Source organism: Dipodomys spectabilis, unplaced genomic scaffold (genome assembly GCF_019054845.1).
Source record: "Dipodomys spectabilis isolate Male_0828 unplaced genomic scaffold, ASM1905484v1 ptg000018l, whole genome shotgun sequence".
Taxonomy (NCBI): domain Eukaryota; kingdom Metazoa; phylum Chordata; class Mammalia; order Rodentia; family Heteromyidae; genus Dipodomys; species Dipodomys spectabilis.
In genome coordinates, this window is record NW_024870695.1 from 1,958,326 (window position 1) to 2,030,414 (window position 72,089).

At 40.4% G+C, this 72,089-nt stretch overlaps 3 protein-coding genes and 1 pseudogene across 3 annotated transcripts; 3 read left to right on the forward strand and 1 right to left on the reverse strand.

Annotated features, from left to right (window-relative positions):
- Nucleotides 1-7,841: 7,841 nt before the first annotated feature.
- On the forward strand, nt 7,842-12,288 carry LOC122103278 (olfactory receptor 1468-like). The gene is made up of 2 exons (XM_042673810.1): nt 7,842-8,757; nt 12,287-12,288. Coding segments are annotated over exons 1-2 (918 nt in total).
- A 7,264-nt stretch (nt 12,289-19,552) lies between these two features.
- Nucleotides 19,553-20,500, reverse strand: LOC122103552 (annotated as a pseudogene).
- Nucleotides 20,501-33,293: 12,793 nt separating this feature from the next.
- LOC122103554 (olfactory receptor 1468-like) lies at nt 33,294-34,244 on the forward strand. Its single transcript, XM_042674162.1, has one exon. It carries the CDS (start codon nt 33,294-33,296, stop codon nt 34,242-34,244), a length of 951 nt encoding a protein of 316 aa, XP_042530096.1.
- Nucleotides 34,245-43,714: 9,470 nt separating this feature from the next.
- On the forward strand, nt 43,715-50,029 carry LOC122103555 (olfactory receptor 1468-like). Its single transcript, XM_042674163.1, has 2 exons — nt 43,715-44,620; nt 49,982-50,029. Exons 1-2 carry the CDS (start codon nt 43,715-43,717, stop codon nt 50,027-50,029), a joined length of 954 nt encoding a protein of 317 aa, XP_042530097.1.
- The last annotated feature ends 22,060 nt before the right edge of the window (nt 50,030-72,089 follow it).

Genomic DNA, 72,089 nt, shown 5'->3' on the forward strand with positions numbered 1-72,089 from the left:
GAAAGAATGACATCGCCCCATTTGTTATGAAATGGAAAGACTTGGAAAAAATTATATTAAGTGAAGTAAGACAGACCCAAAGAAACATAGGTTCCATGGTTTCCCTTATTTGCAATAACTACTATATGTCTGTTATTGTTTATATATTTTTTGGTTGGTTGTGGGGCTTGAACTCTGGCCCTGGGTGCTGTCCATGAGCTCTTCAGCTCAAGGCGAGCACTCTACCACTTGAGCCACAGCACCACTTCTGGTTTTCTGGTAGTTAATTAGAGATAAGAGTCTCACAGACTTTCCTGCCCAGGCTGGCTTCGAACCATGATCTCAGATCTCAGCCTCTTGAGTAAGTAGGATTACAGGCATAAGCCAATAGCACCCAGCTGTTTCTATATTTTTTATTGTTTTGTCTCTATTATTTTAGTGTGCTACATCTTACTATTATTTTCATACATGGTATCTCACATATTCCCCCCCCTCTTTTCTATCTTGCTTTTTCCTCATCATCATCCTTTTTATTACTTAGTATAAACAATAAAATTAATAATTATTAAGCTTGATCATTTTTAAGCTTTTAGTTTGTCCTCTAAGTACCCTGGTTTACTTCTTTTCTAAGTTTACTAGGGATATAATTGATATTTACTCTTCTTTTCTTCTTAAAAAGTTGGTTAGCTTTTGAATGGTTGGTTTTACTTCAATGATCTGTTTCTCCTCTGAGTATAGTAATAAAAGAAACACCATCTCAATAAATGTACACAATTAACATATGACCATATAAAATATTAAGTGAAATGAACCCCAAGATTGAGACACAACTTGTTTTTTTCTTTCTTGCTATTTTTTTTGGGGGGGGGGGTCCGGTCGTGAGGCCTGCACTCTGGGCCTGGGTGCTGTCCCTCAACTCTTCAGCTCAAGGCTAGTGCTCTACCACTTGAGCCACCGCGCCACTTCTGGCTTTTTTCTTTTTGCTTATGTGATGCTGAGGAATCGAACCCAGGGCCTCAGGCATGCAAGGCAAGCGCTCTACCACTGAGCCACCTTCCCAGCCCCCTTGCTATTGTTTTTAACCTATCTAAAACGTACTATGTGATGTTTTTGTTTCTCTTGTATGTTCTTCCCCCATGGTATAGCCCCTGTTTTCACTATATTTGACGTGGGTGGTCTGCATCTTGTATTTTTCTAATTTGGGGAGGGGAAGGGAAATAACAAAATGCTGAAACAAGGATACATGTTGGCCTATTGTAACAATGACATGTACAAGACACTATGTTGAAAACGAGCTTTACAACTTGGGGGGGGGGTAGTTGGGGAGGTGGGGAAGGAAGGGGTGGTAGGGGGAAAACAAAGGAGGAGGTAACAATGCTTGATAGGAAATGTACTCATTAACTTACTCGTGTAACTGTAACCCCTCTGTATACTATTTTTACAATAAAAAAAACATAAAAAATAAATACAAAATTAAACTAGAAACATAGCAATGTTAAAAAGCAAGGCAATAAAAAAATCCTTAACTCTTCAACATCCAAATTCAATGACATGACAGAAATGCTAAAGAATTCAAAATCCTAATTTTAAGAATGATCTGCCAGGTCCTGGGTCTCATGCCTGTAATACTAGCAACTCAGAAGGCTGAAATCTGAGAATCTCAGTTCACCAAAGCTAGCTCAGGCAAGAAAGTCCACAAGACCCTTAGCTCCAATTAATCACCAGAAGACTGGAAATGGAGCTGTGGCTTAAAGTGGTAGAGCATTAGCCTTGAGCATAAAAACTCAGGGATAGCACTCAGGCCCTGAGTTCAAATCCCACGACCAACAACAACAACAAATCATCAATGACCTCAAGAAGATTCAAGAGACCAGATACATGAAGTAAAGAAATCAGTTGAAGACATGAATAAGTCAGCAATATGCATAAGAAATTTATCAGAGATTATGAGCTTCTGAAAATAAGCCAGAAAAGTCTCAATAAGTCAAATAAAAATACAGTAGAAAGCATCACCAGCAAACTTTATCAAGCAAAGAAAAAAATCAGGGATTGGAGATAAAGATGAGGAAATATGACATTTGGACAGCAACATTTTTTAAAACGAGTAAAAAAAACTCTATACATAAATCAATTACCCTAATAAAATCTCCTCATATGTTAAAAATAAATTTAAAAATTTAAAAATAAATTCCAAGTCTTTCCATTTCCTAACAAATGGGGTAGTGTTGTTCTTTCAAATGGAAGCATAGAATCCCATTGTGTGTGTGTGTGTGTGTGTGTGTGTGTGTGTGTGTGTGTGTGTGTGTGTGTGTGTGTGTGTGTGTATCACATTTTCTTGATCCATTCATCTACTGAGGGACATCTAGGCTGGTTCCATATCTTAGCTATGGTGAATAATGCTTCAATAAACATAATTGTGTTGGTAGCTTTAATATGGCTTTGTTTGTGATCATTTGGGTAAATCCCCAAAAGTGGGATTACTGGGTCATAAGGGAGCTATGTGTAGTCTTTTGAGGTACCTTCATATTGCTTTCAAGAGTGGTTGAACAAGTTTACACTCCCACCAATAATGTAGTAGGGTTTTCTTTTGTCCACATCTCCTCCAGCATGTGTTACTATTAGATTTCTTGATTACAGCCATTTTAACTGGAGTGAGGTGAAATCTCAATGTTGTATTGATTTGCATTTCTTTTATGGCCAGAGAAGTTGAGCATTTCTTCGTGTGTCTATTGATCATTCTTATTTTCTCTTCTGAGAAGTCTCTCTTTAAGTCTTTAGCCTACTTGTTGATGGGGTAGTTGTTTCTTTGAGGATTTGTTTTTGGAAGAAGTAAGCCAGTCCCAAAGAAATTTAGGTCCCACGGTTTCCCTTATTTGAAACAATTAGTATACTTATAGGATAATCTTATCAGATGAGCTGAAAAGCTCCAAAGCTATGTACATATGACCATATAAGATGAGGCTAAGTGAAACGAACCCCAAGGTATGGACACAAGAAGTCTGTGTTGTTGTGGTTTTAAATTTACTAAGTGGAGTTTTTTGTTTCCTTTGTATGTTGTTCCCCCTATGGTATATCCCCTGTTGTCACTTGATTTTTGGTACCATGCATCTTGTATAGACATCTATCTAATCTGTGAAGGGGAAGGGAAATAACAAAATGCTGAAACAAGGACACAGGATGACCCATTGCAACAATGATACCCACAGGACAGTATATTGGAAATGAACTTTACAACTTCGGGTGGGGGTGGGGCAGAGTGTGGGAGGTGGGGGAGGGAAGGGATAGTGGGACACCAACAAGGGAAGGGGTAACAATGATCCACAAATAATGTGGTCATTGCCTTACATAACTGTCACCCCTCTGTACAGCATCTTTACAATAAAAAAAGGAATTCAAAGTGGATTTTAAAACTTAATGTAAGGACAGAAACTTGAAAACTGCTAGAGAAAAAACCATGAAGGTATAGTTACAGATCATTTTTTTCTGAACAGAACTCCAATATATCAGGAAATAAGAACAGAATTGAAAACTGGGGTTGCAAAACATTAAATATATTGCATCACATAAGTTATTTCTAGAATCAAAAGTAACTTTACAGAATTGGAGAAAATAATTTGCCAGCTATTCTTTGTATACACTATTAATATCCAGAATATATAGAGTTCCAAAATGAGACACCAAAAGAATGAATAATCCGATTAATAAACAGGCAAATGGTTAAACAGTTTTCAAGAGAAGGAATATATGAAGAAATGTTCCACATACTTAATTCTAAAGGAGTTGCAAATCAGAACTATATTGATATTCTACCACACTCAAGTCAGAATGGCTCTTGTCAAGAAGATACACACACAAACACACACACACACACACACACAAAGCTGCAAGGATACAAGGAGAAAGGAGCCTTCACACCCTGCTGGTGGGAATGTAAACTTAGTGTACCCACTGTGGAAATCAGTATGGAGGTTTCTGAAAAACTAAAAATAGAACTGGTTTATGACTGTAAGATCTTGGGTATATATCCAAAATAATCAAAGCCACCATAAAGTAGACATACCTGCACATCTGTTTCTTGAAGCACTACTCACAATAGCCAAGCTATGCAACATGCTTAGGAGCTTAGCAGCACAATTAGCCAAGAAAAAGTATCTGTACAGATTGTAGTCCTATGCATCTATAAGTGAGAACTGTGTCATTTGTGGGAAAAATAGTAGAATAAGCCATACTCAGAAAGATAAATATATATTTTTTCCCTTTCATGTGAAATACAGATTTTTTAAAAATATGAAAGCATGAGGACTGTTATGTGGAAGATGAAATCCAATGGAGGTGAGAGGAAGGCAAAAGAGGACTTGAGGGAAATGGAAAGAATAATAAATTAACACGAAGAAAGTAAGTTATAGTCATATTTGAAAGTGTCATAATGAAACCATGCGCTTTGTGCAATTTAATGTGCAAATAAAAATACTTCTGTTCATAATAACACCATAGAGACAAAAATACATCATAATAAATATTCCTAAGGAGGTACAAATTCATTCACTGCAAGCTACAAACCGTTGTTGAAAGAAATCAAAGACTTAAATAAATCAAATCTGTGTTCGTTGTTAGGAAAAAATGATGTTGTTAAGCTGTTGATAATAACCAAAGCTATCTATAGACTCACTGAAATCCTCACCAAAATCTTAATAGTTATTTTGGAAAAATCTGCTCCCCAAAGTACACAAGGAATTGCGATACCCCAGATTTCCAAAATAATTGAATTAGATGTTTCATCATATACAATTTCAGAACTTGTCACAAAGTTATTTTACAAAACTGCTGAAAAGACAGGCACACAAATAATGCAATAGACTGATCATCCAAGATAAATCCACACATCGGTTGATCTCAGATCAATTAGCTTTCTACACAAATGTCAAGGCTAAGTCAGGTGCCAGTGGCTCATACCTATAATCCTAGCCACTTAGGAGCTTAGATCTGAGGATCACAGTTAAAAATTAGCCCAGGCAGACAAATCTGAGAAACATTTATCTCCAATACGCAGTCAAAAGCTGAACATGTAGGCTTTTCTCAAGTGGTAGAGCCTCGGCCATCAGTGAAAATGCCACACAAGAGGACTAATCCCTGAATTCAAGCCGCAGTATTACACCAACAAAGAAAAAAAAAAGTCCAGGGCTATTCAATGGTAAAAAAAAAGTTTTCAACAAATTGTGCTGGGACAAATGAACCCCACTTTTCCAGAATGAAATCTAGAAAATTAAATTAAAAATAAATTAAAATTAAAAATTAAATTTGCAGGAATCAGAAACTTAAATGTAAGCACAAAAATTTTCAAAGATTATGTAGGATTAATTGTTCATGACCTTGATTTGGTTATGGTTCCATGGTTATGGCAAAAATAAGCAATTAAAGAAGTAATGTAAATGAAACTTCAGAAAAGTCTGGTCCTTGTTCATAGAAGGTTTATCTCCTGTGCACATGGAAAAAATGTTATACTCAGAGACAGTCACTTGCAATCTTTCCAAAGCAATTTTTTCACAGTGACATTCTGTTTGGACCCCATGGATGGTTCTTGTACTGATAATTCTTGTATTAGTGTTTATGAACATTTACATATTCCTAAGATATTTTCAGTCATTCACAGTCTGGCCTGTGAATATTTTCAGCCTTTTTTTTGCCAGTCCTGGGACTTGAACTCAGAGCCTGGGCACTGTCCCTGAGTTTCTTTTGCTCAAGGCTAGCATTCTACCACTTGAGCTGCAACACCATTTCCAGCTTTTTTTTTGTTTACATGATACTGAAGAATCAAACCCAGGGCTTCGTGCATGCTAGGCAAGTACTCTACCACTGAGCCATATCCCCAGCCCCTCAGCCATTTTTGTTTTTTAAATAATCCTTTACCACCTATAATGTATGCTACAGCCCAACATAACTCCTGACCATTCCCTGAACCGTCAAGAGTCTGAATCTACCAATGAGTTTCTATTTCCACCCTTCTAAAACAATACTCAGATGTGACACTGCAACATGTCTTGACTGAGTGGAGTGGAAACTGGAGGGGGGGTAGAACAGATGAATGAAAAGAGGAATCCTAGAAAAAGCCATAATACTGAATGCATATATCTGAAAGGTGAACTAGGAAACTTGATGAGATGGGTAGGAAGGAATAGGGGAAATAATGACTTTTATACACTATTGAAGAAAACTTTTCAAAAAAGTAGAACAGTCAGTCAGATGTGATTAGTGATTATAATGGGTCACCTCTAGGGGACTTTAACAGCTTTGGTCCTAGAGAGGTCTTGGGTAATTATCGTGTCCTTAGATCTGGACTCCGCTGGGATCCAGATCCTCGTAGGCCCAGGGATGTCTAGAAGGGAGATGTGAGCAGAATTAGGGCAGATATAGCTGATGACTAGAGAGACTGATAATTCCTTGCTTATAAATAGTAAAAGGTGGCCAAATCTAGGGTCATGGCACTGCCATCTAGACAGGTGTGAGGAGGGTAAACCAATTGATTGTTTTTCCTTCTCCTATACCTTATCGTTTTTCCACGCTGAAGGGCTTGGTTTCCTGGCAATTTGTGCCCTGCTGAATAATTTTTCAGGTATGGTAATGCCCCTTTGTCATATCTCAGCCTACCAAGATGTTGCCACATTGTAGAAGTATTTTAATTAATAGATACCTTCTATCTTTAAAAAAAAAAAAGTAATGCAGAATCTAGATCTAAATATACATTGGAACATGGTAAATTGCACAGAACTCAAGACATTCACACATAGTGAGACCAAAGGAGGATATTTTTAAGAGAGGAACCCAAAGTCACCATACCTATGTGCATCTGATCATATAAAATAATACTTATCAAAACATACTCCAGGAAATAGAAACAAGAGGTATTTTTTTCTTTGTTCCTGCTTTTGTTTCTTTTTCTTTTGGTCTTGTTTGTTCATTTATCTGTCTTTGGGAGGGCAATGGAGTGTCACAGAAATGGAAGGACAAAGGATAAACAAATGCAGCAGTGATACTCACTAGACACTAAGTTGAAAATGAACTATACAACCTGTGGATGGGGATGGGAGGGAAAACTGGGAGAGCAGAAGGGAAGAGGTGACATTGTCTAAAAAGAAATGTATTCATGACCTGACTTACGTAACTGTAACCCCTATGTATATCACCTTTATAATAACAATAAAAAAGAACATCTGCAAGTTGGTAGACAAAAAATAAAATTGATTTTGACTCTCAAAAGAATAATAAGTATTTTTACTTATCATGCCATGTATTCTCTAGTAATCCCATTATTTTAATGTAGTAGCAACTCTATGAAGTAGGAATTAAATATCACTTCTTACAACTTCTATTATTTTATTTATGGTATAACTACTTAATAATTTTTTTAAAATAAGAAATGGAATACAGAGTTTTGCAGATTAGAGAGCCATGGATACCTGAGTGCTAAATGGTAATGTAAGACATTGAAGTAGATTCGTTTTTTCTTGGGAGTATATATAGAATTGTAAGAAGAAAAAATATGGAAAAAACTTCTAGGACCATCAGCTGGAGTTGGCTAGGATTATCAATCAGGCAGGTAAGGAAAACTTAATGCTTTTTGTCTCTCCCAAGCTAATAAATAATAAGCTTTGGAAAGTATACAAAACTGAAAAAATATCAATGACTGAGAGTTGCTAAATTTGTACAGATTATAGGCAGAAGGTGTTTTGAGATTCTAATTGCTGTGATGAGGGTGGATTAATTACTGAGAACACTTAACAGAACATAAACATGCACATACATTTATTTTTATTTGGACTTACAGGAAACAAAATTATTTCTTGTAAATATACTGGAGACAAAGCATGACAGAAAGAAACCAAACTATCATCTCAGAGTTCCTCCTCCTGGGCCTGCCCATCAAACCTGAGCACCAACGCCTGTTCTATGCCCTATTTCTAGCCATGTACCTTACCACTGTCCTGGGGAACCTCCTCATCATTGTCCTTATTCGACTGGACCCCCAGCTCCACACACCCATGTATTTGCTTCTCAGCAACTTGTCCTTCTCTGACCTCTGCTTCTCCTCAGTCACAATGCCCAAACTCTTGCAGAACATGCAGAGCCAAGTCCCAGCCATCCCCTACACAGGCTGCCTGACACAGATGTACTTCTTCCTGTATTTTGGAGACCTGGAGAGCTTTCTCCTTTTGGCCATGGCCTATGACCGCTATGTGGCCATCTGTTTCCCCTTACACTACACCAGCATCATGAGCCCCAAGCTGTGTGGGGGTCTGCTGGCGTTGTCCTGGCTGCTGACCACGTTGCATGCCATGCTGCACACCCTGCTCGTGGCCAGGCTGTCATTCTGTGAGAACAACATGATTCCCCACTTTTTCTGTGATTTGTCTGCTCTTGTGAAGCTGGCCTGCTCTGACACGCATGTCAATGAGTTGGTGATATTTATCATGGGATGTCTTATAATTGTCACTCCATTTCTACTCATCATCATGTCCTATGCACGAATTGTCTCCTCCATCCTCAAGGTCCTTTCTGTTAGAAGTATCCGCAAAGTCTTCTCTACCTGTGGCTCCCATCTCGCAGTGGTGTCACTGTTCTATGGGACAGCTGGTGCTCTCTATTTATGTCCATCAGCCAATAATTCCACCGTGAAGGAGACTGTCATGGCGATGATGTACACGGTGGTGACCCCCATGCTGAACCCCTTCATCTACAGCCTCAGGAACAGAGACATGAAGGGAGCCCTGGGGAGAATATTTTATAAGAAGAAAATTCCGTTCCGCCGATAATGGTAACACTTTGGATTTTAACATAGCTTTTAAAAATGTGTGGGTGTTGATAGTGGAATATTATTCCCAGCTTTTTCCTCACCAGGGAACTTGTGTTGATAGAGAATAAGACTGCAGCACTATTAATAATAGCCAAGTTAGGGAAATAGCCCAGATGCCTTACAATGGATGTATAGGTCAAGAAAATCAGATACATATGTACACGCACAATGGAATTTTATTGATATGTCAGGAAGAATGATGTCATTTGCAGGGAAATTGATACAGCTGGAGAAAGTCAGAATGAAGGAAGCCAGGCCTAGAAAGACAAAGAGTAAATGTTTTTTCTCATATGGGGATCGTAGATCCAAAATAACATCCTCCAGGTAAACATATGCAGGGTCATATGCATATATACATAACCAAGCTGACTAACTATGTAGTATATGCACAATGTAATATATGAGCAATCAACAGCCTAACAAAATAGCTGTTATGAAGCTAAAATATGTTTTGAATGGGATGATGGGTTAGTGGGAAATAGGCAGATGAATGGAAAAAAAGAATGGTTTGCAAATACAGTCGTAAAAGTCAGTGTGCATAGGTAGAAAAGGAAACGATTGGCAGATGGTGGAATGGGTAGGTGAAAGGGAGAGGGAGAATGATGGAAGAAACGACTTTGATTAAGATGCACTCTACATATAACTGAGTATGTTAAATTGTAACCCTGTGTACAGCCATTTGAAGAGAGATGAGAGAGAGAGAAAGAGAGAGACAGAGACAGAGACAGAGACAGAGAGGCTACTAATTATCTAATACATAAAAGAGATGAGACTTTTTGGGTAGTAGAACTAGGAACTGTGGTCTGAGTTACTCAGTATCTGGCTATACCTTGCATTTCATTTTTCCGGATGCTCTTGGAAGAGTATGGAGTAAGAACTATTGTTTTATGTAATCTTCATTCCTTAAGTTATCTGCTTTGGGTATGGGCTACCATTTTAAATTAGTGCTGCATGTTCTTAGATTAATACTCAATGTTATCCAAATCTCTCAAACTCACAGTCTCCTTCCAGTGTCTCCTACATGTTCTGAACAAAGTTTTATATCAGTTGGTCTTTACCTTTCCCTACTTCTTCTTTCCTTTAAATTCTAAGTTGCCTTTTCTAACTGGTCCTAATGCTAAACAAGTTTTTCTCTTATCAGAGTATCATTTATCCAATTTGATTTTGCCTAGATTGAATTAATAGCTAGGGGCCGCAGATTTCATATCCTTAAAACTGGGAAAATAAGCTAGAGGTTAGAAATAAAACAGTTTTAAATGATAAGAAAGTATGTATAAATATACTATTAACTGTTTTGTAGTATCCGCTGTTTTGGCTTGATATTTCGCATTACTGTTTTGCAAGCTGAAAATGTGAAGTCAAACTCCCCTCATCACAGACTGTTAGAAGTTGAGCCTGTGGAAGTTAGGAGACTATCTGATTCTACAGTTTCTTCTCATTGTTTCCCACTTCAGAAATAAGAATAGCCATTCTTTTTTTTTAATTATTGTGATTAGGTGATTACATAAATTTCACAAATTTCATAGTATTGTGAGCTAGTGATACTTAAAGTCACAAACATATTCTAGCCTTCATGAGGCAAATTGTCATTATCATTGTCTATAAAGTTTGTGAATTCTATGATCTTTGACAATACAGCTATTTCTTCCGCATTGGGTGATATGTACATTTCTTTCCTTTTGCTTAGTGTAAGCTGTTCCCTCTATCCCTCTCATTCCTTCCCTCCTATGGCTGTCCTTGAGTTGCTTAGTTCATTTCCATCAATGTCCAGTGCAGCTGATGGGCCCCTCTGTTTTATGTTTTCCAGTTTCCCTCTGATTCTGTGTCTTCCTCCTAGTTTCCCTCAGATGTGTGCATATATACCATATATATGGTCAGCAGCATGAGGTCGTTTAGTAATGATACAACAAGATGAGTGGAGGTCCTTTGTTTCTCAAGCCCTGTTTACTTTGTCATATCTCCTTACATTTTGCATTTAACATCCTCATATCAGGGAGACCATGTGCTGTTTGTCTCTTTGCTCTTGGCTTACCTCACTCAAAATGATTTTTTCTAGTTCCATCCATTTCCCTGCGAATGCCATGATTTTGTCTTTTCTAATGGCTGCATAATATTCCATTGTATATAGGTACCACATTTTTTTTGATCCATTCATTTGTAGTGGGGCATCTGGGTTGTTTCCATATCCTGACTATTGTGAACAGTGCTGCAATGAACATGGAGAGGCATGTGTCCTTATATCCTGGTACTTGTTGCTCAGGATAGATGCTTAGGAGTGGTATGGCTGGGTTATAGGGAAGGTCTATGGTTATCTTTCTGAGGTACCACCAGACTACTTTCCAAAGTGGTTGTATTAGTGTACATTCCCATCAGCAGTGCAATAGAGTTCCTCTTTCTCTGCATCCCCTCCAGCATTTGTTGTTGGCTGAATTTAAGATGTGGGTCATTCTGACTGGGGTAAGGTGGTATCTCAGATTTGTTTTTATTTGCATTTTCTTTACAACCAGGGATGGTGAACATTTCTTCATGTGTTTCTATGCCATTTTTATCTCTTCTTCTAAGTCTCTCTTTAGTTCCCTTGCCCATTCAGTAATTGGTTTGTTAGGTTTGGGAGGGAATCTTTTCTTGAGTTCCCTATATATGCTGGATATTATTCCCTTGTTTGATATATTGCTGGTAAATATTTTTTCCCAATTAGTTGGCTGTCTTTCTAGTTTGGTTGCTATGTCTTTAGCTGTGCAGAAACTTTTTATTTTAAGGTAGTCCCATTTGTCGAGTCTCTCTCCAATTTGTTGTGATGCTGGGACTCTGTTCAGGAAGTTCCTGCCTGTGCCTATAAGTTCAAGTGTCTCTCCTACTCTGTCCTGCAGTAGTTTCAGAGTTTCAGGTTTGAGGTTAAGGTCTTTAATCCATTTTGAGTTGATATTTGGGCATGGTGACAGGCTGGGGCCCACTTTTAGTTTTCCGCACGTGGCCACCCTGTTTAGTTGAAGAAGCTGTGCTTCTTCCACTGTATGTCTTTGGCTTATTTGTCAAATATTAGCTGAATGTAAGCATGTGGTTTTATTTCTGGCTCTTCTAATCTATTCAATTGGTCTTTGGGTCTGTTTTTGTGCCAGGACCAAACTGTCTTTGTTATTATGGCTCTATCATAGAGTTTGAAGTCTGGCATCGTAATCCCTCCCGTATTGTCTTTTTTTGCCTAGAATTGTTTTAAGAATAGCCATTCTTTTTTAATGGTTTAAAATTTTTTTATTGTAAAGGTGATGTACAAAGGGGTTACAGTTAAATAAGTTAGGTAATGAATACATTTCTTTTTGAACAGTGTTACTCCACCCCCATTTTTCCCACTTCCTCTGCCTGACTCCCCTGCCCCCCAAGTTGTAAAGTTCATTCCCAACATAGTGTCAAAGAATATCACTTACACATTTCTGTGATTTCCCTGCCCTTCTCCAAAACAAATAAACATATATATAAGACAATGGGTACAGAAATCAAAAACAGTGTCAAAGGGAAATAAACCAAAGGGGGAAAAAAGAAGGAAATAACTGCAAACAGAATGCTAAAAAACCTCTTGTTTCCATTTCTTGGAGTTCATTTCAATTAACATCATTTTATATGGTCAGATACACATAGGTATTGAGCCATTGTGATCCTCTGCTAAGTCTATCCTAGACATATTCTAGGATATATTCTATTGCAAATGAGGGAAACCATGCAGTCTGTGTTTCTTTGGGTCTGGCTGACTTCTCAATAAAAAATTTTCCCAAGTCTTTCCATTTTCTCACAAATGGGCAATGTCATTCTTGCTGATGGAATCATAAAATTCTGTTATATGGCATCTGGTCTGATTTCCATTATCTTAGCTGTGGTAAATAATGCTGCAATGAACATGGTTGTGCTGGGAGCTTTAGTGTTGCCTTGTTTGTGGTCATTTGGATAAATGCCCAGGAGTGGGATTGCTGTGAGATTCCACCTCACCCCAGTTATAATGGCCATTGTCAATAAAACTATAATACCAAGTGCTGGTGAGGATGTGGCCAAAAGCAAATGCTACTACACTGTTGATGGGAATGTAAGCTTTCCACCACTCTGGAAAGCAGCATGGAGGTTCCTCAAAAGACTAAACATAGCCATTCTTTTTTAACTCTTGCATCAATATGGCATGGGACATATTTCCAATCTTAGCCCTTAAAAGTTATCTCTTAAAAGTAATGGTATATCAAATGAAGTAAAGCAGGCCCAAAGAAACATAGGTCCTATGGTTTCCCTTATCTGTAATAACTAGTATATGTCTAGGACAAGCAGAAAGGGTCAAAAGCTATGTACACATGACCATATAAGATGATGCTAAGTGAAATGAACCCCAAGATAGGAACAGAAGAGGTTTTATCTTTGTTGCTGTTGTTTTTAATGTACTTATAATGTACTATGTGATTTTTTGTTTCTTTTGTATGTTCTTCCCACGGTATAACCCTTGTTTTCACTGTTTTTGATTCTGGTACCCTACTATATATACATTTTTCTAATTTGGCGGGGGGAGGGGGGGAAGAAGGGAAATAACAAAATGCTGAAATAAGGATACAGGGAGACCCATTGAAACAACAAGATGTGCAAGACACTATGTTGAAAATGAACTTTACAACTTTGAGGGAGAGGGAGCGAGGAGTTGGGGAGGGGCGGAGGGAAGGGATGGTAGGGAAAAAACAAAGGAGGGGGTAACAATGCTCGATAGGAAATGGACTCATTACTTTACGCATGTAACTGTCACCCCTCTGAACAGTATCTTTACAATAAAAATATATTTAAAAATGGTAAAAAAAAAAATTTAAGTAATGGTATACACCCATTTGTAAAAAAAATGGAAAGACTTGGAAAAAATGATATTAAGTGAAGTAAGCCAGACCCAAAGAAACATAGACTGTATGGTTTCCCTTATTTGTAATAATTAGTATATCTCTGGGATAGTCCTAGCAGAGCAGCACATAACTCAATAGCTATGTACATAGGACCATATAAAATAATGCTAATCAAAATGGACTCCAAGATATGGAAACAAGAGGTTTTTGTCTTTGTGTACTGTTTGCAGTTATTTCTTTTTTCTTTCATTTTTTTTCTGTGGTTTATCACCTTTTTTCACTGGTTTTTATTTCGGTATCCTTTGTCTTATGTGTAAGTTTATCTGACTTGGGGATGTGAGGGGGAATCACAAAAATGGTGAGACAAAGGACAAAGAGGGAACCAATGCAACAGGTATTCTCACAAGACACTGTATTGGAAATGAACTTTATAACTTGCGGGGGGGGGGGGCGGGAAGAGGGAAAACAGGAGAAAATGGGGGGGGTAACAAAGTTTAGCAAGAATTGTACTCCCTTACTTATGTAACTGTATCCCCTCTGTATATCACCTTTACAATAAATTTAAAAGAAAAAAGTGGAATTATGGATTTGAAAAAAAGTAATAGCATTTACAAACTCATTTCTTTCATGCTGTCATGTTCTGCTGAGTCCTTCAAACCTCTGTGTAGAGCCCTGAGCTTCCTACAAAGGTCCTCATTTTCCTTCTCATCTGCCCAGTGAATGCTCATTGCTTCTTTTGCTGTGTGGAAGCCTTTTTGGTTTAAAATAATCCATTTGTGGTGTTTTTCCTGTGCTTTGGGGGTCTTATGTAAAAAAAAATTCTTGCCTCTTTGCAGTATTTTGAAGTATTTGCCCTATGCTTTCTTTCAGACGTTTCCTAATTTCAGTTTCAGTTCTTCTATTTAAATCTTAAATCCATTTTAAGTTTTGTACTGGAGTAATAGAGGCCTAGATTTATTCTGCTTTTTTTCTTCTTCTTTTTTTTTCCTTTTTAGCCAAACTTGGTATCTGATGCTTTCCTCATTGGTTGGAGCTATCATCATAGAAAATCCATAACTTAGAAATATGATCATCATGCAGTCATTCAATGATCAAATATTGGTTTTCAATTTGTATTTTCCTTTGTAACTCAAGCTGAACATTTTTCACATTGCTTATTCTTTACTAGTTTTTATTAATTTACGAATATGCTTTCTATTTAGTGCTTATTTTTTTCTTATTGCATTTTAAACCACATTGCTAAATTATACAAAGTGAATCCCCTACTTTGTGCAATTAGAATGGTTCCATGCATGCATGTAATTTACCTTGGTTATATTCTATGACTGTATTAATTCTTCTTCTTATGCTCCTTTTCTTATCTCCTCTCTCCTTCTTTCTCATCATCCTTTTCCTTTCAAGTCCTTGCTTCCCATGCCCCCCTCCAGCTTTCACAAATGAGAAAACATTCAATGGTTGTCTTGATGGGACTGACTTATCTCACTTAACACAATCATCTCAAATTGCATCCATTTCCCCAGAAAATTATGTAATTTCTATTTTAATGGAGTTTTCAAGATAGTCTCTCACTATGTTTCTCAGAATGTTTTTGAACTTGTAAGTTTCCTACCTCAGCTCTCAAGTGCTAGGATAACATGGATGCACTCACCACATAGCTAGTGCATCTTAAATTATTTCAAGAGCCTCACTAACATTTACCCATGCTGGTCCTCAACCAATTTTTCATGAAAGCAGCAGAATACAAAACTGCCGCACAAAAATCACTAGCTCTTTTATCTATCAACGATAAGCTTTCTGAAAAAGAAATCTTATCAGTGTCATTAGCAACAGCCTAAAAAGATGCACAAGTATAATTTTACTAAGGATATTAAAGACCTTTATAATGAAAAGTATGAAGTACTAAAACAAACAGATAGAGAAGACAATAGAAGTAAAGCTCTCCAATGTTCATGGGTTGATAATAAAAATTGCTAAAATGATCATACTACTGAAAACAATCTATAAAATCAATGCAATTCCCATCAAAATTTCTATGACAATCTTCACAGAAATAGAAAAGACAACCCTAAAATTCCTATGGAAGCAAAAAGGCCCTGAACAGCCGAAAACATCCTAAAAAGAACAATGCTAGTGGTATCTCAATATCTGAATTCAAATTAGACTACAAAGCCATAGTGATAATATTAGGATGGTGCCAGCACAGAGCAGACGTACTGAACACATTAGCATATAGAACACAAGTTCCAGAACTAAGCTTAAGTAGATACAGTCATATGATTTTTCACAAAGGCATAAAAATTCGTACAACAGAAAAAAAGTTGGTCTGAGAAAGTGTATGTTTGCATGGAGAAACTGAAATTATACCTTCACCAAAAAAAAAAAAAATCAGCTCAAAATGGATCAAAAACCACTGGAGAAAAATAAGGCAAATTAGAATCTATTGGCATAGTTGAGGTCTTTCTAAATGAGATTTCAGTAGCTCAGGAAACAAGAGAAGGAACTAAGCAAATAGGATTATATCAAATTCAAACAATGCACAGCAAAAGAGAATAGAGACATCTTTAACAGATATTCATCCTACATGGGATTAATATGTAGGATTACTATGTAGACCTTGCATTGTGAAACTCCCTCCCTCAGAGGGAGCTTATTGCTTCCTTTAGTGCTTGCACCTAATTTTCAATGCTACTGAATATCCATTCTTCATGCCATTGTAATGAAGTTTCCTTTTTATTTTATTTTATTGTAAAGGTGATGTACAGAGGGGTTCCTTACATAAGTAAGGAAATGAGTACATTTCTTGTCAAACAGTGTTACCCCCCCCATTTTCTCCTGCTTTCCCTCCCCCCTAACTTCCCTCCTCCCTCTCCCCCTGACCAATTGTAAAACTCATTTCCAGCACAGTGTCTTATGAGTATTGTTGTTGCATTGGTTACCCTTTGTCCTTTGTCTCACCATTTCTGTGATTTTCCTTCTCTTCCCCAAATCAGATACTTATATATAAAACAAAGGATATCAAAATAAAAAAACAGGGACAAAAGGATATAAACTAAAGAAAAAATGAAAGAAAAAAGGAATAACTGCTACATTTAAAAAAAAACCAAAACAATACAATCTCTTGTTTCCATATCTTGGAGCTCATTTCAATTAGCATCATTTTATATGGTCATACGTATATAGTTATTGAGCTATTTTGATCCTCTTCTAGAACTATCCTAGATATTTTCTAGTTATTACAAATGAGGGAAAACATACAACTTCCTTTGGGTCTGATTTACTTCACTTAATGTGATTTTTAACGTCTTTCCATTTCCTTATGAATGGGGTGATGTCACTCTTTCTGATGGAAGCATAGAATTCCATTGTGTATATATACATTTTCTTGATCCATTCATCTACTGAGGGACAGCTGGGTTGATTTCATATCTTAGCTATGGTCAATAATGCTGCAATGAACATAGTTGTGCTGATAGCTGTAGTGTGGCCTTGTTTGTGGTCACTTGGGTAAATGCCCAGGAGCAGGATTTCTGTGTCATAGGGGAACTCTATGTGCAGCCTTTTTTTTTGGGGGGGGGGGTGTCTGGTCGTGGGGCCTGAACTCTGGGCCTGAGCACTGTCCCTCAGCTCGTCAGCTCAAGGCTAGCGCTCTACCACTTGAACCACAGCACCACTTCTGGCTTTTTTCTTTTTGCTTATGTGGTGCTGAGGAATCAAACCCAGGGCCTCATGCATGCAAGGCAAGGGCTCTACCACTGAGCCACCTTCCCAGCCCCTATGTGCAGTCTTTTGAGGAACCTCTATACTGCCTTCCAGATTTATAAAGTAACAATTAAATACTAATCTTCTGTGTTGTCACTGATAATTCTGTCTTAATATGACACACTAAAATTCAGAGATTATTATAAGAGCTAATCTTTAACATGAAAAGTAACAAATATTTCAGAATAATACTCCATGGAAATTCATAATAACAAATGCTATGAACTATTATATATTTTTAAATTTGTATTGTTCTTATAAAGGTGATATACAAAGAGGTTATGGATATATAAGTCAGGAAAAGAGTACATTTCTTTTTAGACAATGTCACCCCTTCCCTCATTCTTTCCCAGTTTTCCCCTTCCATCCCATCCACACATTTATAGTTCATTTTCAACCTAGTGTCCCATGAGTACCATTGCTGCATTTGTTCATCCTTTGTCCCTCAATTTCTGGCCTCCCCTTATACTCCCAAAGTATATAATTTTTGAATACAGATAGGCACTTACAGAATTGATTGGTCAGATAACTAGGTTAGAGGTGACATGGCAAATTAGGACATGATATAAAGGGCAAAAATAAGCTTCTGAATGGAACTTCAAAGTTGTGCTGAGAAGAATAAAGAGGGGCCCTGAGAAAAAGTCTGGGTTCACCTGGCAATGTGGTCAATACAGTATATGAGGACATGAAAGGGATAGGTTCAGGTGTCATCAGTTAAAGGATTAAGAAGCAAATAGGCAAACTTTGGAAACCTGGCCCATTTCATGTTAGGAGTTTTAAAAAGAAGAAATTAAGAATGAGGGAACAGATGACACTGTATGAAAGGAAATGTACTTGTTGCCTGACATATGTAACTAGAATCCCACTGCATATCTCTTCTAAAATAAAATGAATAAATAATAATAAAGAAGAAATTGAGCCCATCAATAGTGGCTCATGCCTGTAATCCTAACCACCCAGGAAGCTGAGATCTGAGAATCATGGTTCAAAGCCAGCCCAGTCATAAAAGTTGCTGTGAGACTCATCTCCAATAAACTAGTCAGAAAAAGCTGGAAGTGGGGCTGTGGCTCAAATGGCAGAGTGCTAGCCTTGAGCAAAAGGAGGTCAGGAACAGTGCCCAGATGCTGAATTCAAGCCCGAGGACTAGCAAATAAAAAAAGAGAGAGAGAGAAAAGAAAAAAGAAAAAGAAAAAAAGAAGAAATTGAAGAAACACATTTTTCAGTCAACTTAATGATAAACAACAATTGATACTGTGTTGTGGCAGAATGATGAACTTTGTATTTTTCAGGCTGCAAACAATGATACAAAAAAGTGCTATGTGTTTTGTATGTACATGGAACTTTTGCAAATTAAAAATTCTAAATATAAAAGATACAATTTTTTTTAAAAATCAGACCTTTTACTAGCCTTTTGCTTTGTTCCACAGTGATGAGGAAACAAATTTAGGGACTTCTGGCTATTAATTAATTCATGGTAGAGACAAAATTAGACCAGTGATACTGTTCTACAAAAGGATTAAAAGTTTAACTCAGGTCAAGACAGGTCAAAACAATAATGTACACATATAAGAAATAAACCTTACAGAGATGTTAAGAGATCAAATGGTGTCAAAATTTGTTCCTTTCCCTCACCTCTCTTAATTTTATAGGATATACATTAAATTCTTGACTGCATTCTCTCTCTCTTCTCTTCTTCATCCATTAACCTCTTTCCCCTAGACCCCATTGCACACCTTTCAAGGACGTGCATCCTGGTATTTACTTGGTTGAACTTTGACTTTGCCTTTCTAAGGAATTACACTATTTGAGCTCTCTCTTGAATCTACCATATTTCTGTTAATACACTTGTACACACTTACATAGTTGTTGTTGTTGTTAAATATTTGTACAGCAGGATTGCAATTCTGTAAGTCAGGTTATGAGTACAATGCTTCTTGATCAGTGTTACCATTTTCTTTATTCTCCCCCATTATTCTCCTCCTGTCCCTACTTTCAAGTTATATAATTAAGCATTCCCTTTTAAACAATCTCCCGTAGTTTTAAACAATCTCCCAAGATTTTTTAATCTAGAATAAAATTCTAATCTTAATATAGTTACTGGATAAAGTTATGGTAGGATTCCAAGCATTACTTTTGTAGATAAAGGGGATTTTTCCCTTTTACAGAGGATTCTTCTCAAAGCTCCTTTCATGTCTCTGTTCCTCAGGCTGTAGATAAAGGGGTTCAGCATGGGAGTGAGCATTGTGTACATCAAAGTCAATACAATCTCCTTCACATTAGAGTTACCCCTTGATGGGCATAAGTAAAGACCAATAATTGTCCCATAGAACAGTAATACCACAGAGAGGTGAGAGGTACAGATAGAGAAAATCTTGTGGATAGTCAAATAGAGGAGACTTTGTATAAGACACAATGATGAGTAGAAATGAAGGGACAATTATAAACCATCCCATGACAAACATCACCAACTCATTAACATGGGTGTCAGAGCAGACCAGCTTGAGCAGAGCAGATATGTCACAGAAAAAGCGAGAGACCACAGTGTCTTCTCAGAAAGTCAATCTGGCCATGAACAAGGTGTGCAGCATGGCATAGAATTTGGTCGGCACCGAGGACAGCACCATCAGTCCTACGCACGACTTGGGGCTCATGATGTTGGTGTAGTGGAGAGGGAAGCAGATGGCCAAATAGCAGTCATAGGCCATAGCCACATGGAGAAAGCCTTTGAGATCTCCAACAAAGAAGAGGAAGTATATTTGTGTTGGGCACCCTGCATAGGAGATGACCGGAACTTGACTCTGAGTGTTCTGCAATAGTTTGGGCATTGTGACAGAGGAGAAGCAGAGGTCAGAGGAGGACAAGTTGCTGAGAAGCAAATACATGGGTGTGTGGAGCTGGGGGTCCAGTCGAATGAGCACCCTGATGAGGAGGTTCCCAGGATGGTAGTAAGATACATGGTCAGGAACAGGACATACAACAGGCTTTGGTGCTCAGGTTCAATGGGCAAGCCCAGGAGGAGGAACTCTGGGATGATAGTTTGATTCTTTCCTGTCATATTCTGACTCTATTATCTTTAAGAGAAAGGAAACATCATTTAAAAATCTGACTCTATTTCTAGGTTCATGAATAGTGACACGTTAAAAATTGATTGATAGCGACATCATCAAAGTCAGCGACATCATCAAAGTCACTATAAATCCTAAAGACTTAATCTGGGTGCTTTTTACAACTTTTCCTTAAGTCTTAACCATATTTCAGTACTCTGTCTTTGCATAAACACTTTGTCTATTCCTTTGAGTTACAAAATGCATTGGTTTTGGGCTGAGAAGGTGGCTCAGTGGTAGAGCGCTTGCCTTGCATGCATGAGGCCCTGGGTTCGATTCCTCAGCACCACATAGCAGGAAAAAAAGCCAGAAGTGGCGTTGTGGCTCAAGTGATAGAGCACTAGCCTTGAGCTGAGGAGCTGAGGGACAGCACCCAGGCCCAGAGTTCAGGCCCCACGACTGGACCCCCCACACACACACCCCAAAAAAAACAAACAAAATGCATTGGTTTTTCTCTTAACCTGTCCAGCCAGCAGGGTAAGCAACAGAAATTGATTCCAGTTTTGTCAGTATCTTATATGTTGCTAGGCCTGAGGATTTTTTTAAACCTTGAACTCTTTAAGTTCTTTATATACCCCAAGAGAAACTAATACACTGTACTATCTTTGATTACCATTTAAAATAGATGTGCAGATATCTCTCTATCCTGCAGACCATTCTAACCAATTGCTTCCTTCAACCTCCATCATTTTAGGGTGGAAATCTGAATATCTCCCTCCTAATTGGTACTTCGGTGGATTATCTGCTGTTAAGATAAAGGCAAATTTCCTTTCAAGGGCATAAATAATGCGTTGGAGACTAACTCCAAAGCAATGACCCTCCAGCTATGCTTAGCTTGAAACTGATCATTTCTTTCCCTCAGTCACCATCACTGGCTGTTTCTTTTGTCTCTCACTTCATCTTTTTTACTGTCTCTTCCTCTGATTTCTCCAAGTTATCCCTTGTGTATACATCACATGACAAGGGCTCTGCAATACAATCTCCTCAGACAAGGTAAGGCCTCTTCCTGAGCTTCAATGCATCCTCTGCTCATCTCACAACATTCAAGACCCCTGATCACAGATTTCCACCTGACTTCCCACCACCAGCTGGTGCTCCATACACGGAAGTCCGTGTCTGCAGCAGGGCCAGCCCCTGACATGTTTCATGAATATAGGCACAGGTTCTTTCGAACTCAAAAGCAGAAACTTCAGTTTTAGAATAACTATTCCTCTTGAATGTTCTCTTAATGTAGAGTCAGTAGATTTTTTTTTGTTTTATTTCCCCGCCTGCCCGTAGCATCAGTAGATTAAACCAGTCAGCACTAAGCTTTGACAATCTATGATCCATTTCACATATTTAATTTTGTATTTCTGAAAAAAAAAATACTAGAGAGCTGATACTGATGACGAATTCTTGCACTTCTGTCCACATGCACTCATTCCATTGTTTAGAGAAAAGTAGTAGGATCAGAATTTTATAAATATGGGGAGAAGGAAGAAGGAAGCCTGTATTTCACTTAACCCTGTTGTAAATTTGTCCACAGTCAATTATATAACTTTTGATATGTTATTTGATGCGTCAGCTTAGCTAGACTCTTCCATTTTTGTAAACACCAGTTCTTGGTGTTGCTGTGAAGGCAATTTTTTAAAATTTACTTTATTGTTATTATAGAGGTGAGATACAGAGGGGTTACGTTTACAGGTGTCAGGTAATAAGTACATTTCCTTTCATACAGTGTCATCTGTTCCCTCATTTTCTCCTGTTCTCTCCCTCCCATTTCCTCCCAATAGCTGTATAGTTCACTTTCATCAATGTTGTGAAGGTAAGTTTAATGCTGTTAAGATTTAAATCAGTAGACTTTCATTTGATGGCCCACATGAAATCAGTAGAAGGACTTAAGAGGGATACTTCAATCTTTTGAACAAGAACTTGACTTTGAAATGCCTTGTAACTCAAGACTTGAACATCGTGCTTTTAGCCATTCCAATCTGTGGCCAGATCTACAGATAGCAGACTGGTGAGTCACTAAGAGGATGTGGACTGTTCTTGAGATAAATCCTCCTGAACCATTCTGTTTTTGTCTTCATAATCCTGACATTAACTTCAGTATGTCTCAGAGCTGACAATGCAGAGGAGCTGCACAGAGAGATGGGAAAGCTCTTTTTCTAAAATAACACAGCCAAATCCACTAGTGTGTCTTCACCCGGCTGATGGCGATTCATTCAGCTGCATTAACAGTTTGTATACTTGGATATTACGTGGCTGTGTAATAGAAAGAAGAGTTAATGAAGGACCATAGCACCTGGTGCCCACATTCCTTGTGAATAAATAGGACCCATGTCTTGTAGGGAAGTACATGCAGAGATCACATACCTACTGGTGTCAGCTCTGGTAACTCAATAAATGCCACATCTTCTGAAGGAGTTAAATCTATAGTTCTCAACATGGACTGCACATAAGAATCTTTTAGGAACAATGTTTCTAAAATTAGCATGCATTCAACTCACCTGGGTTTCTGTGAAATGGCTGATTCCAGTCCGTAGCTCAGAGTCTGTATGTTAAATGAATTACAATGTGATGAATGTGAATAGCCAGTGAATGACTCCCTATAGGAGCAAATACCTGCTTTACCATTAAAATGCAGATTACTGAGCTCTTTTGGATAATTTTAATCACAGTCTTGGATAGAAGACCTGTTCAAAGTTTACTAAAACTGTAAAGATGAAAGTAAAATAAGAGAAGGCTTAAGAATTACTGCACCAAATTGGAGCTCACACAGTTATTGTACTGAAATGATGTGATCATAGGAAAATAAAATGCAGAGGTATGAATAACTGTGACTGTTATTGCTAACAACAAGATTGTAAATGGTGACCCTTAAACCAACTACTTCTGCAGTGTAGCAAAATCTTGGGAGGCAGAAAGAAGACAAAAGGTAAAGATTCCACTCCTGAAAACTTGCTCTGCAGAATATCACACAGAATAGAAAACTTGGACACACATTAAGGTACGAGCACACTCTCTCCTGCTAACTTACCCAATACATCTAAGTAGGACTCCGATGCTTAGGCCAAGGTCCTGCTCCCTTCATTCATGGCAGACATAGAAAGTGCCATCGACAGCCATCACAGACATGGGCACCATCCCTGCTCTTACCTCCCTTCTGCACATCTCTGGGCCTAAAAGACTCCACATCCCAGTGGAGTCTAGATCTGAGAGTAACTCCTTAAAGGCAAGGTACTCACCCAGGACCTCTCTAGGACCAATTCTCTGAAAATCCTTCAGGTAAAAGATGTGTTTTCTTCTAACATTTCTTATAATTTATGAAATGCTCATTATATTTATATTTTCTACATAAATATCAATGAAAATAGATGGATTAAACTATAAGAATTTGATTTTGAGTCATCAATATTACTGAATACAACACCCGACTTACCCTAATATTTTCATAAATACAAAATTATAGCTGTGAAGTTACCATAGCCTCAAAATTTAGTGCTAAATGTTTAAGTCCACTGACTTTATATTTTGACGCGATTTAAAGGGGACTAACTGGTACTTTTTTGTTAACCTGGACTTTGAACTAAGAGCCTTATGCTTGCTCAGTTTGCTTGTTCAGCTAGTGCTTTACCACCTAGCCACACCTCCAGTCTTGTTTTTTGCTGTTTATTTTGGAAATAGAGTGGCTCTGACTCTCTAGCTGGGATTACTTTGAACCACAATCTTCAAAAGATCAGCCTGCTAAGTAGCTAAATTTAGTCATGTGAGCCACTGGTTAACAACTCTTGTGATAAATGAGAATTAATTTGCTTAAAAGATGACAACTAATAAGTATTTATTTAAAAATCAGAGATATACCAGGCACTGGTGGCTTACATCTGTAATCCTAGCTACCCAAGAGGCTGAGATCTAAGGATCATGGATCAAACCCTGCCCAGGCAGGAAAGTACATGAGGCTCTTATCTCCAGTTAATCACAGAAAAAGCTGCAAGTGGAACTGTGACTCAAGTGGTAAAGCATTAGCCTTGAACAAAAGGAGTTCGGAACAGCGCCCAGGCCCAGAGTTCAAGCCCCAAGACAGACAAAAAAAATTGAAAATATTCAGGCGCCATCCCAGATGAGAGCCTATTTGTATTCATGAGTCCAATATGGCCTGTCTTGAATGGAATTTGCCATAAGGTAAACTTTAACTCAAGTAGAAACCAGTGCTCCAGGCATTGATCATTATGGGATGAGAACAGAATGCTATGGGAATGTAGAAGCAGGTCTCACCTGATCTAGGCACATACAATATGTTCAGCCAAGCAAATGAAGTGATATGTTTGAAGGATACATGGAAGAAAGAAACATGAAGAAAGGACAGGCAATATTCAGGAGAAAATGCAGGTGAAAGATAAGAGTAAATTATGATCTCAGTCCAGCCTTACTACCGAGTTTATAACGCTGTGAAGGGAAAACAAGTTGAAAAATAAGGTATTATTTGTAGCTTTGAAAAGAAGTATGCAGGAGAAGTGACCAGATCTCTACCTTAGTACACTACTGTGTAGATGAATCATGATGAAGGGACTGAGGCACAAAGAAGAGACAAGGTATCATCTTGATCTAATTCCATTGTCCTGTGGTAAGGAGTGGATGAAATATTAGGAGAATGAAAAAGAGAAGCTGTGAGATTTGCTAGTGAGAGTTGAAAAATGCATGAATGAATTAACTAAAATTCATATGTTTCTGATTTGATCCAGAATTCCTGTTGCTGAGATTTGAGAGAATAGAAGAAAACTAGAAGTAGCACTATGGCTCAAGTGGTAGAGCACTTGCCTTGAGCTGAAGAGCTCAGGTACAGCACCCAGGCCCAGAGTTCAAGCCCCAAGACTGACCAAAAAACGTCAGTGGAATTTGATGTTCATTAAGATGTACTAGAGTCATAAACTGATTTGTTAAATGGCAATTCCTTTGTATACCTACTTAAAGATAATAAATACATACATATATACATACATTCATACATACACATATAATCAATCAGCAGAATTTCAAAGCAATAATCTAGCAGTGTATTTCAAACTATTAGGAATATAAAAACAAACTGAACCAAAAAAAAAAATAGGAAAGAAATAGCAAAGGTCAGGGCAGAAATTAACAAAAGTGATACCAAAAGAACAACTGAAACAATTAGAGGAAAGTTAGTTTTTCAAAAAGATAACACCAGCCAGGCTATGGTGGCTCATGCCTGTATTTCCTAGCTACTCTGGAGGCACAGGTCTGAAGATTGAAATTCAAAGCTAGCCTGGGCAGGAAAGTCTATGAGATTTTTTTTCCTCCAATTAGCCACAAAAAAGGCCACAAGTGGAACTATGGCTCAAGTGGTAGGGTCCTAACCATGAGTACAAAAGCTCAGGGACAGTGCCCAAGCCCTGAGTTGAAGCTCCAGGACTCACAATTTAAAAAGATAACACCAATGCTCCTCAAATGTACAAAGGGAAGAAATACTTCACCAGGTGTCAATGGCGGTTGCATATAATCCTAGCTACTCAGGAGGCTGAGATCTGAGATCAAAACATGAATTTCAAAGCCAGCCCAAGCAGGAAAATCTGTGAGACTCTTATTTCCAATTGAGCACCCAAAAAGCCAGATGTGGAGCTGTGGCTCAAGTGGTAGAGTGCTAGCCTTGAGGGGAAAAAAAGGTCAGGGGCAACACTCAGGTGCAAAGTTTAAGCCCCGGGACTGACACAATAAAAATAAAAGGAAAAACACTTCCTAATTTATTCCATGAAGGCAGTAAACACAGATATCACAACCAGATAAGGGCTTGGTAATATATAGATATATAAGCTAATCTTCATGATGAACAGAGAGGCAAAATTTCTGAATAAAGTACTTGTAAGAAAATTTAACAACACATTAAAAAAGATCATACACCACGATATAACATTGTCCAAAGTGGGGAAAACCTAATCCTATTTCATCCATAGTCAAGGATGAACAAAGGTGTCCACTTTCCCTACTCTTACTTAATAAGGTTGTAGAATTCTTAGCAAGACTAATAAGACAAGAGAACCAAATAGATACCAATAGAAAAGGAAGACATTAGCCGGGCGCTGGTGGCTCACGCCTGTAATCCTAGCTACTCAGGAGGCTGAGATCTGAGGATTGCAGTTCAAAGCCAGCCCGGGCAGGAGAGACCGTGAGACTCCTATCTCCAATAAACCACCAGAAAACCGGAAGTGGTGCTGTTGCTCAAGTGGTAGAGCGCTGGCCTTGAGCTGAAGAGCTGAGGGACAGCGCCCAGGCCTAGAGTTCAAGCCCCATGACCGACAAAAAAAAGAAAAAGAAAAAGAAAAGGAAGACATTAAATTAACTTCACTTGGGCTGGGAAGGTGGCTCAGTGGTAGAGCGCTTGCCTTGCATGCCTGAGGCCCTGGGTTGGATTCCTCAGCACCACATAAGCAAAAAGAAAAAAGCCGGAAGTGGGGCTGTGGCTCAAGTGGTAGAGCGCTAGCCTTGAGCTGAAGAGCTGAGGGACAGCACCCAGGCCCAGAGTTCAGGCCCCACAACCGGACCCAAAAAAAAAAAAAAAAAATTAGCTTCACTTGCAGATGATACAATCATACGCTTAAAAGACTCCAAAGACTTCACCAAATAAAACCTACTAGATCTAAAAAAACACTTTGGCAGAGTAACCAGTTATAAAAACAACATACAAAAATCAGTAACTGCAATCCCACTTTTGAGCATGTACACAAATGATCACAAACAAGACCATACTAAAGCCACCAGCACAACTATGTTTATTGCAGCATTATTTACCATAGCTAAGATATGGAACCAACCCAGATGCCCCTCAGTAGATAAATAGATCAAGAAAATGTGGTATATATACACAATGGAATTCTATGCCTCCATTAGAAAGAATGACATTGTCCCATTTGTTAGGAAATGGAAAGACTTGGAAAAAATTGTATTAAGTGAAGTAAGCCAGGCCCAAAGAAACATAGGTCCCATGGTTTCCCTTATTTGCAATAACTAGTATATGTCTGAGACAAGCAAACAGGATCAGATAAGTTGATGTTAGGTGAAATGAACCCCAAGATAAGTATTCAAATGTTTTTGCTTTCATGCAATTGTTTCTAACATATTTATAAAATTATTTCTTTGTTGCTTTGTATGTCCCTTCCCCACAGTATAACCCCTGCTTTCACTATATTTGATGTTGGTATAATTTGTGGAGGGGAAGGGAAAAAACAAATTGTTTAAATAGGGATACAGGTGGACCCATTACAACAATGAGATGTACAAGTCATTATGTTGAAAACGAACTTTACAACTTTGGTCGGGGGGGAGGGAGGAGGATTGGATGGGGGGACAGAGGAGGATGGGAAGGGATGGGAAGGGGAAACAAAGGAGGAGGCTACAATGCTTGATAAGAAATAGGGCTGGGGGCTGGGAAGGTGGCTCAGTGGTAGAGCGCTTGCCTTGCATGCCTGAGGCCCTGCGTTCGATTCCTCACCACCACATAAGCAAAAAGAAAAAAGCCGGAAGTGGCGCTGTGACTCTAGTGGTAGAGTGCTAGCCTTGAGCTGAAGAGCTGAGGGACAGCGCCCAGGCCCAGAGTTCAGGCCCCATGACCGGACCCAAAAAAAAAAAAAAGAAATAGGGCTGGGATGTAGCTCAGTGGCAAAGCGCTTGCCTAGCAAGTGCAATGTCCTGGGTTCGATCCCCAGTACCAAAAAAGAAAAGGCAAAAAAAAAAAGAAATGTATTCGTTATCTTGCCCATGTAATTGTAACCCCTCTGTACAGTATTTTCACAATAAAAAAATAAATAATTTTAAAAAATTAAAAAACTCAGTAACTGTATATAAATAATGAACAGGAAAATATACAAATAATGAATCAGAGATAGGCAACTAGTGGCTCATGCCTGTAATCCTAGCTATTCAGGACGCTGAGATCTAAGGATTGCAGTTTGAAGCTAGCTCAGACAAGGAAGTCCGTGAGACTCATCTCCAACAAGCTACTCAGAAAAAGCTGGAAATGATGCCTTAAGCAAAAGAAGTTCAGGAACAGCACCCAGGCCTTCAGGACCAGCACACACACTAATCATCATCATCATCATCATCAATCAGGAAAACAATCCCCTCTGCAACCATTTCAAACAAATTAGAAACCTAGGAACAAAATGAACAAAGGAGATGATGAAAATTACAAAAACTTGGAGAAACAGATGATGCTAAAGATGGAAAGATCTCCATGCTTATGGATTAGCAGAAATACTATTGTAAAATGACTGCACAAGTGATGCAATAAATTTGATCCCTATCAAAATGTAATGTCTTAGGAGAGAACAAAGGAAGGGATGAAATTGCCCAATGGCAACCCCCTTTTGTATAATAATAATTAAAACTTTAATAAAATGAAAGTTTAAAATAACTTTAAAAAGTCATGTCATTTTTCTACAGATATAGAAAAATCCATCATAAAAATGTATATGAAAACAAAAATTAGTGGGGTTGGGAGGGAAAAACTGGGAGAGACCAAGGGAGGGTGACATTGTCCAAAAAGAAATGTACGGAGGCTGCAATGCTTGGTAAGAAATGTACGCATTATCCTGCCCATGTAACTGTAACTCCTCTGCACAGTATGTTCACAAATAAAATTAAATTAAATTTAAAAAAAAAAGAAAAGAAATGTACTCTTTACCTGATTTATGTAACTGTAACCCCTTTATAAGAACAATTTAAATTTTTTAAAGTTTATTATAATCCAAAAAAAATTTTAAAAGAAAGTACAAAATACCCTGAATAGCTGAAGCAATCCTGAGAGTGGCTAGGAAGATGGCAGTGGGTGGATGCTAGTAAGGTTTTCCTAGAGTTAAGGAGGTAAAAGTAACAGAATGGGAAATATGGTGCTACATTTCTATCATGATACAAAGTGGGAATTGAATGTGATCTAGGGGAGTTCATCTTTGCTCTTATTCCCGTTTTTAACATACATACACTGGCAAACATAGAAAATGGAGTGTTAAAAGTGTAAAGTTGGTTAGTGGTGTTTTTATCTCTTTTCTTGATTTTTAAGGAAGTTACTTTTCATGGTGGTGCTCAGCTTTAACACCTCTTATGAGTACTTGAGTGCATTTTCATACTCCCAAGATGAACTAAGTCATTCTGTATGCTGCCTGGTTATTTATTGGAGATTTCCAATCACTTTTCTTAACCCTGAGGTTCGATCTTCATAGAACTTCTATCCATTTCCTACAGAGCCAATCATTAAAGATCCTTCCATGAACTCCTCTCCAAAGTGTAGTTAGGTGTGATCAGTGACTAGAATCAGTCATCACTAAAGGACTCTAAGGGAATTGGTCCTGAAGAGGTCCTCATTATTTACTTTTCCTTTAATGAGTTTCTGCAGGACCGTGAATCCTCTGGGACACAGAGCCTCTTAGGCCCACAGTTGGCTAGAAGGGAAGACTTAGTAGAGGCAAGGACAAGAGAGGCAATTGCTTCCTATGCCTATCACGAATAAATGGGAGCGGGAACTTTGCCAGATGGGGTCACCCTCAGGCACCCCTGTGAATAGCAGGAGAGACAATGAGACAGTTCCTTCCTGTCCTTCCAACCTAAAATCCTCCATCATATGATGTTCTGTAAAAAAAAAAATTTCAGGCATGATAATTTTCTTCTTCATAGCACTCTACCTCTCAAAACTTGGCCATGATTTAGAAGTATTTTGATTAATGGTCACTATTTATTTACTATCTAGTTATCAATGGTAGGGCTCATTACTATTACTGACTTACAATGTGTTTTTCCCATGCTCCTATCATTTCAAATGAATAATAGAGCTGTAAGGTAGGATACAATGCAAGAGTTCCCATGCCTTCTTTTTATTTTGCACTCAGGTATGGAGCTTACAGGACTCACATCAGATATTCTGATTGAATTTACTTGACTGGGCTCCTTAATCTATGTTTAATAGCAGTTTATGTACTTGGCATCGCAGAAATAGGTGACATCATCTGGGTGGCTCATTTAAAATGCGAAGTTTGAGCTAAAACACTGGAATCAATATTCTCACAGATGCTCAGGTGATCTGCACAGATGCCAAATGTGAAGCACTGCCCTAGGTGATTCTTACATGCAGTCCAGGTTGAGAACTACAGTAAAACATCTGAAGAAGGTATGAAGGTGGTTGTACCATCGGTGGCAGCACCCGCAGGTGAGCTCTCTGTGATTCTCATGCATAAAATATGGCTTCCACTCACTCACAAGGAAAGCAGAATTCTGAGAAACTGTGTTATTTTACCCATATGTTTCTTCCCTCTATAATGCCAACACTTTAGATCCAAGTGTACAAAGTCTTCCAAAGTCTTTCTGCAGCTGCTTTAAACAGAACCATCAGCAGGGTGAAAGTCTTTACCTTTTAACTCAGTTACATAGTCTAATAGAGAGCTTTGTGGTTCTCTTCATGCTCCTGGTTTTTCTTTATCAAACTTGGGACACACTTGGGGGTCAGCGGGAGAAGTGTCATTAATCATTGTTGTCTAGAAGAAAACAGAAGTGTGTGTGTGTGTGTGTGTGTGTGTGTGTGTGTGTGTGTGTGTGTGTGTGTGTGTGTGTGTGCCCTTTTGATTTTGTAATAGCTACTGGTATAAATGTCCCACTCTACTCCTGACTGTCTATAAGTTGATAACAACTCTGGACATAGAGTCTTTGAATCTATTTGTAGCTGGTGTCATCTAGACCTATATAGCACTAAATTTTGACACTGTGATGAACTTCACAGACTTAATTTTGTCTTTATGAAAATTATTAGTGAATGTGAAATGTACTATTCTTTTCAGTAATACCAATGGATCAGAGTAAAATCTTCAGTATTCACGATCTCATTGACACAGAAAAAACAATAAGAAAAAACAATAAGAAAACAAAAAGTACTTCATATACATGTATGGAAATATCACAATGAAACATTGTTACAATTAACATATCCTATTAAACATAATATTTTTGTACTAGCCACAGCCATGGTGTTCATCAGAGTGTCAAATTAAGCCTAAGGATTTTACATTATCGGGAGATTTAAGAAGAGTAATTGTTATAACTTAGTAGGAGTTTGCTACTTATAAAGTCAAAAGATTCTGTATCTGGGCTTAAAGTAAAGCAGCCTCTAGGTGCTGGCCCTGCTGCAGGAGTGAAGACAGATGGGACTTTCCTTCATAGAACTCCAATCTGGGGAGATCAGCTACAACCCCATGATCAGAGGCCCTGAGTATGATGGGCTGTGTGGATGCTTTTGGAACACACTTTTGGAACTGGGAAGGAAGGGAAGGGTTAGGTGAGCAATTATCCTATCATATGACAAGAAATGGAACTGAGGATGCGACCAGTGAGGTGCACTTGTGAGAAAGGGAAAAGAGGAAAAGGAAACAGTGGCTCTGAAATGCTGGAGACTAGAAATAACCGCTTTCTTTTTTTAAGGAATATAAAACTGTTTATTGACCACTGTTGACCATTATGTCAATAAAGGGAACCATCTATAGTTGGGTAGCATTCTGGTTACTACAAAGTTGTTTTTCTAGCTTTTGTGGAACCAGTCAATGACTACTGAAAAAGATGAAGCTTATATGTAAGGAATGAGTTGGGCTAAAGAAAAAGCAAGTAGGTCAGTAATTATAAAATTAACTAGTCTTACTGCAGCTAAAATGTTAACTATGAGGCCACGTGAGGCTGTGGAGGTAGGCACAGATCAAATAATGAAGCCTCATTGTGCTGTGGGAGGAACTTTGCCTTTATCTTAAGAGCAACGGCAATCACTTAAAGCACTAATCAGAAAAGCAACAATCTGGTTTCCAGATGCGAATTCCACTTTGTGAATGAAGCATATTGAAGAGAAGGCTTTTGAGGCACTGAAGCTGGGGAGTGATTGGAAAGTCTGCTTCAATAATCTAGGACACACGAGGCATCCTCATGTTCCAGGAATGTGATCTTCTGCTAAGGAGTGGATAAAATGGAAGGGGAGTGAAGGGAGAATCTGAAGGATTGGTTAGACTGAATATGATGTTTAGAGAAAGAATAAGTGAAATAATATTCAAATATATCTAAGATGATCCTGAATTTCACATACAAAAGAGTAAAAGAGGTGGATATTTAGAGAAAGCAATGCAAAATCAAACACTTTGAGGTCTCTTGAGCTAAAGATGACTAGAACATATCCAAGAAAGACAGTGATTAGGAAATGTAACCCAGAGTTCTAGGGTATTGAACTGTATAATCCAGTTCTAAATGTTCATTTAAGCCAATGGAGTAATGAGGTTTTTTCCCACATATAGAATTATCAGACTACAGAAGTTAGAAAAAAATCTGTGAGCATCAGTAAACACACACTGATAGAACAGGAATTCTACCTCACCTCCTAGGTTGACCATTCATACAGACAAGAGAAAAATATGTGTTTCCTATCATTAGAAAAATGTTTTCATCATTAGAGAAATATTGTTATTATCATCATTAGATAAAATGTTTTTGTTATTAGATAAAAACAGGTAGGACACATGAAATATAAAAGCATCTTTAAAAGAGATCAAGAGAAGTAATTTATAATTACAGAGAGTATAAATCTTTAGAGTGTAAATCTATAATTATTGTGATAAAGGTGGGATGACTTGTTATAAAATACACAACAGGCAATGAACACAGAATTAGGGTTAAATATTTGGATTTTAATGGAATAATATTATTTTCTTTGAAAGATCTTGAAGACAAAATATGACAGAAAGGAACAAAACCATCATCTCAGAGTTCCTACTCCTGGGCCTGCCCATCAAACCTGAGCACCAGCATCTGTTGTATGTCCTGTTTCTGGCCATGTACTTGACCACCATCCTAGGAAACCTCCTGATCATGGTCCTCATTCGACTAGACCCCCATCTCCACACACCCATGTATGCATTTCTCAGCAACCTATCCTTCTCTGACCTCTGCTTCTCCTCAGTCACCATCCCCAAAATGCTGCAGAACATGAGGAACCAAGTCCCAGCCATCCCCTACGCAGGCTGCTTGGCACAGTTATATTTCTATCTGTTTTTTGCAGACCTGGAGAGCTTTCTCCTTGTGGCCATGGCCTATGACCGCTATGTGGCCATCTGCTTCCCCCTGCACTACACCAGCATCATGAGCCCCAAGCTATGTGTGGGAATGATGGCACTGTCCTGGGTGCTGACCACATTCCATGCCATGCTGCACACCCTGCTCGCCACCAGATTGACTTTCTGTAAGAATAATGTGATCCCCCACTTCTTCTGTGACATATCTGCTCTGCTGAAGCTGTCCTGCTCTGACACTCGTGTGAATGAGTTGGTGATATTCATCATGGGCGGGCTTGTCATCGTCATCCCATTTGTACTCATCATCATGTCCTATGCACGAATTGTCTCCTCCATCCTCAAGGTCCCTTCTGCTCGCAGTATCCGCAAGGTCTTCTCCACTTGTGGCTCCCACCTGGCTGTGGTGTCCCTGTTCTATGGGACAATTATTGGTCTCTACTTATGTCCATCAGCCGATAATTCTACCGTGAAGGAGACTGTCATGGCGATGATGTACACGGTGGTGACCCCCATGTTGAACCCCTTCATCTACAGCCTCAGGAACAGAGACATGAAGGGAGCCCTGGGAAGAATCATACATAAGCACAAACTTCATCCCTGTCTATTTTGGTAGCACTTGGGATTTTTAACATAATTTTACCCAGAAAGTGTGACGATATTGATACTGAAATACTGTTCTACATTTCCTACTTACTATACAAGCTTCTGATAACAGGAGGCACTACATAATTGTTTGATCTGAAAAAGAAAGTTTAGCTGGATGACTGAACTTTAAATAAAAAACCTTTTGTGGAACTGCTGGGCCTTTACTTCAGTCATGGCCTAGTGACCCTGGAGAAGCTTAGTACAGTCAGACAAACTAATATTTATATGCTCTTCATTCCTTTCATTCTGAAACTATCCCAGGGTATTTTCATTTTATCCTAAATTCAGCTGAGAACTGCAATCCCGGCTTATGAAAGATAAGACCTGACTCTTCAAGGATTCTATGGACTCCATAGGAAGACTCTTACTCAGATAAACATTTTCAGCAAAGTAGCAAGATACCAAACATAGATTAACATGCAAAACTCAGTAGTGCCTATTCTTATTAGTGTAGGTTGTGTGTGCAACAGAATGGGTTGCAGTATGACATTTTGATACATGTGTATGAGGAACATTGATCTAGTGCATCCCCTCACACATTGCCTGTGTTTTCCTCCCTCCTCCCTCCCTGGGGTTTCCTTAAAAATCTGCCTTCCTGGGCTGGGAAGGTGGCTCAGTGGTAGAGGACTTGCCTTGCATGCATGAGGCCCTCAACACCACATAAGCAAAAAAGAAAAAAACCGGAAGTGGTGCTGTGGCTCAAGTGGTAGAGTGCTAGCCTTGAGCTGAAGAGCTGAGGGACAGCGTCCAGGCCCTGCGGTTCAGGCCCCACGACCAGACCCCCCCCCCCAAAAAATAATCTGCCTTCCTACTTTTAGGCTAAATATAAGAAGAAAAATGTGTCTTTCTCCATCTTTAACATCTGCAACTAAAGATTATTATTGTGCAACATAATGATGTCTAGGAGAATCCATTTTCATTCAAATGAGATGAGTTTATTTTTCTTAATGTGGAATACTACACCACTGTGTACATATGCCATGCTTTTTTATAGTTATTATAAAGGTGAAGTACAGAGGGGTTATGTTTCCTAAGTCAGGTAATGAGTATATTTCTTTTTGGACAATGACACCCCTTCCCTCACTCTCTCCCAGTTTTTCCCTCCTGTCCCCACACACAACTTGTGTAGCTCATTTTCAACTTAGTGTCTATGAGTGCCACAGATTTATTGGTTCACCCTTTGTCCCATCATTTCTGTGCTCACCTTACCCTCCTACAACCAAATAAATTTACAAACAAAACAAAAGGTACTGAAATCAAAACAGCAACAGAGGAGAAAATGAACAAAAAAAAGCAAAATAACAAAAAAAATCTCGTTTCCATTTCTTAAGAGTTCATTTCTATAGATACAGTTTTGTATGATCGTATGCGCATTGCTATTGACCTTTTGTGATCTTATCCTAAGAATCTCCTTTGATCTCACTGTGTGAATGTTTAGAGCCCTCTCTCTCTCTCTCTCTATATATATATATATATATATTTTTTTTTTTTTTTTTTTTGCTAGTCCTGGGGCTGAACTCAAGGCCTAAGCAATGTCCCTGAGCTTCTTTTGCTCAAGGCTAGCACTCTACCATTTGAGCCACAGTGCCACTTCCAGTTTTTTCTGTTTCTATGATACGGAAGCAGAGCTTCATCAATGCTCGGCAAGCACTTTACCACTAAGCAACATTCCCAGCCCAGTCCTGTATAATTTATCTTGTCCAAGTGTATTTTTTGTCTTTTTCCATCACTATTTACTTGGAGACTTATAGGCACATTCTAGTTACAACAAATGAGGGAAACCATGGAACTTATGCTCCGTTGGTCCTGGCTTATTTCACTTAATACAATGTTTTCCAAGTTTTTTTCCATTTCCTTACAAATGATGCAATATCATTCTTTCTCAGGAAGCAAAGAATTCTATTGTGTATATAAACCACATTTTTTCATCCATTCATCCACTGAGGGGCAACTAGGCTCATTCCATATCTTGCCTATGGTAAACAAATGCTGCAATGAACATGGTTGTACTGGTAGCTTTAGTGTGGTTGCATGTGTGTTCTATCGGCTAAATGCCCAGGAGTAGCATTGTTGGATCATAGGGGTGCTTTATGTTTAGTCTTTTGATGAACCTGCACACTGTTTTCTAGAGTGGTTGAACAAGTTTACATTCCCATCAACAGTGTAGTAGCATTCGCTTTTGGCCACCTCCCCACCAGTATCTGTTATTGTTAGATTTCTTAATAACAGCATAATAACTGAGGTGAGATAGAATCTTTCCTGAGTTTTTGTTTTTTGCATTTTTGTTTTTGGTTTGGTTTGAGATGTTCAATATTTCTTCATGTGTCTATTGGCATATTTGGTCTATTCACCTGAGAATTCTCTAATTCTTTAGCTCATTTATTAATTGGATTGTTGCTTCTTTAGGATTTGGGGGGGAAGGGTTAATTTTTTGAAGTCTAATTGAGATATGAGGCCCTTGTCTGATGTATAGCTAGTAAAAATCTTCTCCCATTCAGTGAGCTTTTTACTTATCTTGCTAGCTATATCTTTTGACATGCAGAAACTCTTTAATGGATGCTATCCTATTTATCCAGTCTTTCTTTGATTTCTTGTGATTCTGGATCTTTACTCCAAAAGTTTTGACCCGTGCTTAAGAGCCCTAGTATTTTCCCTGCAACATTTTCTGCAATATTTTCAGGATATTTGGACTTACATTGAGGTCTTTGATCCATTTTGGTGCAGGGTGATATATGAGTATCTAGCTTCTGCTTTATGCATGGTGCCACACCTTCTCTAAGCATTAACACATCAATGGGCATCCTACTGGGCCCACAGCTTGCCTTTTGTGAATAATAGTGCAATAAATATGCACACATATTTATGTCTATTATATATTGCCTTGACTGCGTTGGCGTATGTTGAGTGGTATAACTGACTCCTAAAGCAGCCCTGTTTTTCAGTGTATATAATTATTGATGATCTGTAGAATTGCTATAGTAACATAAATCCTAAAGCACAAAAGTCTTAAAAAATAAAAAAATGAAATAATCTGTACAAAACAGGATTGGACAAAGCATATTTTTAGATTTTACAGAAAAAGCCAAGAAAGAAAAATGGGACTACATCAAAATTAATAATTGTGTGCATCATAGGAAATAAGAATAAAGGGACAGCCTAGAATTTGGGGAAAACATTTACAAGCCATACATCTGTTTTTTAAAAATATTGAAATTTTTAAGTAATAAAAACAAAGACTAATATTTAAGCAATTTAAAGAATTCTGATAAAAATCTAGTTTAGAAATGGACAAGAATCCTGAACAGATAGCTATTTCTCAAAGATGGCATAAAAACTGGGCATGGTTGTGTATACCTGAAATCCCAGCAATTGTGAAGCTGAGGCTGAGGTTAATTAAGGTCAGCTGAGGAAACAAAACAAGACTGTCTCAAGAAGGAGGACTTAAGAGATACTCGAAGACATTCTCAGCTTTGTAAACATCAGGGTGATGGAAATTAAAACACAATAAGGTATCTCCCTCACAGCTTTCAGAAAGACTATTACCAAAAATGCAAACGATAACAAGTACGGGTGAGAATTTGGGGAAAAAATAGAACCTTAATGGGAATGTCAATCATTACAGTATTCATAGAAAACTATATTGAGGTTCTTAAAAAGACAAAAAGTAGGCAGGTACCAGTGAGTTATGCCTGTGATCCTAGCTACTCAGGAGGCTGGGATCTGAGGATCATGCTTTGCAGCCAGCCTGGGCAAGAAAGGTTGTAATGCTCTAATAAATTATGAAAAAGCAGAAGTGGAGCTGTGGCTAAAGTGGTAGAACACTAGCCTTGTGCAAAAGAAGTTCATGGACAGTGCCAAGGCCCTGAGTTCAAGCCCCAGGACTGTCAAAAAAAGACAAAAAGCAGAATTGCCATGAAATCCAGAAATCCAATCACTAGATATTTATTCTATTTGTATCAAAGTTAGGGCCTCATGCGCAAATTCGTTATCTATAAACTATATCCTTAGCTACATCTCCAAAATGTTTTCTATTCGATGAAGTCTCACACGTTCATTTTTCCTTTTGTTGCCTGTGCTTTGGGTGTGAAGGTCTAGAAAACCATTGCCAAGGTCAATATCAAAGATTTTTCCATGTGTCTCCATCTTAGAGCTTCACAGATTTAGGTCTTCCATGTAAGCCTGAGTTGATTTCCATTTATTGAGTGTGATGTAATATGACTGCCCAGTTTCCTGCTTTTTGCTTGTGGATAATCAGTTTTGCCATCAGTGCTCCAACTTTTGTTTTGTTTTGCTTTTTAATTTTTTTGATACAAGGCCTAAATAACCAAGACAGCTTCTAATTTGGCATCTTGTGATCTCAACTGGGATTACAGACGTGAGTCACCTTGCCCAACACTCCCATCGTTATTTGTTGCATAGATTTTTCTTTCCCGTTGTCTTATGTATATGGCCTGATCAAAAATTACATGTCAATATGTACTTGGATTTTGCTCTGGCTCCTCAATAGTGTTTTCTGGCCTATGTGTCTGTCACAATTATTAAAGGTACATTTTATGAATTATGTAAAAACATGTATAGAGAACATACATGAAGGAGATTAATGTCAAAAATATTTATGGAACTCATACAATCCAATAACAGGAAAATCAATAGCTATGACAAACACTTTGGCAATGGAGGAGGATATAGAATTAATGTAAGAAAATCAGTGACTTTTCTGTACACTAACAAGGAGGAGGTTGAGAAATAAATCATCACAACAGTTGCATTAACAGAAGCCTCAAAAAAAAAAAAAATACTTAAGAATAAACTTTACCAAGGAAGTGAATACAATTGGAATTTGGGCTTGTTTTTCTATCTTGACCTAAAGAGGAACTGAACATTATGCAAGCAATTTTATTCTAGTCCTTTGCTTACATTGACACATACAAAAACTTTGGTCCTAGAAGTTGATCTTGTTCACAACCAGGTTTATCTCTCGTGGGGCCTGTGTCCATGGATTCATAGAGTCTTAAGACATTGTCACTTTGGAAATTTTCTTCCTTTTTTGGGGGGGGGGGTGGAAAGGCGGGGGTCAGTCCTGGGGCCTGAATTCTGGGCCTGGGTGCTGTCCTCAGCTCTTAAGCTCAAGGCTAGCACTCTACCACTTGAGCCACAGCACCACTTCTGGCATTTTCTACTTATGTGGTGCTGAGGAATAGAACCCAGGGTCTCAGGCATGCAAGGCAAGCACTCTACCACTGAGCCAACTTCCCAGCCCTGGAAATTTTCTTCTACATGTGTTTTTCAAAATGATAATATGCTTCAAGTACAGTAATAATTTCTTACATAAATTTTCACACACTTAAGTTATGTTAGCTCATTCATAATGCGGTCTTAGAATCATTTCAGCAGTTCCAACAAGCTTTCCTGCTCCAAGCTTAAAAAGAAATGTAAGCTCCACCCCCACAGGGTGCTTGTCCATTCCCTAAAGAATAAAAGAATCACCCTCCATCCCTACCATTCCCCCAAAGTACAATCAGGCGTGAGCCATGGCTAGTCAGAAACCGTTAACACAAGGCTGGAAGAATTGGTCCTAGGGAAGCCTTGAGTAATCATTTTGCCTTTAATGAGTTAGTCCAGGAACTGCACTCCCCTGGGATGTGGAGCCTCTGAGGTCACCATAAACAGAGATGGGGCAGACAAACTTGATGACTGCAGAGACTGTTACTTCCTGTGTCTATCATGAACAAAAGGGTCAAGGCCCAGGAGTCACCTTCACACATCCTGTGTGAGCTGTCAAGAGGGAGAAGGAGCTAGCGCCATACTGCCCGTCCTTCCAAGCCGAGAGTCCTGACTTCTTAGGCTGTTTGATGTTCTGCAGAACAAGTTCCCAGGTATGCCAGCTTTCCCCTTTGCAATATCTCTACTTCCCAAGACTTGCCCACATTATAGAAGTGTTCTGGTTTAAGGATCACCGTGATCATCTTTTCATGAATGAGAGGGTGACTCTTGCTCCCAAGGATTCTCTCATGACCCTCTCCTTTCAATTCAATACAGTAGTTATTAAACTTTTTGTTTACTTTTAGATCCACCTGTTTAACTTTAATAAATTAGGAAACACATCTACTATCAGAGATTGTGATTCAATTTATCTGTAGGACCTCAGGAATCTCCTTTTCCTGGTACTGAGGTTTGACTCAAGTCCTTTTACCTTCTAGGTTGATGTTCTACCACACTTCCAACCCTGTTTAGCTGTTGGTTATTATTTTTAGCTAGGACTTTTCTTGGGCTCACCTTGACCTGTGATCCCAAGTAGCTAGGATTATAGACATGTGCCATGTGCCCAGTTTCACAATCTTTTTTTAAACACAATGCATGTACTTGCTACTGAGAAGCCATCTACTGGCTGCAGTCCATTGACCCAATCTGTTGACATCATCTGCTTATTCATTTGGAATATAAAAATTGAGCTGCAGAACCAAGATCATTCTTAATGGGACCAAGGTGACACCCATATATAATAAGCGTTAGATACATTCCCCTTTGTGATTCATGTGTGTGGTCCAGTACTGCAGGTTCCCTGCTGAGAAGATAGGAAAGTCCCAGGGTCACCAGTGGGAAGGCCTCAGGCTGTGATCCCTCACCAAACTCATACACATCAAACTCCTACTCAAGAGAAGCAGAGAGCAGAAAAACAAGGCACAGGATTTTCCCTACACAGTACTTCTCTCTCCAATGCCAATACATAATACCTAAATGTTCACAGGGTTTGTGCACCTGACTTAAACCTCATCAGCAGGCTGATGACCCCAGCATTTGGGTACAGTTAAGTGGTTTTGCTAAAGAGCCTCCCATACCTCTCTTCTGCCTTCTTTGTTAGACTTGAGGTAGCAGAGGTAAGCATTCATTAGTCAGGGGTACCCAGAAGGAAGCACAATTGAAGCGTGCCATATGTACTTGAATGTATCTGTCTGTATGTGAGAGAGACAGACAAACACAGAGGCAGACAGATGGATAGGGACAGTCACAGAGGCAGAGGAAGATTTATTGTGAGCAATGTCACACAATCTGCAAGGCTGGCTATCAGATAAGGTTTATAGCACAAAAACAAGCCTGAAAAGAGATGCTGTACTCTGGAGTCTTGAGGCACAATTTTTTCCTCAAGAGACTGCATATTTTACTCTGAATTTCTTCAACTGATTCTTAGGAAGCATAATCTACTTCAGTCCAAGTCTACCTATTTCAGTGTAAATGATACTATAAAATACTTGCACAGCAACAACCAGACTTAATAGCTGACAAAAAATTTACCAGATCCTAACTCCGATGATGCAGAAAATTAACCATCATATATAAAAGTAAGTCATCAAGGGAAGGTTGGATGAAATATGCTTTCTTTTACTTTCCCATCATTTATACAATTCTCAACCTGATTATTTTTCTGACATTAGTCTCAGTATAAGATCCTCTGTAGTGGGGCTGGGAAAGTGGCTCAGTGGTAGAGTGCTTGCCTCACATGTATGAGGCCCTAGGTTCGATGCCTCAGTGCCACATAAACAGAAAAAGCGGGAAGCAGCACTGTGGCTCAAGTGGTAGAGAGCTTGCCTTGAGCTGAAGAGCTGAAGCACAGTGCCCAGGCCCAGAGTTCAAGCCCCATAACCACAAAAAAAAAAAAGTAAAGAAAAGAAAAGAAGAGATCGTCTGTACTGCAGGATGCTGGTGGATCACACTTGCAATCCTAGCTACTCAGGAAGTTGAGATCTGAGGAACTTGGTAACAAGCCAGCCTAGGAAGAAAAGTACATGAGACTCTTATCTCCAACTAACTACCAGAAAACCGAAAGCAGCACTGTGTCAGAGAACTAGCCATAAGTGAAAGAGCTCAGGGACAGCACCCAGGCTCTCAGTTCAAGCCCCACAAGCAATAAAAAAAACAACCTACAAAGATCATCTGTACTGCATATGAGAAAATCTGAAGACACTACTGCTGCTGAAGAGAGTAACTATAGCTGATATACCTTAATATTCTTCATAAACACAAAATCAAACCTTCCAGTTTGAACATAGAGTCTCAAAATCCACTGCTTAAGTCTAGTAGGTTTGTATTCATGAAAGATTTAACAGATTTAATAGAAATTGCTGCCTTTAAGTTGAAGGATTCTACACTTGGGGCCATTTCACAGCCTACATAATCATGAAACACTGGCTACATCCAGGCATGTGGTGCTGGCCTTGCTGTATTCATGAAGGCAGAGGGCTTTTTCTGCATGGAGTTTCCAGTGTGGTAGGAAGACAGCTTCAAACAAGTGACCAATGGCATTGAGTGTGAAGAGGTGAGTTCAGGATGCTGTAGGAGCATATCCACAAGTCTGGAGAAGCAGAGCAGTGTTAGCTGTGCAAATGCCAGGTTATTAAGATCACTGTAAGGAAGCCTCGTGAACAGCAACAGATGGGACAACGCGATGGGCTGGGAGAGACAGTAGGGGCTGTAAACAAGGGGCAGGAAAAAGGACTTTGCAGCCTAGGTTCACTGCAGCATGACATGCCAGTGTGTCTGTGGAGATAAGCACAGGTCAGGCGCTGGAACTTCATCGGAGTTCTTGAAAGAAATTCTGTGCTTATCTTAAGAGCTGTGATAATCCCCTGAAGCACTAATCAGGAAAGAGATGATCACATTTCCATCTTAGAATGCCACCGAGTGAAAGGAAAAAGAGATAGAGACATGGGCACAGGGACATAATTGAGAGTCTGCTTCAGTCATCCAAGAGAGACCAGGTGTCGCTCTGTTCTGGGAAGGAGGAGGTCTCACAGTAAGAGATGAATGAAGTAAGAGAATGAAGGAGGCTATCCAGAGCGTTCACTCAATGAGAGTTGAAGGTAAGGAAAGAGTGAGTGGAAGAATATTCATTTTGGGTCTGTTGAGCTTAATATACCTGTGATGCCTTTACAGGATGGACAGCTGTTAATGAGATTTAGAGTTCTGCAGCACAGGGAGACATTTATACCTGAGTGTTAAATAGTGATGTAAAACACTGGAGTAGATGAGTATTTCTTTATACAGTATTATAAGAGGATAGTGTTTGGGGGGAGGGAAGAAGCCTTCAGGATCATTAAATATGAGATATGGAGAGAGCCAGAGTCCATTACAGTTGCAGGATTACTGGTCGGGCAGGTAAGAAAAGACAATTGCATTCTGGGATTCAACATCAGAGAGATAAACATTCAGGATACTTGTAGAATACTGAAAGATGCCAAAGAAAGTTAAGACAAGTCATAAAGGATTACACTGATTTTACTCACTTGACATTTAAGGGGCATAATTATTGGGATGCAGATGAAACAATTCATTGTAAAAGACCAATCACAAACATAGTAATATAATAGTTAATATTTGGAGTTTTGAAAGGAAAAAATAAAATTAAATCTTATTATATCTTAAAGATATTGGGAACAGAGCATGACAACAAGGAATCAAACTACCATCTCTGAGTTTCTCCTCCTGGGCCTGCCCATCCAACAAGAACACCAACACCTGTTCTATGCCCTGTTCCTAACCATGTACCTCGTCACTGTCCTGGGGAACCTCCTCATTGTGGTTCTCATTCGACTAGACACCCATCTCCACACACCCATGTACTGGTTTCTTAGTAACTTGTCCTTCTCTGACCTCTGCTTCTCCTCTGTCACAATGCCCAAACTCTTGCAGAACATGCAGAGCCCAGTCCCAGCCATCCCCTACTCAGGCTGCCTGACACAGATGTACTTCTTCCTGTATTTTGGAGACCTGGAGAGTTTTCTCCTTTTGGCCATGGCCTATGACCGCTACGTGGCCATCTGCTTCCCCCTGCACTACACCAGCATCATGAGCCCCAAGCTGTGTGTGGGAATGATGGCGCTGTCCTGGGTGCTGACCACATTCCATGCCATGTTGCACACCTTGCTGGCCACCAGATTGACTTTCTGTAACAACATAATTCCCCATTTCTTCTGTGACCTGTCTGCTCTGCTGAAGCTGGCCTGCTCCGACACTCACATCAATGAGTTGGTGATCTTCATCATGGGAGGTCTAATATTTGTGACTCCCTTCCTACTCATCCTCTTATCCTATGCAAGAATTGTTTCCTCCATCCTCAGGGTTCCTTCCACACGAAGCATCCACAGGGTCTTCTCCACTTGTGGCTCCCATCTGTCTGTGGTGTCCCTGTTCTATGGGACATGCTCTGCACTCTACTTAGGTCCATCAGCCAATAATTCTACCATGAAGGAGACTGTCATGGCGATGATGTACACAGTGGTGACCCCCATGCTGAACCCCTTCATCTACAGCCTCAGGAACAGAGACATGAATGGTGCCTTGAGAAGAGTCTTTTGCAAGATGAAATTTCACTTCCACTTATGATGGTAACATTTGAAATGTTTGCATAATTTTATCCAGTGAATGTGGTGATTCTAGTATTGGAGTATTATTCCAGTTTTTTTTTTCTCATCACCATGGGAGCTTGTGTTGAACAAGCATGCTGCATAAAATTAGTCCATTTATATAAAAAGAGGAGTTTCAATGGAGGAATTGAACTCACTTCTTGTGTAAAAGCACCTTGTCATTGCAATGTACAGAAGCCTTTTCTCTACATTTTTTCCTAGTATTTACATATGAGTAGATTTTGTAGTTAGGTCTATAATACGCATTGAGTTGATTTTCTTCCTGAAGTAAGAGAGGTCTAATTTCACTCTTGAATTGGAAATTCAATTTTCCCAGCATCATTTATTGCAAATACTGTCTTTTCTCCAGTGTGTGTGTTCTGAGCACCTTAGTTGGATATCAGTTGAGAAGGGACCTATGAGTTTACCTCGAGTATCTATTCTGTTTTTTTGATCCATGTATCTAATTATATATCAGCACCACACTATTTGATTACTATGTACAAACTTATGCATGAATACATATGCATGAATTGAAAAAATCTAGGAAGGATTTCAAGAAATAATCTATGTATGTACATATTTATTTCATAATGAAGTATTTTAACTCTATGTAGTATTTATTCCCTATCTGAGCATTTTTTTACTGGATTCTTATACTTTCCCTCTTTACAAGGAAAAGCAATTATTTTTATTCAGAATGACTAATCACATATATTTTAAACTAATTTCACTCACAAGAAATCTTAAAAATAAAAATTTAACTACCCTAAATGACAAACTACTTGGGAACAGAGAGTTAATGGTCAGAAAATGATATATTAGTACCAGCAGTACCAAGAAAAAAATACAGGTTTGGATGCCCCAAATTGTCCTTATATTTGAAACATCTACTTTCTCTTATTAAGAGAAATATAGTACAATTTCCACAGCAAAACAAACATCTCTGTTACATAAACATTGGCTTTGTTCATACTCCATCTAGACATGAGCTTGAGATTTTAATTCAAATGTTTCTCACCTCAGACTTTTAGACATAGACTTCCATTAAATGCTTCAGCAGAAAAATGCATTCAAATCCTTCATTTATAGATAAGCTTCCAATATGTGGTTGATGTTTAGTTGCAGTTCACAAATCCCTTTATTCCTCTTGGAGCTGAAGTGTGGGCCACACAGATAACGTAGTGGGAATGTCATTTGTATAATGACTGAAGCTAAAACTTAATTAATGCTGGCTTTGGAGCCTGGGAGAAGAGAGGGGCTGCTTATGAGGGAGGGCAGGATTAGAGATGTCTCAAACCTTTGCCAATTTCATTTGCTTATTTAAAAGACTGAGAAGGTGAGAATATTCACCCAGTGTGTGGCAGAGGGTAGATAAATAAAGACAAGCAACATCCCAATGACCCCTCAGGCATCATTCCACCCAACTTCTCCCCTCGTTCATCCTCAGCACCCTTGTGCAATGCCTAGTGGATTATCTCTCTCTTATTCTCACTCTATAACTTTTCTTTGAATCATGTTTACTGTTGGTCTCCATTATTACGTAGAAGGTGTGCATGATCACTCATTGCACATTTGGGGAAAGACCCCCACCTCAGGGGAATGCAGAGCAAGAGGAAGTTATTTTCCTGCCTAATATCAAAACACTCTGTGATTAGTAATTTTTTCCCTTATCTAAACCAAATTCCTTCAGAAGAACTTTAAAACCATGGTCCTGTCTAGATGCTGATTTGTCTTCTCTATCCATTAAAGAATTAAAAGGAGCCAGGCACCGGTGGCTCACACCTGTAATCCTAGCCACTCAAGAGGCTGAGATCTGAGGATCTCGGTTCAAAGCCAGCCTGGGCAGGAAAGTCCATGAGACTCTTATCTCCAATAAACCACTAGAAAACCAGAAGTGGTGCCGTGGCTCAAGCGGTAGAGTGCTTGCCTTGAGCTGAAGAGCTGAGGGACAGTGCCCAGGCCCAGAGTTCAGGCCCCACGACCGGACCCAAAAAATAAAAAATTAAAAAATTAAAAAAAGAAATACCATCAAAGCTAGGTATGGTGGCACATGCCTATAATCCTAGCAGTTAGAAGGCAAAGGTAGGGCTGGGAAGGTGGCTCAGTGGTAGAGCGCTTGCCTTGCATGCTCGAGGCCCTGGGGTAGGGCTGGGAAGGTGGCTCAGTGGTAGAGCGCTTGCCTTGCATGCTCGAGGCCCTGGGTTCGATTCCTCAGCACCACATAAGCAAAAAGAAAAAAGCCGGAAGTGGCGCTGTGGCTCAAGTGGTAGAGCGCTAGCCTTGAGCTGAAGAGCTGAGGGACAGCACCCAGGCCCAGAGTTCAAGCCCCACGACCAACCAAAAAAGAAAAAAGAATTAAAAGGCAGGAAAATGTTTAAGATAAACAGGGTAAGTTTATTTGAAAGTGAAAGGAAAGCAAAGAAAGTAGAAACTCTGCATCACGAGAGTGGACTAAGGAAGAGTTCAATTTCATCCTCTCAGGGGCGGTTTCTACAGTATGGTGCTACACCTATAGCTCTTCTCTGAGCTTTGTGCTAATCAGTTGATGGGTTGATGGCTCTTTTATTGGTTGAGCAGGCACCCAGGGCATTACAGGAAGCAGCAGCATTCGACCAGGAAGAAACATTTCAACAGGAGGCACTACAGGTACAAGAAAAAAAAACAAGATAGGACACATGTCTGCCACCCTTATCCCTACCTACCTAACAATTCTCCTTTCTCTCTCATGAAGAATCTGACACCAGAGGGAAAATGTAGTTTATTAAAGCTGAGCTTCTAGATCCTTTTGGCCTGGATCTCACTAACTGTTCTCATGTAGAGAGCTGCGAGAGGCCACACCTGGAAGATGGCGCCGGCTTCCGCCCTCCGCGGATGGCGAGTGCTCTTTGTGGTAAACAACTCCTTATATGGCTAAGGCAAAGAATCTGGCTTGCTTCCGAGCACCTGAACCTATTGGTGGTTCCCACGTGGCATATCAGGGTTGGCTACCCAGCGGGTACTTAAGGCTGTGGGGAATTCTCCCCGGGGTTGGGGTCAGAAGATTACTCAAAGGTCCTGAATAAACTGCAGAGAGAAGAGCTCGGTGTCGTGTCTTCCTTGCTGGTCGAGGCGGTCGTGACATTCTCACAGAACAGAGACCTGTCCCCCAAGAAGCTGAGGAGCCCCTGCCTTTGGCTCATGCTATCCCAGTTCCATGAATGGCCTACCAATAGAAAGTTAGACTGCTGCCATCCTAAAAGGCAAGTGGAGAACAAAGTATCTGGTCAGCCCCATGGGAGAATGGCATACAGCCGGAATGGATTCCAGCCACCTGGAACCAGTGCTCCTCAAAATGATATTTGAAGTGGCCTGGAATTTCTTAGATTAAAAGAAAAATGAGTAGAGCAGGAGTTCACAGGCAACTCATTGACACAGTTGCACTGGTGGACAGGAGCAGAGGAAGCGGTGGATTAGTGATCTGTCATTTCTGTTCTATTTTCTAGGCAAAGACTACAATGATCCATGTTCTTTATTATCTTTACAGCATCAGGGGTCATGGGTCTGAATTACCTGGGTGACTGTATTCTCATGGCTTGTGCTCCCAGGGTTATTAGTTTTGTGAACTTATTTCAACTTTGTGTGTATGGATGTGATATTTTCAATCTTGTTATCCAAGAGCTCTCACGCTAGGCTGGGCTATGGTTCAGAGGGTAAGCATAGTGGCTGTTTCTCTGGCCTTTCCAGAATAATGCTAAAAAAACAGTTGCTGAGAAAGAATGCTTCAGTCTTTAAAGAGAAAAAGTGATAAACACAAAATGGTAAAAATGACAAATGGCTGACAACTCAAATTGTATAAAGGAATATGTATCTTGAGATAAATTCCTTCGTTCTTTGACTCTAGTCCATCTTCCCTAGGTGGCCACTGCTAGTTTCTCATATATCCTTTGAGATTTTTTTTAATGAATGGATTAACATATTTGTAAATGGATTAACATATTTGGGAATATATATATATGTATGTTGGTGATTTACGTATGTGCATCTGCATATACTGCAATATCATGCAGTGTTTTGTTTTGTTTTCATCACATTTCCTGGCCCATAGCTCTTAAATCCCTTGGCATCTCCACAGCAGCTCTGTGTGGAATGGCATGGTGACTTGGAGGTGGATGACTTCAAGATGGAGGCTGTCAGAAGCAGCAGCCATGTGATTAGAAGGTTGGAACTTTGAATCTTAATTAAGAATCTTAATTCCCAACTTCTAAAGAAGGGAGAGAGGCTGAAGACTGAACCTAATACCAGTGACTCATGATTTAATTAACTATGCCAACACAATTAAGCCTCTTTAAAACCCAAAAAGAATATGGCTGGGGTAGGACTTCCAGATAGCTAAACAGGTGGAAGTTCCTGGATAGTTGTAGTCTGGAGAAGTTGTGGGAACTCTGTACCTGTTCCCATATGCCTCACCCTACCTATCTCTTCCACTTGGCTGTCCATCTGCATCTTTTGTAACAGATGGACAGATTAAACTGCTTCCCTGAATGCCATGAGCTATTCTAGCACATTAATCAAACATGGGGAGAAAGTATAGGAACCCTAATTTTCAGCTGTGGTTTGCAATTAGTACCTGAAGTAGAAAAAAGACAGTCCTTAAAGACCCAGTCCTCAATCTGTGGGATCTAAGAAAAAGGGCTGAAGTTATTTTAAATTCAACACCTACTGGAGGCCCCCACAGACCAAATCAAACCAAAATGAAGTCACAGTAAAGGTTACATCATCAAACTGAAACCTTAAGAAGACAGATCTCAAAGTAGACCAGTTTTTCCTGAGAGCAGGAAATTCCAGTCCACCTGAGTCAATGTGATCAGGAAATCCCTCAGCTTTTATACTTACAAGAAAGGTAACCCGATACTAACCAATCGCATTTTTTTTTCTATTGCTCTGTACTGCCAAGGCCCAGTGGGAGCACTCCTACTGTATGGGAAGGAGGCTGCCCAGGTTGAATAACCATGAATGTCAATTAGATCTATAGTTCAATTGGTTTTAGTTTTGTCTTTTGATGGATACAATTTCTAGGAACATAGTGTGAGAATTGAGATTTAGGCCAGCAACACTGCCCTTCAAAGAGGCAGTACCAATTATTATAGACTACAGAGAATAACAACCTAGCCACTTTTCTCCCCCAGGGTAGGCCCAGAGATAAAAATAAACTTAAAAAAGTAATTTTGAGGTGCATTTCACTCGTTATTTGTAAGAACTGCAGAGATAACTTCAAATATCTTGAAGCCATCTGTGTTTCAAGGACAGATGTGTAAACGTCCAGCTACTCAATCTCAGAATTCCTGGCCCCCCCACCCCCGACAAAAAATAAAAAGACCATTTCCCAGATGAAGTCGTCCCTGCAGCACCAAAGATGGCAACCTGGACTTCAGCCTCCCCCTGCGCATGCTCCATAGGCCTTATAGGCCCACCCTAGCCCCACCTTTTGTAGCCAGCCAATAGCAGGGCTGGGAAGCCGGGCTCAACCCCGCCCTACGGAGCTGCGGATTCCTCCGAGAGTGTGACACCGCATGACCAGGAGAGGGCGCTCTAGCACTAGATTTTACTTAACATGAAGTCCAGAAGCGTGGAATGGAGGAGGTATCTGCGGTTCCCTGAGGATGGTTTGGGAAAGGGGCACACAGGACCCCTTTCAGTCTTCACGTGTTAGTGGCCCAATGGGGACATATGTGTGTCCAGCATCGACTGAATGTGAATTCTAGTGTATGCAAATTTACCTTAACGGAGCGTATTAGATTAAACTAAATTTATGCTGTGAGTCCTTAGATCATAAATTGCACCCCAAAAGTCGTCCCTTAGTGACAGCAGCTGAACGTCAGTCAATGACAGGCCACAGTCTGTCCCTCACTTCCCTTTCTTACGGGTGTGTGCACATCAGAGCATTTGGCAGCCCGGGAATGCGGTGAGCATTCTGATAGCTTCTCAATTCCAGCATCTTGACTCGAAGCCAATTATGATGGGATTTGTTGTCATCTTGTCGCTCATTCTACAAGTGCCAAGAGAAGCTGAAAAACCCTGATCTGAAGGACAGCTGTTCAAAGCCAGCCTAGACAGAAAAAACCATGAGACTTTTCTCCAATTAAGCAGACAAAGGCTGGAGGTGGAGGTATGACTCACGTGGTGGACAGTCTTGAGTGAAAAAGGTCAGGTCCCAGTACCAGGACTAAATAAATAGGCACTGGCCTATTCCAAAGCAAGATGCTTTTATACTTCGTACTCAAAAGAACACTATAAATGAAGAAATAATGCAACAGAGAGCCCGAGGCTACCAGCAGCTAATTTTGGGGAGTGACTAAAAAGTCTGTGAGGGATGGAGTTCATGGGAGATAAAAGAGTTCACTCAGAGAGCTTATTCAGGTCCATTGCAGACCCAATTTATACTCTCTAGTGATAAAGGTTATTTCTCATTCTGATGCAGGGAAGAAATGCCTCCCACAGGAAACGTTGAGGCTTGCTGTAGGTAGAAAAGAAATAGCATAAATGACTCCAACAACTACTATTTTCTCAAGTGACTTTACCCTGCAATCATCAATATGGCTCACTGGGCTTTTTTCACTCTACCACTTGAGCCACACCTCCACTTCTGGGTTTCTGCTGCTTACCTGGAGATAAGAGTCTCCCTGATTTGTCTTCCCCAGGCTGGCTTGGAACTGGTATCCTCAAGTCTCAGCTTCCTGAGTAACTAGGATTATGGACATGAGCCACTGGCATCTGGCTCCAATTTACCTTCTCAGCACATTTTGAGCTGGTCCATCCTTGAATTCCTTCCCCTATTTCTACTCTTTCTCTTTTTTTTACTTAATTCTAGACCAAAAAGCTGAAAAGCATACGAAAGTTTTCTCAATGTGCTTTTCTCTGATTTCTCAAACATTAAGACTTGTCAATGCTTGCACATGCATTTCTCAGTGTAGATTTAAAATGCATAGACATGTTGCAGACCCTTTCTGAGTTAGCTGCAGATAAGGTACCCCATATATCTACAAGAGTGTGTGTCCCCAAAAGCAGGGGCAACTCTTATATGACCACAGCACCGTTGTCCAAATCAGGATGCCCTTCCAGGAACCCATGGCTCTCACCTGTAATCCTAGCTACTCAGGAGACTGAGATCTGGAGGATTGAAGTTTGAAGCTAGCAAGGGCCTAAAATTCCACAAGACTCCATCTTTAAAATAACCGGCAAAAAAGAGGAATGGAGGCCTGCTCAAGTGGTAGGGCACCAGCAAAGCAAGTACCCTGAGTTAAAACCATGGTGCTGGCAAAAAAAAATAAAAATAAAAGACAGGAAGTCATTACTGATATAATGCTATTATCAGACCTTTGGATCTTCAGATTTTGCCAACTACTCCCTTATTTTCCTTTGCAGGGAAAGAAAATCCTGAAGTGTGCTTTTCATTCGGTTGTCACACTCTTCTGGTCCCCTTTGATGTGGTTTCATGCTGATACCTTTGTGGGAGAGTCCAGCCTAACTAAGCAGCACAATGTCTCTAGGCTGGTTGTCTGCTATGTCCTCGTGTTGAGAACCAGAGGGTTGCTGATCTTTTTCCAGTGTGTCCAGGCCTGAAGCCAGGGACTCCCTTGTGAGGGTTGGTCCCTTCTCTGGCCTTGGCTCATATAGTAGAACGCTTTGGTGTTTGCCGTCTTCTCCCCTTCAGTTCTGAGTATGAACTATGGGCAGGGACTTTTGAGAATCTCAGTCTCTTACACGTGAATTTTGGTTACTTCAAGGTCCCGACATTTTTTTTTTTTTAGTTTATTCTGCTTTGCTCCCACTGTAATTGCCAAACATGAACATCAGTGGTTTCCATCGGTTGCAGAAATTCCGTAGCGATCATCTCTGAATATCTCTTTTTTCTCATTAACGCTGTCTTTTCCTTTGGAAATTATGAAGTTTGTTTTGTGAACTGTCTTGTCTCTGATCTCATGGTGTTTCCCATATCCAGTTCGTTTTTATTTCCTTTTTTGCAAAACTTAGGGTGGCACTAAGGACCTTGTATGTGCTTAGGTCGGTGATCCATCATTTGACCCATGTCCCCTGGTAATTTCTTGTCTCTATTGTGTTAGACCAAGTTTGCCCAGACTGGTTAAACTTGCTATCCTCCTGCCTCAGTCTCCTGAGTAGCTGGAATTATAGGCATGTACGACCATGCCTGGCTCAGTTTTTGAGTCTTCATCATAGCATGTGGTAGATATTTGTGATAGCATATATTCCCACCACTCCTATCAGCATTGACATTAACTTTTTGTTATTGGTTTCAGTATTCTTTCCAGATGTTCTCTTAGTATCTGCAGACAAAACTGCACCAGTGATGGTGGTGTGTCATTTCCCCATGACTTCATCCAGACTTGCTTAAATTATAAGCCTACTTAGTACTGATGTCACACGCCTGTAGTCCTAGCTACTCAAAAGGTTGGGAACTGGAAGATTATAGTTGGGAGCCAGCCCTGGCAGACTCCATTTCAGATTAATCAGCAAAATGCTGAACTGGAGGCATGCCTCAAGTGGTAGACCCAAGGAAACTGAGTGAGCTCAAAGACCTGAGTTCAAGAACTGGAACACACCAAAACAAAATAGGACTGGCATCCAATAGATGCCAAAGCCATCCTTTTAATTGAGGATTATGGTTAGGAGACACACAAAATGGAAATACGCATGTTTTACTTACAGATCCTGAGGGCTCCTGACACACCAGGAGGCCACGAACACACGGGGCTCGGGGAGCATGTGGAGGGAGAGCATGAGGGCTCCTTGTGCCAGGATCCTTCTTGGGCTCCAGGCCATCATCCCATGGACAGTGTTAATGAGTAGGCTTACAGCAAGCAGAAACAGTTCCCAGAAGGTCATTCTGTGACCAAGACAGGGCCACTGTGACCTATCTACATAGTCCATTCAGGCCGTGGCTCCACAGAGTCAGTGACACAAGGCGGATCTAGCTGTCCCCTAGCAACGTGGCCACCAGGGAGCCATTGTATCAGGCAGATATTTAGGTCGACCACATTGAAGAACTGGGGGGAGGGAGGGCGAATTAGAAACCATATCAGGGTGACTAAGTCCTGCTGCTGCCTTGAAAAGGTCCAGATTCTATTGAAAACAGATGTAGAGGCATCTGAGCCTGCTGAGGAATGATAAGAATTCTCCACAAATGCTACAGGTTCTAATCTAGCCTCTGGCTCATATGGTTGTCTTTCCCCAGGGCTTGACAGCTTTGCTTCATGACTTCGACTTTGTGGTTCATCCATGGGATTCCAGCTGTTGGATCTGAGGATGCTGTGCTGAGACATGGCCTTCTGACCTCCATGTCTATCTCAGTATTGCTGGCATCGTAATCAGCTGAAGTAGAATTACTTTACCAAGGTAGAATTCCTCCCCCCCACACACACACCCCAAAATGAGTATTCATGAATTCATTCTTAAATATTTCTACCAAAGAGTTTTTGTTCTGTTTGCTTTTGTGGGTTTTCTTTTTTTTCTTTTTTTTTTTTTTTTTTTTTGGTGGTTGTTTGTTTTGGTCGGTCATTCATGGCATTTGAACTCTGGGTGCTGTTTCTGAGCTCTTTCACTTAAGGCTAGCACGCTACTACTTGAGCCACAGCACCACTTCCAGTTTTCTGGTGGTTAATTGGAAATAAGAGTCTAATGCCTTCCTGCAAAGAAACACAAGGTGTACTTTGTATACATTAAGAAATATGTCTTACTCTTATCTCCAACTAATCACACAAAAAAATCTGAAAGTGGTACTGTAGTTCAAGTGGTAGAGTGTTAGCCTGGAACAAAAAGATGCTCAGGGACAGCTCCCAAGCCCACAGTTCAAGCCCAAGAACAGAAAAAGCAAAATAATAAGAATCTCAGCTACTCAGGAGGCTAAGATCTGAAGATCACAGTTCAAAAAGCCAGCCTGGGCAAGAAAACCATAAGACTCTTATTTCTAATTAACCACCAAAAAGCCAGAAGTGGAGCTGTGGCTCAAATGGTAGAGCACTAGCCTTGAGTATTCGAGCTCCAGGTTAGGCACAAAAAAAAAAAGAAAGAAAGAAAGAAAGGAAAGGAAATACGTCTTATATATATTGCAGCATTCAAAGAAATGATATGGATAAAGATGGACTCTGATAGCATGTAATACAGGGTAATTTAACTAGCTTAGAGTGGCCAAATATAAGCCACGCATGGGTGGCTCACACCTGTAATCCTAGCTACTCAGAAAGCTGAGATCTGAGGATCATGGCTCAAAGCCAGCCCAGGCATGAAAGCCCATGAGACTCTTACCTCCAGTTAACCATTCAAGAATCCAGAAATGGTGCTGTGGCTCAAGTGGTGGAGCACTAGCCTTGAGAAAAATAGCTAAGGGACAGTGCCCAGGCCCTAAGTTCTAGCCTGGCAGAAAAGAAAGAAAGAAAGAAAGAAAGAAAGAAAGGAAGGAAGGAAGGAAGGAAGGAAGGAAGGAAGGAAGGAAGGAAGGAAGGAAGAAAGAAAGAAAGAAAGAAAGAAAGAAAGAAAGAAAGAAAGAAAGAAAGAAAAGAAAGGAAGGAAGGAAGGAAGGAAGGAAAAAGAAAGAAGAAAGAGAGAGAGAGAGAGGAAGGGAGGGAGGGAGGGAGGGAGAGAGGGAGGGAGGGAGGGAGGAAGGAAGGAAGGGAGGAAGGGAGGAAGGAAAGGCTAGACTCCCTGCCTCCATTTTACATCTGTCTTCACTCTGAGAAGTCACCTTGGAATCCAAGAAAGACAGGACAGATTGACGGCATCTTGTGATGAATCGAAACTGCCCCCCCCCCACACACACACACACACTACCATCCTTATTATGACTAGGAGCCACCTGAGCATCCTGAGATGGTGATCAACCTAGCCAGTACTGTGCCAGGACTGTTTAATAGCTATGCATAGCTTCCCCTTCATCCCCCAATCCTTCCTCTATAGCATCCTAAGTCCTGTGTTTGTGCCCTGAAGATGGGTGGAGGTGCTGACTGTGACTCTTCCTCTGCGTGCCTATCTGCATAGCAAACCTCCTTTCCCTGCCCTTCACTTCTCCTCTCTTTATCTGGTGGACTGGGAGTTGCCAGACGTGACATGTGGCAACCCTGGAATTGGGCCTCCAGCCTAGAACCCCAGCTACCTGCCTCCTGTGGGTGTCTCTGGAATCCAGCTCTTCACACAGTCTGATTACTAAGGAAAGAAGAGTCTGAGGAGAAGAGTCTTAGATGAGTACAGGATATACTCTGAGAAAGCAAGTGAGAAGCATATGGGGGAGAAGAGCTGGCCAAAATTGTTATCTGTGGGTTAACTATGGGAGTTGTCCTTAGTCCAGACAGGGATGAATGAAGAATCAATGTTTCAGACACCAGTGAGGAAATAACTGGTGCCAACTTGTGCCCATGTTTAATTTTTGATATACATATTTTGTTGCTTCTTACTCTGGGGGACAAAATTTAATTAAAAATTTAGAAGTGTATTTGTGGTCTCATAGTGTAATAAAGAGAAACCCACTAACTCTCCCCCAAGGTCTCTAGCTAGGATCAACATTAGGTCAAAGTCATAGCTTAAATTTACAATCTTGCGCTGTAAGCACAGCTCGTGTGGTAGAGTACCTGCCCAGCAAGTTCAAGGCCCTGGGTTCAATCCTGATACATAAAAGAAAACAATGTTGGTTTGTTGTGTGTTTGTTTTAATTTTGGACTATGGATGTCATTCGGTGCTAGGGTACTTGCCTGGCATGTAGAAGGCTCTGTGTTCTGCCCCAGATCCTAAAATCAATAAATTTATCATCTCATTGAAGCCAATGGCCCATAGCAATACTCCTGCTGCTACGGTAAATTTTTGGTCAAAAATATGGTCTAAGAAGCCTAGTGCACAAATTATCCTTTTTCTCTAGGGCTGGAGTGTAAACTGGAAAATCCCAAGAATTCAGAACAGCACACTGCATTATATAGGTGTTTTGTTTTGCTTTGTTTTCATTTAAATCTTATTTTAAAGATGAGATACAGAGGGGTAATAGTTACGTAAGTCAGGTAGTTTGTAATGAGTACATTTCTTTATAAACAGTATTACCCCCTCCCTCATTTTCCTCTCACTTTTTCCCCTACCGACTCCCCTCCCCTCAACACCATGTAGTTTTAAATCTCATTCAAAGACCCTGCTTTTGGAAGTGGCACTATGGCTCAAAGTGGTAGAGCACTGCCCTTGAGCAAAAAGAGCTCAGGGACAGTGCCTAAGCTATTGGTTCAAGTCCCATAACTGACCAAAATAATAATAACAATAACAATAATACCCTACTTTCCCACACAGTAGTTGAATTTGACATTCTTCAGGAAGAGGTTAAATTAAAATAGAAACATCAGCAATGAATAAGGTCTGGCCTTATTGGCAAAGTCACCAAACACAAACTTCTGAAATAAGGATCATAATTCCTGCACTGCCTATGCACATCAGATTGGGAAAAATGAGTAGAATGACACCTGAAATCTCTAGATAGCCTACCAGATTACATGACAATGTGTTCTGATGAATTTAAATTGACTGGAATCCCTAGTACTAAGGATAAGACTCGTAGGACTTAAGGAATCGCATATTGTTTAGTATGGTTTTAGGGAGTTCTTCAAGTTTAATGCCACCACCAGACCAGCAGTTTCCTCCTTGGGTACTTGAGGGTCAGAACACCTGTTTCCTAAGGTTACTATGAAATAATTGCTCCTCTCCCTGGAGTCTCTAGGCTTCAACTGCTCCAAGGACCTGTTCCTTCCCCACACATATTTTAGAACCATCCCGGGATAAAATTGGAAAAGTAAGATTGGCGTGCTGTGGAGAGCCTATTTGTAGGAAGCAATTCATCCTTGATTACATCTTATGAAATTTCCTCCATGTAGGCACTTTTGGGTTGATGATCGTTTCTTCACAAATGGGTTGAAGTCAGTCCCTCTTGGAGCCTCTATTCTCCCACAGGCTTGTAAAAATACTCACACTCGTGTCTCTAGGAAGGATGAAGCCAAATTCATTCTTGCGGAGTTATTCTTGAGCCCTTGATCATGTTTATTGAATGAGCTGAAACCTCCTGGTCACTAACTATTGCAATTCACCACTGGGGAAGATGACGACTGCCAAGCATGGGGCCACCACCCAGTTGCCTCTTCCTTTCCTGCTCTTACGGTTGAGCTACAGCATAGAAAGTATTGTAGACATTGTGCCTAGCTTTACACATCCTCATATCAAAATGATGTGTGTTTGATTGAAGCCTCTGAGGAAGCATTTACTGAAAAAAATATACATCAGAATCACTAGTCAACATCTTCAGCCATGAAAGATATCTGCTGCGTTATCTGTCGGTAGGGAGGAAAAAGTATCTATTTGCATTTGGAGGTTGAAACCATATTGGCTCCCTGGCAGCCCCGAAGTGAGGGTACTGGATGATCAGACCCAGTGGGACAGATGGGGTCCATACCTTCCATGTGGCCCAGATTTACAAGTGAGTTGGTATCACCATGAATAGCCAACATGGTGGCCAAAGTGACCATGGATTATGATCCCCAAAATGAACAGCTTTCCAGGGTGACTGAATCTCTGTGATGCTGTTCCCTCAGACAGCTTCCCAGGCATCTTTCTCTCAGTATCCTCAAGAATGGCTCCTCTCTTGTGCCATGTAGCCTAGATCTACATGGGGAAGCAGTTTCCATCCCTGCCATCTGTACGTTGAGCCACAGGCAGAAATTGATAGAGCTTCCTTCGGGTTCTCCTCTCCAAGACAATGCAGAAGTGTTTCAAGGAATGGCCGCCATGGTCTTGTTCCTCCTTTCTGGGGTAACCCAGGGGGTCATAGATTCTCCTGGGCTATGGGTTGACCACTGTGGAAGGTGCTGAAGAGAGCCAATCCAGGAAGCACATTGGATAACAGGAGGGGGGGTTATTTGTGAGATTATTCTATTATTATTTATAATTCTTATCCATAGGCTGAGGTTCTTACTCACCTGCTCTGTGGATGGGAGAAGGAGAAACTAGAACATCTGGTAGAGTTTATAGTAAATCCTGTGAGTAGAGATGACAGTTAACATTAAGCTGACTCATCAATGGTTTTTGTCCCTAAATGACCAACTCTCTCTCTCTCTCTCTCTCTCTCTCTCTCTCTCTCTCTCTCTCTCTCTCTCTCTCTCTCTCAGTGTAGTAGTGTAGTTTGGGGATCAGGAAAAGGAAGAGCAGGAGAGACTCCTAGCAGACCAAGTGGAACTGAGGAGAACCAAACCCTGGATTGTGTTTCCAGAATGTTCATAGTGGAACTGGGTAAGCAACTGTAGCCCTGGGGCACTTCGCCAGGGACCATGTTGTTTGATACACATGGCCTGAGGCCTGGCTCTGTACCACAGCACTCCTGAGCATTAACAGAAAACACCAAGTAAATGTAGTAAAAATGAATTGGGGGCTGGGAAGGTGGCTCAGTGGTAGAGCACTTGCCTTGCATGCTTGAGGCCTTGGGTTCGATTCCTCAGCACCACGTAAGCAGAGAAAATAAAAAGCCAGAAGTGGCGCTGTGGCTCAAGTGGTAGAGTGCTAGCCTTGAGCTGAAGAGCTGAGGGACAGTGCCTAGGCCCAGAGTTCAGGCCCCACGACCGGACCCCCCCCAAAAAAGAAAAATGAATTGATCTACATTTTGGGCCCAGAAACTGGGACCCCGAGATAGGGCTACAAGTGGTTTTTTTCTTTCTTGCTATTGCTTCTAACATATTTATAAGGTACCATATGATTTTTTTTTGTTGCTTTGTATGTTCCTCCCCCATTGTATAACCCCTGTTTTCACTGTATTTGATGATTGTATAATTTGGGAGGGGAAGGGAAAAAACAAAATGTTTAAATAGGGATACAGGTTGAACCATTGTAACAATGAGATGTATAAGACACTATGTTGAAAAATGAACTTTACAATTTAGGTGGGAGGGGAATGTAGTTATGGAGGCGGAAGGGAAGGAGGAAGTAACAATGCTTGATAAGAAAGTACTCATTACCTTGCTCGTGTAACTGTAACCCCTCTGCACAGTATTTTCACAATAAAAAACATAAAAAAAATTCTGTCTGTCTCCACCTTACTTCTAGCAAAGCTACATCTTAATGAATCACAGAACCAAAACCAGGAAATACATATAAGTAAATTTAGCTGTGGGGCCTCAGTTTACTGGAGCTGAGTTTTAAATCCTAGAGTTGTGTTTTTATTGGAAGCAGGGCTTCCATCAAGATACTTTCAGCAGACAGCTGGAGCTGAGAAAAATCTTCTTTAAAAAAAAAAATCTTGCTGGACATCAGTGGCTCATGCTTGTAATCTTAGCTACTCAGGAGGCTGAGATCATTGAGGATCGTGGTTTAAAGCCAGCCCGGGCAGGAAAGTCTGTGAGACTCTTATCTCCAATGAACCACCAGAAGACCGGACTGTGGCTCAAGCAGTAAAGTGCTGGCCTTGAGCTGAAGAACTGAGGGACATAACCCAGCCCAGAGTTCAAGCCCCATGACTGAAAAAAAAAAAAAAATCTTAATTTTGAAGACTCTGTTACAGTTTCTCCTTTGAAGTAGCCAGTTTCAAAAGATGAGTCATTCAGAGTGACAAGCCTGTCATTCCAGAGCTCTGTGTCTACAGTGGACAGGAAAATGGCACCCAATGTCACAGAGCCTTTTCCTTGTTCTGAGTCCTGGCAGGAGGGCACCATATCACTGCATCATGAAGAGGGAGGAAAGCAGAGGGGGAGGGGCTATGAATTAGGTTTCCTTTAGTTACAGTCCATGCGGGGCATAAGGATGGACCACCCCAAGAAGCCCAAGGCCAGAAGACTCATCTCCCAGAAGAAGTCCATCTGCATGCTCATAATGGTCCCCAGCATTTTGTTCCATCTTTTCTATAACTTGTGATTTTGCTGGGAGAAGAAGAAACAAATTAGACTTTCTTCTCCATTTAAGCCAAAACCAAAAATGAAATAAATGTATCCCCCCACCCACCCTATTTCTCTTCCTCAATTATATGTGATTTTGTTTGAATGTGGGTGAGCGTTTGGACCCAGAGCCAGGACTGCCATATGGAGCATGCATGTGGGGGAAGGGGTGCACAATGTGGCGTTACATGACAGGATTCCAAGAAAAATGTCTGTATTTGTTTCCCAAACATTAATGATGCTAAAAATAACTGTTCAGAACTTGTATGATAGACATTTCCTGGAAGACAGTATGCACATAGTTTGAAATAAAATAGGAAACTGTCTTTGCAAATGGTGCCTAAGAAATAATTTGCTACAAAAAGCTGTCATAGCATTGCACAGTGCCTCAGACTGAAGGTGGCCTATATTGAGACCAAGAAGGAAAAACCCAAGAAGCCAGAAGGGTTATCACTTGAAAACTGGAGAGCACGAGAGTCAGGCAGCCCATGCCTCCCAGGGGCTTTAACTCTGGATCAAAATTTCCAGTAGACAGAAATAGGCACATAAGGAGGACAGAGCAGAGACCATCAGACTAAGGTTTTCATTTTGCTGTAAAGGAAGAATCTGAATGATTGGGAAGACACTTAGTTCTTTAGAAAAACACATTGAATTAAACATTACAAATGTTGAGATAACTGATAGGATAATTTAAGTAGATTATGAAGTCTCCATGTGGCTTGGACTGTATGATCCAGTGGGAATGGATTCTTGCTGCTTTGTTTCCCTACTTGCTGCTCCCAGAGTATCTATGGCATCTTCTTAAATACAGAATGTGCCAAATGGATTCACATGGGATTGGAACAGACCATTAGGAAAGAAAATGGATGGGGTGGGGGCAAGTAAGTAAAAAAGATGTAAGAAAAAAAATTAAACATCATATTAAGAATATAATGCAAGAAATTCAAAAGGCATGGTATCACTAAAACATGGAATAAGCTACATGTATTATAATCAGATCCTTTGATCTAGAAAGTTCAGTTGGCCATACAAAAATTGTTGTATGAGAAATATATTGACGATGATAAACATTAAGAAGATGTAACGATATTGACATTAAATTTGAATTTAAAGTGAATTTTCAAGAGCAATTAAAGTATTTTTCTAGCCTAATACCAATAGCTCACACCTGTAATCTTGGCTACTCAGGAGACTGGGATCCAAAGAATCAAGGTTGATAGCCAGCAGCAGAATCCCTGAGTCTCCATCTCCAAAATAACCAGCAAATAGTTGGGCTGGAGGTATGTCTCAAGTGATACACCAATGTGAACAAGCTAAGCAAGCATGAAGCCTTTCAAACTTCAATACTGCCAAAAAAAAACCAATTCTATTTTTATTGATTAAAGTAATCATATACAATTAACATACAATCATCATGAACCTTATTCTAATGATTTTTTTAATTCTTGAGGAAAAATAAGTTATAATTTAAATGACTCATCCTACTCTATTTTGTGCTGCTGTGACACATCACCTGAGGCTGGGTAATTTATGAAGAACAGAAACTTACTCTTTCACAGTTACATAAAAGGCTGCAAAGTACAAAGCTCAGGTGCCAGCCTCATTACTATGTTCTCACATGCAGAATAACAGAAAAGAGGAAAAACAACCCAACAGCCCTTTAGAAGGCTCTGCCCGAGCTGTTCCTGGGTTCTCACCTCTCAAGATTCTCATCTCTGACTTCCATGTGGACCCACAAACAATTGCCTTAGAAAATTAGGAAGAAACGAACAGAAGAGGAAGAGTCGATCTCTTTTCTGGGCCAGGTGTGAGGATACCATATCAGATCCTTCATTGTGTTTTTTTCAAACATTGGTAAGGAAAGAAGGCAGTGAGCACAATGGCACCACACACACACACACACACACACACACACACACACACACACACACACACACACACACACACACACACACACACACACACACACACACACACACCAAAACACAGAAGGCCCCAGGACTCACGGCCCACCAGTCTCCATCACCTGGAGTGTGGAGCTGCCTTAGTCTCTGGGAAGTGCTGACAGCATGAACTAGACCTGCATTACAGAGCCATAGAACACAGGTTGTCTGGATGGGGTTGGGGGGGGAGGGGGAGGGTTGGGGACAGAACCAATCAACAACCCAGCCTCTTCTTCACCCTCCCTGCCCCATCCCAGCCAACCCTGCACCCTCCTGGCTTCTAGATTCTCCTCTCTTCTCTGGGGCTTCCTATGTCCTGTTGCTAAACTTCCTTTTTTGTTCCTTTACTCCATCCCAACATTAGTAGGATCATCTTTTGTCCTCAGAAATACAGACTTGGACCCCAGCCTTCAAGTTCTAAAAGTCTCTCAGGAAGCAAGCAAGCAAGCAAGCAAGCAAGCAAGCAAGCAAGAAAGAAAGAAAGAAAGAAAGAAAGAAAGAAAGAAAGAAAGAAAGAAAGAAAGAAAGAAAGAAAGAAAGAAAGAAAGAAAGAAAGAAAGGAAAGAAAGAAAGAAAGAAAGAAGGAAAGAGAAAGAGAGGGAGGGAGGAAGAGAGATGGAGGGAGGGAAGGAGGGAGAGAGATGGAGGGAAGGAGGAAGGAAGGAAAGAAGATCCTTGGCAATGAGTTGAATGCTGGTGGCTCATGCCTGTCATCTTAGCTATTGTTATTTCTTTTTGGTAGTGCTGGAATTTGAATTCAGGGCCTTGTACTTTCTAGGCAAATGCTCTACTGCAGAACCACACCTTCAGACCTTTTTCCTTAGTAAAAGAAGCATTTCATTACTTTTTGGGACACTTGCAAAAATATATAGCAAGAAGAGAGGGAACAATTTTTTTCATTACTTAGCCCTCCCTTTTGATCTCTGCTGCGACTTAAGTAGGTTAAGAATATTGATGAAAATCAAGGCTGAAATTCTTATGAATTTTTAACCACTTAATATGTTACTTCTGATGTATGTGAACCTATAAAATGTAGACTTTACACTGAGTGCTGGTGGCTCAGGCGGAGATACAGAGCATGGCAATTTGAAGCCAGCTTACACAGAAAAATTCACCAGACTCCATCTCTCAATCTGCACAAAGTAGGTCTAGAGGCAAGTCTCAAGTAGTAGAGTGCGCACTAAGCAAGCAAGCTGGGTAAGCACCAAAAAAGTACCACCAAAAAAGTCATTAACTTAATATTATCAGTTTTCTGCTTAATGATACCTTTTATCTATGACTCCACCAAACCTTTAAACTCTGCACATTTGCACAATTCTTACTTGACTTTTTTTTGGTATCCATTATTAAGAATTTTAGACTTGGGCTAGGGAGGTGGCTCAGTAGTAGAGCGCTTGCCTTGCATGCCTGAGGCCCTGAGTTCGATTCCCCAGCACCACATAAGCAAAAAGAAAAAAGCCGGAAGTGGTGCTGTGGCTCAAGTGGTAGAACGCTAGCCTTGAGCTAAAAGAGCTGAGGGACAGCACCCAGGCCCAGAGTTCAGGCCCTACGACTGGACCCCCCAAAAAAATAAAAGAATCTTAGACTGTTCGTTGTTTCATAGAATTATTATTTCGGTTTGGTTTGGTTTGGTTTGGTTTTGCCACAAGGGATTGAGCTCAAGGTCTCAGGGTGCTTGCTAGGCAGGCACTCTTCCACAGGGAGCCACACCCCAGCCCTTTATCTTAGGCATGAAAAATGGACATTTTGAAAGCCTCTTGCAAAATGCAAATAGGTTTAATCAACTCAAAAAGAAGACACACTCAAGGTGCATAATAAAAAATGTCTGGTTTATCTGAGTAACACTGAGAAAGAGCAGTTCATTCTGAGAACCACATTCACACCAAAGCCACTTGGCAGAGCTCCCTAAACTTAGCAAATCAGCAGAAGTCGATCATTCACAATCCACCTCTACCAGCTACTGGAGAAAAAGACAATCCAGACAACTGCAAGGATTTGGGTGTGACAGCAATGTCCCCACAAGGAACCCTTCCAGGGCTATACAGATTTGAAAAGATGCTCTGTAGTATGCCGGGAGGACTGGACCATGGATGGCAAACACTGTAGGAACTAGTCTCTGGGGACCTGGGTGACACCAAAAGCACAGAGGAGTGTGGAGAGCAGAAAAGTGGACCTGGGGTGAGATCTGCTAGTGTAACCAATATGGACACTTGAAAACTGAGACTCTGTGATATCCTTAGAGCACCCAGCCTCCTCAGCAGCCAAAAGCAACAGTTACAATAACGTGCGTATTGACAGACTGTGAGGTTGGAGCAAATTTCTATGGATGAACCTGTCCAGATGTGTGAGGATCCTGTCCAGATGTGTGAGGGGTTGGGTTGATAGGTATCTTCGTTGTCCATGTATACTGTCATGCAAAATATACGCCAAATGGCATGACACGTGATTCCAAACTCTAACACCGAATGCATCTGCATGTTATTAATTTTGATTCCATGTGTGTGATGTCTGTGGTTTTGTCCTGATATTCCAGCTTGTGCTAAGTCAGCCCCTGGGTGACGCAGAGCTGCTCCCAGAGTTCTTCATGCTCCATTTCACTGCCATCAGCAGCCCCTACGTGGCAGCTCTTCTGAGAGGCTGTTGGGTACCAGGCAAGCCCAGTCTTGAATGTGGCCAAAAAAGTTCCTGCTCAGCACATTTTTCGGCCTATTTGTCTCTTAAGATTATTTTCTGCTGTTATAATCAAGACTGGACAATTTAAGTGGACAGAAATTTGTTTAACTCTGTTCTGGAGGCCAGAAAGTCCAAAAAGATGGTAGAAACATCTGCCTCATCTTACAGCAGAAGGTGGAAGGAGAGAGAGAGAGAGAGAGAGAGAGAGAGAGAGAGAGCACAAACACGCAGAGGGGCTGACCTGGCTTCAATAATAACTCTCAAAATAACCAATCCACTTGCTCCAAAAATGACACAAATCCATTCATTTACTTAGTTATTTCCAATTCTGTTGCACTGGGGCTCAAGTTTCCAATACATCAACTTTGGGGGACATGTTCAGACTACAACAACCTATCTACCACAGACCAGTGTCTACAATAAACATAGCCAGAACAGGGGCTTGAATTCATGACCTTGTGCTCTTGAACAGCTTTTTCACTCGCGGTTAATGCTCTCCAATTTGAGCCACACCTCCAGTCCAGTGCTTTGCTAGTTAATTGGAGATGGAATCTGAGAGATTTTTCTGATTTTTTTTTTTTTTGAGGTCCAGTCGTGGGGCTTGAACTCTGGGCCTGGGCGCTGTCCCTCAGCTCTTCAGCTCAAGGCTAGCGCTCTACCACTTGAGCCACAGCGCCACTTCCTGATTTTTTTTTCTTTTTGCTTATGTGGTGCTGGGGAATCGAACCCAGGGCCTCATGCATGCAAGGCAAGTGCTCTACCACTGAGCCACCTTCCCAGCCCCTCTGAGAGATTTTTCTGCCTAGACTGGCTTTGAAACTCAATCCGCAAATCTCAGTCTCCTAAATAGCTAGGATTACTGGCATGAGCCACCCAGGCCTGATTAAGCCAGTGACTTTAATATATAGAAGAGGGGGAAAATGAAATATTTTATCCTTGCTAGGAAGATAAAAGATTTTACCAAATAGATTTTAAAGGTTTTTTTTTTTGTTAGTCTTGGACAAGATCAGTCTGACTAGGGAGTAGAGCGAGGCCATTCTAATCCATCCTAAGAAGAAATGATTTGTACAAGGATAATATGGGTTCCTTCACAGGGAATGAAGGGCTATCTGAATTATCCAAGTCACATTTGATGTGTAGAGCTGGGAAGATGCCAAGTACAATAGATAGAGAAGCCAGAGCCATCTGCTTCCAGGTCACCATGAAGGTCAAGTGTGACTTCCAGGGAAACGGGAGGAAGTCTACCTTAGAATCTCACTGCTGGCTCTGGGGAGGCTCTGGAGAGCAGTACAGGCTGTTGTGGAAAGCAGCAGCCCCTGTGATGAAGGCCTGCTGAGGAGACAGCTGGTTCTGTATGCCCATATTTGTCCATGTTCAGCTTCGATAATGTCAGGGACTTCTTTTTGTCTCCTGGTAGTCTTCTCAGATGTTGATGCTATATGGAGTGATGTTCCCCCAGGAGACTCCAGACCTCTTTAAGGGACCAGGCAGCCCTTCTGTGCGACTTGACTGCCTGCCTACTTCTTGAACCATCTAGAAAGAAATGAGAAATGCAACCAGAGCCAAGCTGGAGAGTCATAGGCCACCTACTGGGGCATTTGGTGAGGGAGGGGGGATCTGCTCCTTATTCAGGGTCTAAAAGAGAAAGGAGATGAAAATTGGTCAGAAAATACTAGAACTACAATGTGGCTGGCTAGAGAGATAGGAGATGGAGCCGGTGACATCCAGGAGTTTAGCAAAGGAAGAAACCAGCATTCAGGCCACGAGGGAGCCCAGGCTAGTTCCAAAGGATGGCTCCCATCTTGTCTCCACAGCTGTCTGAACTGAGCCTTCTGCATCCGAGGACCTGCAGCTCTCCTCTCCTTCTCTTTCTCCTCTCCATCCATCACTGGCTTCTCTCTGCCACATCAACTGCCAAATCCTGACACCGCTTAGATGTCAGCCCAGGGACTTGGGTGAGGAAGCCATCCTCATTGACAGTTGCCACTGTGCAGAGGGTCAGAAAGCAGCAGCAGCAGCTGTGCAGGGACCCCACATCCCTGAGACACAGCAGTGACTCCAAGGCACAGCTGAGAACCATCCAGATGGGGAGCAAAACTGACAGGCTGGAGACATTTCTACTGCACGCAAAAGCATTTTGCATGAAACAGTCACAGCACCCAAACAGTAGTTGAAATGCAAACAGCATGCCTTTGGTATTTATCCAGAAGAGGAATGTGTGTCTCGGTCTGTTTGTGCTATAACAAAACCTCTGAGATTGTGTAATTTTATAAACAACGGAAGTCTGTGTTCTCACAGATCTAGAGGCTGAGAAGTTCAGGATCAAAGTCTCCATGAGTTTAGTTGCCTGGTGAGGGCTGAATATTCTCCAAGGGAGGAACACTGTGTCCTTACACGGAGAAGATAGAAAAAGCAGGAGATGCACTTTCTCATCAAACTATTTTAGAAAGGTATCCAAGCTCACTTTTTTTTTTTTAATTTTATTTTTGACCAGTCGTGGAGATTGAACTCTGGGTCTGGGCGCTGTCCCTCAGCTCTTCAGCTCAAAGCTAACGTTGTACCACTTTAGCTACAGCACCACTTCCGGTTTTCTAGTGGTTAATTCTAGATAAGAGTCTCACAGACTTTCCTGCCCAGTCTGGCTTTGAACCATGATCCTCAGATCTCTGCCTCCTGAGTAGCTAGGATTACAGGTGTGAGCCACCTGCACTCAGCCCAAGCTTATTTAAAAAAAAAGGCGGGGGGGCTGGGAAGGTGGCTCAGTGGTAGAGCGCTTGCCTTGCATGCCTGGGGTCCTGGGTTCGATTCCTCAGCACCACATAAGCAAAAAAGAAAAAAGCCGGAGGTGGTGCTGTGGCTCAAGTGGTAGAGTGCTAGCCTTGAGCTGAAGAGCTGAGGGACAGCGCCCAGGCCCAGAGTTCAGGCCCCATGACTGAACCCAAAAAAAAAAAAAAAAAAGGTACTGGCAACTGAACCTGTCTGCCATTTTTTAAGATGGCCAACATACCCTGAGTTGTGCATGCTCAGAGATGTTCCTGCCTTTGCAGAAGATGACTCTTCTCTAAAAAAAAAAGTCAGTCTCCTCAGTAAAAGTTCCTTGTCTCTTGTCAGAGAGAACACTGCTTTGAGAATTATTCCCAGTGCTCACTTTATTTGCTGCAATAAAGCTTTCTTTATTCTTTTCATCTCCTGCTTGTGTTGATCAGTTTTTCAGTCACTGAGGGGTGTGTTTGGTTACAGGAAGATTTTATGTCCTTGCTAAATGATCAAGAATGACTCCTCCAGCATAGTAATAGAATAGGGTGCTATTACACCATCACCATTAAATTAAAAGTATTTCTAATATCAGAAGTTGATGTTAGCCTGGCACTGATGCTCACACCTGTGATCTTAGCTACGCAGGAATCTGAGATCTGAGGATAGTGGTTCAAAGCCAGCCTGGGAAGGAATGTCTCCAAGAAAAAAAAAAACAGAAGTGATGCTGTAGCTCAAAGTGGCAGAGTGCTAGCCTTGAGTAAAAAGGCTCAGGAACAGCATCCAGGCCCTGAGTTCAAGCCCCATGACCACCACCCCCCCTGAAAAAAGTTGATTTTAGATATCTATTATTTTTCATTTTATATAGAACCAGAAAAGGGGAAGTGATAGATTTGTTTCTTAATTTCTGTAAGATATACACTGATGGCTAACAATGTGTGAAGTCTCGCGTTGTACGCATACAAAGAATAAAACCTTGTATTTCCAGTGCTCTTGAGGTAATAAGATGAAACATCTGGTAATTTCCAGGCTATGTTCATTCATACACTTAATAGTGATGGTTGCTCAAAAAGGACTTCATAAAAACAACTGAAATTACACAATTATGTCAAATGAAATGTATACATTGAATCACACATAATTACAGAATTTAAATCAGGTAAATGAACACAACAAATATGACACAGCCACAAGATTTACATTAAAATAGTCTAGGTGGGCCAGGTGCTAGTGGCTCCAGTCTGTAATTCTACCTATTCAGGAGGCTGAGGCTTGAGGATCTCTGTGAGAAGCCAGTCAGGGCAGACAAATCCAAAAAAACTCTTATCTCCAGTAAACCAACAAAATGCCAGAAGTAAAAGTATGGTTCAAGTGCTAGCGCATCAGCTTTGAACGGAAAAAGCTAAGCAAGAGTACAAGGACATGAGTTCCAGCCCCAGTATTGGCATACAAAAAAGTCTAGTTGGGAATAATGTTTTGTGTGTGTGTGTACCAGTCCTGGGGCTTGAACTCAGGAGCTAGGCACTGTTCCTGAGCTTTCTTGCTCAAGGCTAGCACTCTACCACTTGAGCCACAGCTCTCCTTCTGGCTTCTTAATGGTTAATTGGAGATAAGAATCTCCTAGACTTTCCTGCATAGGCTGGCTTCAAAGCATGATCCTCATATCTCAGCAACCTGAGTAGCTAGGATTACAGGAATGAGCCACCAGCACCTGGAAGGAATGACCTTAAACTAAATAACACATTTGTAGAATGTGATTACGTGAATTAGTTAAACGTTCAAATGACAACACTGACCAACATGAACAAAACTTCTTCCAAAATATCAAGTGAATAATAATGCTTTTATTCTTGGAAATGAAAGGACATTAAAACATAATTTGAAACAATCCATTTCTTTAGTATTTTTAATCCCGTCTTTCAAACCCAGGTCTTTAAAAGCAACAAATTCTGCCAGCAGACAAGGCCAACATTTAAGAAGCAAAACTTAGTTCACTGGCTATATAATACCTCACTAAACTTCCACATGAATATTACTGAAAAAGCTAGAAAGCACTCCGTTAAAATGACACTGAAATTTAAGAATGTACCAAACTCTAGCCAGGCTCTGGTGGCTCACACCTATAATCCTTGCCACTCAGAAGGCTGAGATCTGAGGATCATTGTTCAAAGACAGCCCAAGGTAGGAAAGTACATAAGACTCTTTTCACCAATTAACCACTAAAAAGCTGTAAGTAGAGCTGTCACTCAACTGGTTCAGTGCTAGCCTTAAGCACAAAAGCTCAAGAAGAGCACCCAGGCCTTGAGTTTAAACCTCAGGATTGGCACACACACACACACACACACACACACACACACACACACACACACAAAGAAGTTACCCATCTGTAACATATTAGTAATTAATTTTTTTTATCAGTTGTGTGGCTTCAACTAGGGGCTTAGGTGCTATCCCTGAGCTATTTTGCTCAAGGCTAGTATTCTACCACTTTAAGCCACAGAGCCACTTTTAGTTTTATGGTGATTAATTGGAAATTAGAGTCTCACAGACTTTCCTGCTGGGGCTAACTTTAAACAAAAATCCTCATTTCTTAGCCTCCTAAATAGCTAAGATTACAGGCATGAGCCACCAGTGCCCAGCTAGTAATTTATTATTAGAACTTAGAGTTCTATTCACTATGTTAAAAACGATTCATAGCAAAATGTAACCAGTACATTTAATAATTTCATAGCTTAGCATTAATGAATATAGCACAGATGATATAATGTTAATGAAATTTTAATTTATAAGTTTCACATACACATAAGTAATTCAAAATTAATTACCATTAAACACCATAATTATGTATCATCATGTAGTTATATTTCTGTTTCAGTTACATATTTTATCACCTGTCAGTTCTATCAAAGTCTTACTCAGATTCTTCTTTTGAATTCCAGACATAATCATAATAAACCTGTTATCAAATCCTGTGTTCTAAAATATGGGAAATTTTGGCTGAAATATCACTTCATTTTTACCCTCAATTATACTTTATTTTAAACTGTTTTAATTACAAGATTTTTTTGCCAGTCCTGGGGCTTGAACTCAGGACCTGGGCACTGTCCCTGAGCTTCTTTTGCTCAAGACTAGCACTCTACCACTTGAGCTACAGCTCTACTCCTGGCTTTTCTGTTTATGTAGTACTGTGGAATTGAACCCGGTCTTCATACATGCTAGGCAAGCACTCTACCACAAAGCCACCTCCCCAGGCCTAAAAGACTTTTTTCAGACAGGTCTCACTGTATTTGTTGCACACACTAGTTGCTCAAGTAATCCTCCTGCCTCCGTCTCTGGTTTTAGAAAAATGAAAAATACTTAAAAATATGTATCCAAATACAATGGATCTGGTATCTGTGAAATTCAGGCTCCAGATTTTATACTAAGGTCCTCTGAGTTGGTACAAGTATTCTAATTAGTAGAAAAGATCTTACAGTGTATTGTAAAACTTATGAGCCATTAAGTCAGGCTGAGGAATTATTAATTTGTCACCAATAATATTCAAGGAGTTGTCTTCTATTTGCTACAGCCTTCCTCAACAATTGTAAAACATGCCTAGGTGGAACTCAGATGGTATGAGAATTTGTAAAAGAATGTTCCGTTAAAAACTGAAGTCACAAAGGAAGTCTTATTGAAGCAGAACAGAAGATGCAATATAGACTGTGCTCTGAGTGGTGGGCTGAGATCAAGCTCTTTGGCAAAGGGCCACTAGCCTGGAGGCCTTGGTGCCTTTTTTTCCAGGCCAGATTTTTTTTGCTGGGATTCCAAGTAGAACAGTAGTCAGTGATACATGCAGAATCACAGACTCTCACATCAGAGCTGCAGAGGGTCTGACCCAGCCTATACTGGGAAGTCTGTTTAGGTGAAACTATTTCAGGAAGCTTCCAGGAAGAGAGAAGCCCACAGCATCAGCTAGGGTAAAAATACACCAATTGCAAGGCACCACTGTCTCATGCCTGTAATCCTAGCTACTCAGAAGGCTGAGATGAGGATCATGATTCAATGCCAGCCCAGGCATAAAAGTCTAGGAGATTGGGGCTGGGAAGGTGGCTCAGTAGTAGAATGCTTGCCTTGC

Coding starts and splice junctions, on each gene's coding strand:
- LOC122103278 (XM_042673810.1), top strand. CDS start 7,842: ATGACAGAAAGAAACCAAACTATCATCTCAGAGTTCCTCCTCCTGGGC.
- LOC122103554 (XM_042674162.1), top strand. CDS start 33,294: ATGACAGAAAGGAACAAAACCATCATCTCAGAGTTCCTACTCCTGGGC.
- LOC122103555 (XM_042674163.1), top strand. CDS start 43,715: ATGACAACAAGGAATCAAACTACCATCTCTGAGTTTCTCCTCCTGGGC. Junction 44,621..49,981: donor TGAATGGTGCCTTGAGAAGA/GTCTTTTGCAAG, acceptor GTAAACGTCCAG/CTACTCAATCTCAGAATTCC.